This window comes from Arvicola amphibius, chromosome 4, assembly GCF_903992535.2.
Source record: "Arvicola amphibius chromosome 4, mArvAmp1.2, whole genome shotgun sequence".
Lineage (NCBI taxonomy): Eukaryota > Metazoa > Chordata > Mammalia > Rodentia > Cricetidae > Arvicola > Arvicola amphibius.
Window position 1 is genome coordinate 21,542,745 of NC_052050.1, and position 70,603 is coordinate 21,613,347.

At 45.1% G+C, this 70,603-nt stretch overlaps 4 protein-coding genes and 2 pseudogenes across 4 annotated transcripts; 5 read left to right on the plus strand and 1 right to left on the minus strand.

The window, feature by feature from the left end:
• The first annotated feature begins 332 nt into the window (after positions 1–332).
• On the plus strand, positions 333–3,841 carry LOC119812130 (keratin, type I cuticular Ha1). The gene is made up of 7 exons (XM_038326533.1): positions 333–680; positions 960–1,042; positions 1,344–1,500; positions 2,234–2,395; positions 2,487–2,612; positions 2,791–3,011; positions 3,688–3,841. Exons 1-7 carry the CDS (start codon positions 333–335, stop codon positions 3,839–3,841), a joined length of 1,251 nt encoding a protein of 416 aa, XP_038182461.1.
• Positions 3,842–8,318: 4,477 nt separating this feature from the next.
• LOC119812175 (keratin, type I cuticular Ha4) lies at positions 8,319–12,018 on the plus strand. Its single transcript, XM_038326618.1, has 7 exons — positions 8,319–8,666; positions 8,758–8,840; positions 9,659–9,815; positions 10,665–10,826; positions 10,918–11,043; positions 11,221–11,441; positions 11,934–12,018. The coding sequence occupies exons 1-7, from the start codon at positions 8,319–8,321 to the stop codon at positions 12,016–12,018; spliced, it is 1,182 nt and encodes a 393-aa protein (XP_038182546.1).
• A 2,140-nt stretch (positions 12,019–14,158) lies between these two features.
• Positions 14,159–14,449, minus strand: LOC119812176 (annotated as a pseudogene).
• Positions 14,450–27,451: 13,002 nt separating this feature from the next.
• Positions 27,452–34,360, plus strand: LOC119812313 (annotated as a pseudogene).
• Positions 34,361–44,547: 10,187 nt separating this feature from the next.
• Positions 44,548–49,218, plus strand: LOC119812216 (keratin, type I cuticular Ha3-I). Its single transcript, XM_038326696.1, has 7 exons — positions 44,548–44,895; positions 45,854–45,936; positions 46,500–46,656; positions 48,144–48,305; positions 48,388–48,513; positions 48,692–48,912; positions 49,101–49,218. The coding sequence occupies exons 1-7, from the start codon at positions 44,548–44,550 to the stop codon at positions 49,216–49,218; spliced, it is 1,215 nt and encodes a 404-aa protein (XP_038182624.1).
• Positions 49,219–69,437: 20,219 nt separating this feature from the next.
• LOC119811170 (keratin-associated protein 17-1) lies at positions 69,438–69,788 on the plus strand. Its single transcript, XM_038324799.1, has one exon. It carries the CDS (start codon positions 69,438–69,440, stop codon positions 69,786–69,788), a length of 351 nt encoding a protein of 116 aa, XP_038180727.1.
• The last annotated feature ends 815 nt before the right edge of the window (positions 69,789–70,603 follow it).

Below are 70,603 nucleotides of genomic sequence, written 5' to 3' on the forward strand. Positions count from 1 at the left end.
GACCAGGGCTGGACCATGTGGCTTCTTTGAAGCTCTACCGCAAAACTCTGATTTCATGGGTGTAATGGCTGAAGAAGAGTCCTGACTTAGCAGGAAGCTCAAGTAAAGAATTTTTATGGGATCAGGGACTCCTCTGAGGGAGGCAAATGACAGACTGATGGAGAGGGCGTCTGAAAACCAGCGAAGAAGTACAAAGAAAAAAGATTTTACATACTGTGTCCACACCCTCTGGAGAAGGGTTATAAATTCTCATCAGAGGAAGGATACCCAGAGCTCTGAGGCTTGGAGAATCCACTCTGTCTTCAGCCAGGCACCTCACTCCCTCCAGTACCATGCCGTACAACTGCTGCCTGCCCGCCCTGAGCTGCCGCACCAGCTGCTCCTCTCGGCCCTGTATACCCAACAGCTGCCACAGCTGCACCCTGCCCGGGGCCTGCAACATCCCTGCCAATATTGGCAACTGCAATTGGTTCTGTGAGGGCTCCTTCAATGGCAACGAGAAGGAGACCATGCAGTTCCTGAATGACCGCCTGGCCAGCTACCTGGAGAAGGTGAGGCAGCTGGAGAGAGAGAATGCAGAGCTGGAAAGTCGGATCCAGGAGAGGAACCAGCAGCAGGACCCCCTGGTGTGCCCCGCCTACCAGGCCTACTTCAGGACCATTGAGGAGCTGCAGCAGAAGGTGAGGGGCCATGTTGCCGTGTCTAAGTGATGGTACCTTGCTATGGTTCTCAGCCTGGGGTAGAGAAGTGTTTCTCATTTCCAACCCATAATGATCTGTCAGGGTTCATAAAGAAATGCAGTAGATGACAGCTGATGTTCATAAGGTCGATCCATCAGCTAGACAGTTGCCACAATGATCCTCGCTTTCCCATTTTTCTTGCTAGCCATTTTGAAAGAAGCTGATGGTTTTGTATTTACTTTTCATGCTCACTAATTCATGTGGTCACTCCTTCCTTAGATCCTGTGCAGCAAATCTGAGAACGCCAGGTTGGTGGTGCAGATCGATAACGCCAAGCTGGCTGCCGATGACTTCAGAACTAAGTGAGTTGTTTGGCACTCACACTAGTATCCTTTTCTTTGACTTAACTTCCAGTTAAAGAAAGGGATTTCCATAGTTTTTCCGAACAGTAGACAATCTGTTAGTTGTGAATGATTCTGCAAAAGATGTTGGGGGCAAAACCAAGCAAAAGGAATCACAAAAATGGTAAAAGGATGATGTTGGGTTTTGATGGAGCATCCAGAACTCTCTGTCCCCTGGATCTATGCATTGCAGGAAGTAGGAAGGCAATTATGCTGGATCTTGAGTTTCACCAGTTGCTGCTCTGACCCTGTCCTTTTTCAGGTATGAGACAGAGCTGTCCCTGCGGCAGCTGGTGGAGTCGGACATCAATGGCCTGCGCAGAATCCTGGACGAGCTGACCCTCTGCAAGTCTGACCTGGAGGCGCAGGTGGAGTCCCTGAAGGAGGAGCTGCTGTGTCTCAAGAGGAACCACGAGGAGGTGAGACCAGATGAAGAACCTACCTAACTCAGCCTCAGGCTTTGGGGTCGGGAGAAGCAGAACCAAGGGTACAAATACGAATCTCAGAATGTTTTTATGAATTCCTTTCAAAACCATTAATACCCAATGAGAAAAAAAACTAGATGAACTTATCCATATTCTCAGACAGGATATACCTCATGTTAAAAACCCATGTATGATTTCCCAGATATCTCCATTTGCTGGCAATTTGCCACCGAGCTATAGAGTTCCAGACTTGCTGTGTTGGGGATCTGATTATTCTCTAGCTAAGATCAATAAGACAAGGTGAACAAATGCTGCCTCCACTCTTCAAAGTCTTGTGAAGCAATGAGCAGCTTCTCCTAGGAGGTGGTATGACAGGATTTTGTTTCATTTTTGGTAGCAAGAATTATTTAACGTACAACTTGAATCTGTCTAGCCATCTTTTTGCATTCGAGGGTCTCACAGTTTCCAATCTGGGAAACTTGTTTGTTAGCCTGTTCTTCAACAGCAGCTCAGCAAACCCTTGGAATTTCTTTTTGAAGACTAGTGTCATGTCAGGGTAATGGTGAGGAGGGAGTTGAGCACACAGAGATTATTTGCATTGCGCTGATATAATAAACTGATCCACTTCAAGATTCTTTTTTAGAAGGAAATAAACTTAGGGCTTCAACAGGCAGGGTTATCTCTGAGACTCATTGAGAATAATAACTCTGAATTTATTTATCTGTAGGAAGTCAACACCCTGCGCTGCCAGCTTGGAGACCGCCTCAATGTGGAGGTGGACGCTGCTCCCACTGTGGACCTGAACCGTGTGCTCAATGAGACCAGGTGTCAGTACGAGGCCCTGGTGGAAACCAACCGCAGAGAAGTGGAGGAATGGTTCACTACACAGGTGGGCATCTGAGCTCATGGTCACCCAGGAACTGAGATTCCCAGGACTCTAAGGCAGGATCTGATCCTGTCTCTGCCTTTGCCTCTTGCAGACCGAGGAGCTGAACAAACAGGTGGTGTCCAGCTCAGAGCAGCTGCAGTCCTGCCAGGCAGAGATCATCGAGCTGAGACGCACAGTCAACGCCCTGGAGATCGAGCTGCAGGCCCAGCACAACCTGGTGTGTAGTGTCCAGACCTGCTGCTGAGCAGTGTGGAGTCGGGAGGCAGAGTCACTAGGATGCCTTTGGGGCCATGCCCTCTTCCTAGCTCATGAAGGCTGTGACTCCTTTGCAAGGCCATGCAGGGACCTTTTAGAGGGGACAGCTGTGTGACAGTCTCTGTCTTCTCCCCCCACAGAGAAACTCTCTGGAAAACACACTGACAGAGAGCGAGGCTCGCTACAGCTCCCAGCTGTCCCAGGTGCAGTGCCTGATCACCAACGTGGAGTCCCAGCTTGGTGAGATCCGGGCTGACCTTGAGCGTCAGAACCAGGAGTACCAGGTGCTGCTGGACATCCGGGCCCGGCTGGAGTGTGAGATCAACACGTACAGGGGCCTGCTGGAGAGCGAGGACTGCAAGTGAGTGCACAGATGGACGGGTTTGATGAGTGCTCAGAGGGGAGGATCGGACTCCGTGTTGGAACCGTCACAGATTGTCTACCTTGGGAAAGAAAATCATGCCTTTTGACTTGACATGCTCAAACAGAACTCCCCAAACACCACAGCCATCATTAAAAACCCCAAGCGTCTTGTTAGCACAGTTGCTGGTGTACAAACTGAACCGGCACAGTTTTCTTTGTATTCTATTGTGATAACACGCGGAATCATGTGAGCTGTCATTTTACAATACTCCATTGTAAAGACAGCTTAAGATAGACACTATCTTATCTGATTGTGTAATTACCCTCGGGTAGGCAGGTGCTGTATTCTTCCAGGTCTCTACGGGAGGACGCTAGGGCTTGGAGAAGATGGTAACCCACTCAAGACCAACAGCTAGGAGTGTGTAGATTTGGGGTGTCTGTGTAGTACTTGTGATTCTCTATAGGAGGGGGAGTTTCAGTGAGTTAAAGGTTTTGTAGTAGAGGGGAGCTGGGTCTTCTCTGTTCTAGGCCAGGACAAATCCTGACAGGACTTCTTCTCTTACACACTCTTTGATATGTGGTCATATATAGGATTATATGTGGTTACTCTTTGGGACTCTCTGATATGTGGTTATGCATCTGGCTCACCTCTCTCTTGTGTTCTTTGTTTCTAGGCTACCCTGCAATCCCTGTGCCACAACCAATGCATGCGGCAAGCCCATCGGGCCCTGTGTCTCCAATCCCTGCACTCCGTGCCCACCCCCTGCCCCTTGCACACCGTGTGTCCCACGTCCCCGCTGTGGGCCATGCAACTCCTTTGTACGCTAGAACCTGGGAGAGGCCAAAGGGGCAAGGATACAGGGCTTAGCGCTCCAGAGCTCTGACCTGGTTCTGGTTCATTCCACAACACAGGCATAAAAACACAGATTAGCCAGTGCAACCCTGGAAGGACAGCCCCAGAAACTGTGCCTTCAGCCGCTGTATCCTCTCTAGACCATTGCCTCTAGACCACGCTTTTTCCTTCAGAAGAACCTGACTCTCCCTTGGCTCATCTGGAGGACTCTGAAGTGCCAGCGGCCCTCCCTTGTAATCTCACAATAAACATTTTCTTGCCAAAAGCAGATGCCTTTCTTATTGGTATTCGTTTGTCGCCATCTGCTCCCCACCTCAGGACTCTATAAAAAGCCACTTGAAAGTCAAGCTTTATAATGGGCTTGCGTCTTGATGGACAGATGGCTGACCTGACACCCTGCACCCATGGGTGAAGTAGAGCAGCCACCAGGAGGGAGTATGTGGCTCCTGCGATGCATGCTGCTGTCTCCCTTTCATTATTTCTATATTTCTCTCAGGACATAGATTCTCCCAGAGCTGTTGATATCCAAGCCTGAACTTGAAGGCATGAACGAGGGATGGCAAATCTGGAAAACTCATTTTGTTCCTCAGCAAGATCCTTGAATCTAGTGTTCTATGATTCTGGGTTATCGTAGTTCAGGAAACCTCAGGGGCACACTGTGAAGGAGCCCCCTGTCGCTCTGGTTTTCCTGCCTTACCCAGACCATCTTCCTTTCTTTTATGTGTGTTTTCATTATTGGCCAGGGTTTTCAGCCACTGACCGGGAGGATCCATGGGGTATTTGTCCTCTCTCATGTCAATCTAACCAGTTCCCGGCGAACTCCTACTCTGTAGATGCTGGGTGGTGCAGCAGGGAGAGACTCCCAACCGCAAGCTACTCACTATTTGTTAAGAGCATAAAGTTAGACCCACAAGGAGTGTTATCACCCTAAGACACAGAACCTTGATTCCTGAGCACGTATCTGACTATTGAAAGAGATAAGCTCTGGGGACTGAGGATAGTGGTATGTCTCAAGAAATGGCAGCTTCTTTTAACTGGAAGGAAAATCCACAGAAATGATAAAGTGTTGACTTCATAAAACCCCAGAGGACCCTTAGGGTGTTGTCAACCTGCTTTTATGAATCACGGTCTTGTGAACTGCCAAGATCAAGACACTGTGTCTTCACCAGCGTCCGCACCATTTAAAATGCCCTCCTTCACCAGAAGAGCACAGGGCTCCATTTTTTCACATGCTTGCCAGCGCTTCTTATTTTCTGTTTGTTTGAAGCCATTGTCATCAGAATGGGTGTGGAGTGGTATCTTATTGTGCTGTCCATTTGTGTAAGCCTGATGACTAAGGGCATCGAGCATCTTTTGAAATGACCATTTGCACATCTTCTTCGGAGACTTGTCAGTTGATGTTTTTTTTTTATCCATTTTTAAGATGGTTTCTCTTTTTTTTTTGTTATAGGAGTTCATAATAAATTCTAGACCTTATTTCCCACCAGATAGATGATCTGTAGATATTTCCTCCCAGTTTGTGAACTCCTTTGTTTATCCACCCCCTTTCTGGGCCTCGGATCCTGACCTTAGGGCCTCACATATGTTAAGCAAGTACTCAATCACCAAGTTATATTTCCAAACCATGTCTCTTTCCTTGATGAAGTTTTTTACTTTTTATTTTTAAATTTAATTTATTTTATGTGTGAGAGTGTTCTGTCTGCATGTATATAAGTGCATCATGTGTGTGCCACGCCCATGGAGGCCTGAAGAAAGCATTAGATTCCCTGGAACTGGAATTACAGAGGGCTCTGAGCTGCCATGCAGATACTGGGGGCTGGATCTGGGTGCTCTTGACTACTGAGACATCTCTCCAATCCCTTGGGTGCTCTTGACTGCTGAGGCATCTCTCCAGTCCCTTGGGTGCTCTTGACTGCTGAGGCATCTCTCCAGTCCTTAGTTGAGTATCTGATGCACAGGAGTTTTATTTTGGGGGAAGTTTGTTGAATTTTTCTCTTGGTTGTCTGAGATCTTGGTGTCAAATCCAGATGTTCCTTTATAGCTTTAGCTCTGATGTTTGAGACTTTGATCCTTAAGAAATCTTAAAAAGAAATAAATTTCTTTACATATTTTGTGCATATATGTGTGCACGAGAGAGTGGTCCTGTGCCAAGCTTGTACGCGGAACTTAGAGGATGATCTGCAGGAGTTGATTCTCCCCTTCAGCCATGTGAGTTCCTGGGACTGAGCTCACGTTGTCAGGCTTGGCAGCAACTGTCTTTCCCACTCAGTCTTCTCGTCATTCCCCGTTCGGGCTTGTCATGGTTGGTGTGGAGAAATGCTTCCTGATCTCTTGATCTTAGCACAACATAAAACTTAGATTTGAGATCAGTTTTGGACTTCTAACTTATGGGATTCTAAGGAGTGCATTTGAGTCATTTTAAGGCCTTAACTTTGTGGGAATTCACAGCAGCAGGAACAAGAAGCCAATATAGTTCTTACCTATTGAGGGCCCTCCATGTCTTAGGATGTTATCGCAAATGAATGTTTATAACAGTGCTAGAATCAAACCCAGTTTACAGATGAGGACACTGAGGTTTGGACACTGACTTAAAAAATATCACATTTGGTTATTAGAATCCGGTTCCACCTGTTGTTACAGCCAAGACTCTACCACAAAGTATGAAGAATGGAATGTCTACATCCAGGTTAATGACATTCTTCAAAGCAGTCTCCTATGCACAAACTCCGTACACGGGTACATTCCAGACTAATTTTTTTTGTCAAGCCCCTCTAAAGAGAATAATGGATCATAATTGATATAATTATACAGTTTGTTTGCTTTTAATTATCTAACTTGTCTACCTCACTCCCAACTCCTTTTGAATAGCTTCATAAGAGTCAAGCTGATCCTCAAACAGAAAGGTTTGTTGTTCACAACAAACTGAGTATTGAAGAAAGGCAGCCCCCCCCCCCCCCACACAGAAAGCTCTGCGTATGGCTTAAGTAGATATAGCATCTGCAATAGAGGGGCACTGTGGTTATGAACAAAACTTATAAGATCCACAAGTCATAATATGTTCTTCAGACACATCTTAATGTTTAAGGAAATGTGCTCTACAGTCCCCCCAAAACCTTTGAAATAGCTTTTAATGCTCCCTGGTGTTCCACTGTCACCTAAGGCAAAACAGCAGTTCTCAGTGTTGGGGGTGCTTTGAAAAACCTGGGGGGCACAATTAAAAACTTTTGAGAGTGCAGTCTCCTCTTAAACAGACTGATTTAAGCAACTCAAGAGCCAAAAGTCAGTTTGGTCCCAGGGGACTTGTAAAATCCAGACAGGTGAAACATTTCCAATGGTTCCAATGAAGCCCACTCAGCAGGACCTGGATGTTGGTTAGAGCTATCAGCTTGACATTCTTGGACAGGACTTGTGACTTTCTTGAGCTTCAGTTTCCCCAGGGGTAATGAAGGAACATTACCACCTACTTGACACACTTGTTGAGGGAGAAAAGCACAGAATGCTGTGTTAATGCAAACATTGTCAAATGGAAATTTTCTTTAAAGACTATTAATTTTGATTATTATTGACCTAACACATGCCTTGACTTCTTAAAGGTAGAAAAGTATAGTGGTGTGTGTGTGTGTGTGTGTGTGTGTGTGTGTGTATCTTCCTGTCGGTGTCAGAGAACCCACCCAATGGCTCCACCTCATAAAGGTTCCACTGTCAACCAAGAGTACAGCTCCACATTCTATACAGACTGTGGCCTATAGCTGGCCAAATCTCCTTTTAGTATAATCCCCATCATACGACTGTCTGTCCCATCCGTCTGTCTGTCCGTCCGTCCATCTGTCCATCCATCTTTCATTTTGCATTCTCATTTTCCAACACACAGCTGTTTCTGGTCTGTCTATCTAGACATTTCCCAAGGTGCAGCCAGTATCCAGGCTGAGTTTCTTCTATAAGGATTGTTTCCCTAAATTCTGAAATGTGTGTAGATTTGAGAGGAGAGGCCTATGGGAAGGCTATTTTTTCCCCCATAGCTTTTTCCTTGGCTTTATCAGCAGAACCTCCCAGGAAAGGAATCTCTGACTGCCAAGCAACCCCACCTCATGTCCTATGCTATCCTTCCCTCTGAGTAATGGGGTGAGCCTTTCAGGACGGTGATGAATCTGCCTCCTTTGAAGCCATCTGACGAAACTCTGATTTCATCAACCACTTGTACCCAGCAAGAGGCTGCCGTGACACAAGCTGAATGGAATAATTTTATAGATGAGGGGGGACTCTTTGAAAGCAATATAAGTAGCTTATTTTGAAGAAAAATTAGCTGAAGCATTAGGAAAGGAAATTAAGCTATTTTCCAAGCCCCCGCCCACTATTAAGGGTATAAAAGGACCATGAAAGAGGGAGAGACTCAAACCTCATCCACATCTACCTCCAGCAGCTCACTGCTCTCCCATCACCTCTCCCAGCACCATGTCCTGTGAATCCTGCCTGCCTGCCCTGAGCTGCCGCACCAGCTGCGCTTCTAGGCCCTGTATACCCAACAGCTGCCATGGTTGCACCCTGCCCGGGGCCTGCAACATCCCTGCCAATATCGGCAACTGCAATTGGTTCTGTGAGGGCTCCTTCAATGGCAACGAGAAGGAGACCATGCAGTTCCTGAATGACCGCCTGGCCAGCTATATGGAGAAGGTGAGGCAGCTGGAGAGAGAGAATGCTGAGCTGGAATGTCGGATCCAGGAGAGGAACCAGCAGCAGGACCCCCTGGTGTGCCCTGCCTATCAGGCCTACTTCAGGACCATCGAGGAGCTGCAGCAGAAGGTGAGAGGGTAGCCCATCATCAGTTGCCTTTCTTTGACTGGGGAGGCATGCTCAAGTTCAAGTGGATCTTACTTAAGGACCATTGTTTCAGATTCTGTGTGCTAAGTCTGAGAACGCCAGGCTGGCCGTGAAGATCGACAATGCCAAGCTGGCCTCTGATGACTTCAGGACCAAGTATGTTGAACCTTTTGAGTTGGGTGACTTCCAAACCCTGATGGCTCTTTCATGGTTTCTTCATGGCTCTGTGGGTTTAATGTTGCCTGGCAGGGCAGGCGTAAGGGATGGGAGAGATACTTCTTCCCCTTTCCTGCCTCCTTCTCAGTCTGGCTATAAAAGTCAGCTGCAGACAGATATTCAGACTTGAGCCCTGCAGTTGATACGAGTTGACTGTCCTTTAGCAGAAGTGCTTGGGACCCAAGCACTTCTTTTGGGGTTTGGCTTTCCTTTTGAGTTGTGGGATATTTGAACACTCATAAAGAGCTGTCTTAGGGATGGGACCTGAGTCCAAATTCATTTGTTAAGGTGTTTATATACCGTAAACACAGACTGTCATATTATACACTATTTTTAGTGCACCTGAATTTTGTCTGCTCTGGCAATAAAGTCAGGTGGGGGCAGTTTGCACTGTGGTGTCGTGTCCCTCAAAGACTTTCAGATTGTTCTGGTTTTGGAGTTTTCTAGTCAGTGATATTCAACCAATATCAATGTTTTTAGAAATTTCTTTTTATTAAAACTTCCAAATCCAGAGATGGGAGTGGATCCATTTGGTGTTTTATTAACCAATAACACCAAGAACAGAGTGAGGACCCCACCTTACAGGTATCTTTGGGCCCCTTGTGGTGTGAAGTGAGTTCAGACCTCTCACAGCTGATCCACACATAGCAGGATGGAAACAGAGGAGGAAAGGCAGACAACTGTATACGTTCATAGAGTTCGTGGTCCAGCCACATCCCAAGAAGATACTGGCTGATCCTCCCGCTCTGTGTGTGCAGGTACCAGACTGAGCTGTCCCTGAGGCAGCTGGTGGAGTCAGACATCAACAGCCTGCGCAGGATCCTGGATGAGCTGACCCTCTGCAAGTCTGACCTGGAGGCTCAGGTGGAGTCCCTGAGGGAGGAGCTGCTGTGTCTCAAGAAGAACCACGAGGAGGTATGGAGAAGTGTTGTCAAAGTAGGTTTCAGAGCCTTAGACTGAGGTTGTTAGCATTAAGAGAGGGTCCCTGGAATCAGGAGGTACCAGTTGTCAGGCTCCCTGGTGTGGGACCATTCCCTGAAAGAGACTTTAAACTAAGATCCCAGGAGGATGGTGCTGTATCCTTATCAAGGAGTACAGTGAGCTGCAGATGCCCATGCACATAGGTGAGTGTGGGCAGTGGGTATGGATGTCCCTCCGCTGAACTCTGACCTCTCCTGGTTACTACTGTTAGGGTTCAAGAACTGATGGTGGAAATGGAGAGTAAAAAAATTAAAATAACCCACGGCTCCTCTCTTTAAGAACTTGCACTCCAGTATGAAGGGACAACCATGGAGCCCTAGCGATAGAATGCAAGGCTGAGTGAAATCAACGCTGTGCGGTGTGCGCATAGTAGGAGGAAGCCAGTCTTATAGGGAGGAGCAGGGGAACACTTCTAGGGGCAAGGGGAAGATGCTTAAGTGCTGCCATTTGAGGGTATAGGCTGAGCAAAGAGGCGCTTAGGCAAGGCATATTTAAGTATGGCTAAGCATGTGGTACCTAAAGGGGTGTGGCGGAGACAGGAGGGTTTGCGAGTGCCGAGGACTCAGTCTTAGAAGGATGAGAAGGTGCTTCTGCTTTTGCCTGAGAAAGACAATCAATCACATGGTTCCCGCTGGAGCTTTGCAGTGATGTCTGCATCTTTGGAGCGGTCAGGATGTCGTTTCAACCCCCATTCCCTTGTAGGAGGTGTTGTACTCGTTGCGCTTTAGCAGGAAGAGAGCAGATCTGCTTTCATAGCTTCATTCTGTCTCCTTCTTCCACCAGGAAGTCAACACGCTGCGCTGCCAGCTTGGAGACCGCCTCAACGTGGAGGTGGACGCTGCTCCCACTGTGGACCTGAACCGTGTGCTCAATGAGACCAGGTGTCAGTACGAGGCCCTGGTGGAAACCAACCGCAGAGAAGTGGAGGAATGGTTCACCACACAGGTGGGCATCTGAGCTCATGGTCACCCAGGAACTGAGATTCCCAGGACTCTAAGGCAGGGTCTGAGCCTGTCTCTTCCCTTGCCTCTTGCAGAGCGAGGAGCTGAACAAGCAGGTGGTGTCCAGCTCAGAGCAGCTGCAGTCCTGCCAGGCAGAGATCATCGAGCTGAGACGCACAGTCAACGCCCTGGAGATCGAGCTGCAGGCCCAGCACAACCTGGTGTGTAGTGTCCAGACCTGCTGCTGAGCAGTGTGGAGTCGGGAGGCAGAGTCACTGGGATGCCTTTGGGGCCATGCCTTCTTCCTAGCTTTTGAAGGCTGTTACTCCTTTGTAAGGCCATGCAAGGACCTTTAGAGGGGACAGCTGTGTGACAGCCTTTGTGTTCTCCCCCCACAGAGAAACTCTCTGGAAAACACACTGACAGAGAGCGAGGCTCGCTACAGCTCCCAGCTGTCCCAGGTGCAGTGCCTGATCACCAACGTGGAGTCCCAGCTTGGTGAGATCCGGGCTGACCTGGAGCGTCAGAACCAGGAGTACCAGGTGCTGCTGGACATCCGGTCCCGGCTGGAGTGTGAGATCAACACGTACAGGAGCCTGCTGGAGAGCGAGGACTGCAAGTGAGTACAGAATGGATTTCTGGGATAGCATGTGTAGTGGACATGTTAGACAGGAGAAACACACATGGTGGCCATGTTTCAGACTGCTCACATAGTGCATCGAATGCCCACAGTGGACATGGTGATTGGCATTAGTCAAGTAGATGCAAGTGAGCAAAGGTGAAGGGCATAGCTTCTGCCTTTGAAAGCTATCAATAGAGAGGAGAGAGGTGGGTCCAGATATTGCCAGTCATAGCCTTACATGTTGGGTAAGGCCGATCTCATTAAGTTCCATGAGAGGGATGAGTGTGAGACAATATTTTTTAAAAGCACAAGTTTCCAGTTCGGCGCAAGGTATTGTGGGTAAGAGAAAAGGGCTTGATAACAGCCACAATTCTAATTCCAATCACTGACAATTCTTAGGTTGTTTCTATGAGTAAAAGATACTGTGTGTGATTTAGGGTTCTCTGACTTATCCTGTCCAATCCTATGTTTGCTTCTGTGTCTTCCCAGCCTCCCCTGCAACCCATGCGCCACCACCAACGCTACTGGTACCTCCTGTGGACCTTGTGGCGGCTGTCAAAAGCGTTGCTGTTAACTGAACAACTTAGCTCCCCTTCGAAGATGTCAATGAAGCCATTTAGTTAAAATGCAGGAACAGTCTCTAGGTGCCTACTTAGGCAGGACTTCCATCACCATTAAGAAACATCATCATGACAACAGTGTTTGCCAGAAACTGACAGGTTTTGCAGAACCAACAAGCAAAGACAGCCGTCTTCAACTTCCGGACAAGCTCCTTCAGTTGAAGGTTGAGCCTGTTTGCTGCTGAAGGTGTCAGACCTCTGCAATATGAGCTCTGGGGCTTACCATAGAGTGTGTTTCCTGTACATGCCTCCATATCCGGCCTTCCTTTCTTCTCTGGTATTCTCTGGAATGCAAGGAGGCAGCTTCATTTACTTCCCAATAAACTTTATTTCTCTGGCATAGTAAAGATGTTCCTCATTCATATGCATACTTTGTAAAATATTCATGACTGTGCCATAAAAATACCTCTTACCAGCAGGGCGAGTAAATGGATCAAATGATTGACCTAGGTATTATGCTCAAAGGGAAACCTTGAGGGGTGTTCTCTGGATGGGTGACTCTCATTAAATGCTTGCCATACAGAAAGCTTGGCTATGAACACCAAGATAATTTTGCTATAGCTAGGGGGCCCTTGGCTATTCTGAGAATCCCCCAGCCTGCAAATTTCTCAAGTTGTCTCCCTCATTAGGATTTTTTTCTTTTTCCTAACCTACTTTACCACCTCTCTGGAGCCCCTGCCTCATCTACCTAGACAGGAAATACCCCTTTATTGATTTCCATAGTCCATCACACTTTCCAACACAGCTCTGCTTGTACGTGCCCTGGCTTCTAGCCTTTCTCCATCTATATCACTGTTCCTGGATAATTAGCACCCCTATATGACTCCTGAATTGGCTGATGATTCCCAAATCTCAGTCTTGTTAGAACACAAACTCTCTAGCTGCCTCCAAATCCTTAAACCCAGTCAGATCTCCCCAAAGCTTGTTCTCTAGAATAGAAAGTAAAGAAACCATCAGAGCTGTGGTTCTATAGCCCCTCCCTCTAGCAGCTACAAGATAATCTTATTGTCCCTTTCAGCATCTGGCTCCATATATACCAAGTGCTGTACAGATTATGGTACTTAACATTGAACTATCCACGATCTCTTAAAAACTATCCAGGGGTTTTTGTTTAGGGGTTTTCTTTGGGGACCCCCATTTCCTCCCCCCATCATGGTGTCCACAGTGGAGCTCCCTCTTTCTCTTTTAATTTAAGCAATCTCTCTTGATGAAGTTCTTGAAAGCCTTTCTCCGGACCTTAGGCCGAAGTCTCTCTCTTCCACTAAAATTCACTCTGAAGGGTAATTGGTTTAACTTCCTTTCCCTGGAAGCTGCTGTTCTTCTTATTATTACACCAAGCCTCAGCTCAAGTTCCATGCTTTCGGTTACTCATGAGACAGTTTCGGTTGGTGTTGGTCCACCCCATCATGCCTAGCTGGGCAACTTTGCTTTGTCATCTACTTGGCTTTCTTTTTTTTTTTTTTCATTTTAAAAAAGAAGTTTATTTAAACAACAAGACGCTTGACTTGAAGGGAAAACTATCTAGGATCATTTTGTTCAAGAGTAATTTATCCCTACTCAAAGACAGATTGCCCTACATGTAACAGCTATGCACAAAAAGTTATAAAAATTGTCCTTGGTTTTACAATGATAAATGAAAAACATTAAAATTCTCCAATCGAACAAGTTATGCAAGGATTTTGTGGTTGGGTTCTTTTGTTAAAGCATTGAGAGCAAAATAACTTCCTGGAATATAAAGATAAGAGCTGAATGAGCATGCCTCTGATGGAGCAGGGGGTATGCTGAATGAGCATGCCTCTAATGGAGCAGGGGGTATCTTCACAGAACCATACTTTCCCCTGGCCACCTCCATCTGCTGTCAATCAAAACAGAACATTGGCCATTTAGTTTAATAAAGAAGGAAAAAAGCGCAGTATGCTTGTGCACATACACCAGTACTCTATGTACAATAAAGAAACGGGACAGGGAAATGAAAGAATAGAGAAAACTATACTGTAGTAGTCAGGATGTGGTGGAAACCAAATTGAGGCTTTCTAATTGCGAATGTATTCTTGGTCTATAACAAAATTCTGGAGTAAGTACCAGGTTCCCTTTCTAGTAGACACCTCCTGTCTGCTGCTGGACCACATCAATCCCTATCTTCATCCTCCATTTCCACATGGGCAGGTGTGTGTCTGTTTCATTGATTGGCTGCCCATCAAACCGGAATCTGATCTGCCTCATTGACAAACCCTGTCATTCACAATAGGCTTTCATTAGTTTACTAAGTGGTGTATGCCTCTTAATTTTAAACTGCACCACAGAGCCATCCTGCCCCGCCACCTTCAAATTAATATGGTAGTTGTTCTCGGTCTTGACTCCTTCCTTGGGTTTCTCGTCGGCCATGGTGAATGCCCGAGTCTCCTTAGCTGCTGCTTCACAAAAGGGGCACCAGGTCCACACTGAAGGAGCCTCTTTTTTTCTTTTTAAACTTTCTTTTTATTGATTCTTTGTGTCCTCCTTTTCTATATAAATAGACCAAGGGTTTGGACTGGCATGGGCTTGGCACAAATATAATAGCAATAAGTTGGAAAATGCACTAGTGATCATAGTCACTGTCCCAAAGTCTCCACCAGGCCGGGCATGAACTGGGCTGGAGTTCACTGGATGCCCCTTTCACTGCCGCTGAGAGCTGGGGTGCAGGTGGGCTCAAGAGACCTGCAGCTGCTGCGTGGGTCCCTCAGGTCAAACTCTTGGATGTTCAGAGCCCAGGACTGCTGCCGCTCCCTGTTGCTGCCCTTCTGGGCCTCCTCCGTGAGCACTCAGCAGTTGGCTGTCACTCTTGAGAAACTCCAAGTCACTGCCTCTGTACACTGCTCACAGATGGGCAGCCCCAGAGGTCTGGGTGGACTCTGGTCTCACCTCGACTTGCCTCAGCTCCAGTGCTGCGGTTGCTGATGCCCCTGGTACCACCACTGCCTATGGAATCCCCCTCGGCCCCACAACCTCCAGTAGGGAATTTGGGCATAGTTCTCTCTCCAGACTACTTCCTGCTGATTATTAGGTGAAGTAATTTTTGGGAGTATTCACAGAGACATTTCAGGGGATATTGGTCCATCAAACCATGTTAGCTTTGAATGATTCCACAGACTCTCATGTTCTGTGGAAACAAAAGCAGAAACTCTTTTCCAAAGCAACATATCCTTAGTCCCGTATTTTAAAGTCAAGATACCATTTTTAGTAGTTCCCAGAAATCAAGTGTCTTTCCAGTCAAAAACCAAAAGAAAACACAATATACATTAATCTAAATTCTCTGTGCCCATTCCATCCTCTTGTGGTTTATTAATCTGACTGTCTATAATCTGTCTCTTTAAGACTTACTCAAACACACATAACACATATACCCATCTTTAATCCACCCTTCCCCATTCTGAGGCGGATCTTGCTGGGGTCTCCACTTATAAACTATACCAGTTCTGTTCTGCACTCTACTCATTATGCCACTATGGGAACTATGATGAAAATTAAAAAACGTACACACAGAACAGAACAGACAGACAGAAGGGCTATGGGACATCCTTGAGACAAGAATGCCAAGAATGCCTACTTTAGTGTGCTTAGGGGCAGCTTATATAGGGCTGTCTGCCACACCCCAGCTCTCGGGATCTTTCAGCGTAGTCACCAGAAATCACTCACCTACCATCAGGGTCTTGTGCTCAGAGCAGAGGAAAACAAGTGTTAAAAGAAATTCAGGGTCTGGTGGTTCACAGTCATCAACATCTGTGCCTTTCACATCATGCATCTCCAATAAACATTCATTCTCTGTCCCTTGATATCCACCCTCTGCCCCCTGTAATTTCCCCCCTCAAAAAATAAAATTTAAGAGAGAATAAACGAAAAGAATTGACAAAATCAGTCTCTGGTGGAAGCTGTAGTGAGACACTGTGAGTTATGCGATGAACCCTTAATCATAATCTTGATGTACAAATGTTCACCAGAGTCATTGGTCTGGTTCTAGGCCTCTGGTATCTGCTACACTATTGATGACTGGACCCCTCAATGGGATGCCTCTTGGATATCTGTTGTTGCCTTGTGTTGTGGAGATCTGCAGCTTTGGGTCTGCAGGACTAGCCCTTTTCATGTGCTCCAGCGACCACAGATGCGGTGGATACTGGGGTTAGGTCAAACTCATAATCCTGGTCTGGGCCTGGGTGAGTTGCAGGGTTGGTTCTGCCCTGCCAGTTTTCCCCTGTCTTCACCACCAGCGTGAGCTCTCCAGCATTACCTAGGCTAGTTCACCCCTTGTAGCAATGAGAAGACGGTGGGGCCAGTTCTGCTTTCACACCCCTCAAGGGTCACCGTCTCATACCTACACCATCAGGGCCCACTCTACTGTGTGCTCAGGTGAGGTGCAGGGGCTACTTCTCCTGGGTTCTGTAGGTAGTGCTGGAGCAAGCGACCAGCTCTCCCAACTCTTATTGACCTCAGGGCCAGCTCTCTCACCTTGCCCACAGGCGGTGAGGGATGGACGGTATTTCTCCTTTGCCCACCCCCCCCCATGTGGGCAGAGATGAGCGGTAGGGCCGAGAAATCCCATTGCTCATGTTCTAGGGGCCCCCAAGTTTATTGGCACCCCCTGTTCAATAGGTGTCAGCTCTACTGTGCTACACAGATAAAGGGTATAGAGGCCCCAACTTTCCTGAGTTTTGCTGCCAGTGGTGGTAACTTTAAGGGGAGGGGTCAGTTCCATCCTCTGTTGTAGGCAGTTGAGGGGCAAAGGGTAAGGGGGCTCTCTGCTCTCCCACTGCTTACAACTTTGGGGCTGGCTCACTCATACCTCTGCCAACAGAATCAGGATCTATTGTGCTGCCCAGGTGAGGTGCAGAGCCTGTTCTCCCAAGTGCTTCAGCTGGTGAGGAGCAGGGGGAGCTCTCCAGCTCTTTTGACTTCAGAACTAGCTCTCCCACCTGCTTCAGGTAGTATGTGTGTGGGAAGGGGGTCTCTCTCTCACCCACACAGCCATAAGGCAGATGAGGGGCAGGGCCAGATCTCTCACACTCATGTTCTCAGGCTGGGTCAATGCCGCCCTGCTCCCAGGTCAACAGGGTCAGCTCTGCTATGCTGCCCATATGAAATTCAGGGCCTTCTTTTCTGAGTGTTGCAGCTGGTAAATGGGAGGGTCAACTCCTCACCTGATGCAGCTTGTAGAGAGGAGAGGGGAGAACATCTTTCCCTCACCCCTCTGTCACTGCTTCACTTACTTGCTATGACTAAGGAATTGCATCTTTCTTTAGATTTTAAATTGTTTATTTGCCCAAAGTTAAGTGAAAAGATTTTAATTTCCTAAGAATATGTATCTAGAAGACTTAGGTAAAATTTTACTAGAGAATCACTTTAAAAATCACTACCCCAAATTAAAACAGCAACAAAAATCATTACTCATTCATTGCTCGGATCATTTCATTTATTTCAGTGTGTAATTAAATTAATAAATAACATTACCTACTATGTTTATGTCTGACATTGTTCTAAGACATTGCCTTTTAAACACAGTCAACCTTTTATTCCCTACTTTCCCTCTGTTCAAGACAATTTTGTTCTCTTAAAACTTTCTCAAATCTACAATTTCTACGAAATTATTGTACATGTATGTAGTATTTGGTCTACATGTATGTCTGTGTACTACATATATGTCTGTTGGTGCCCACAGAGGCCAGAAGAGGGTACCAGATCCCCTGTAACTGAAGTTACAGACAGTTGTGAGCTGCTACATGGGTGCTAGGAATAGAATCCGGGTCCTCTGCAAAAGCAGCAAGTGCTCTTAACTACAGAACCATTTCTCCAGTCTCAATAATTTCTTTTTAAAAACTGCATCTTGGAAGGGATTTACCAGAGAGACACATAAAAGTGTGATGGACTTCAAAGACTAGTCACACAAAATAGCCAATGGTAGCATGCTTATTTTGGAAGCATAAACACAGAGTCATACCAACAACTGTTAGATGGATTTAGTAGTGATGAATAGGTGAACTGTATACATAAAAATAGGTTAAATAATGAGGTGTATAAACAACAGATATTACTATGATTATTAGTTTGTGTGCCCAACTTTAAAACTGAAATCATTTTATTTCAAAAACTTTCTTCCTCCTCCCTCCGTCCTTCCCTCTGTCCCTCCCTCCCCTCCCTTCCCCCCTCTTTCTTTCTTTCCTTTAGACAGAGTTTTACTATGTAGATCTGGCTTGCCTGAAACTTGATATGTGGATCATTCTGGCTTCAAATCCAAAGAAATCTGCCTTTTCCTCCCTAGTACTGGCCTATAGGCATGCATCATCATACCCAGCATCTCTCATGAACTCTTTGTATTCTCTGGCCCATAATCCTAAGAAAGGCCAGGGTTCACCAAGTCTTTCTCAATGAGTACGATTCTCATGTCTCCACCCATTTGCCTCATCTTTGAATTTTTAAAGCCGTCAATTCTATAAGGCACACTCACAATTGTTATACATTCAGTTAATGCTCTCTGACTGACATAAATACAATCAGTTATCTATTGTTGTACATCAAACACTGTCTCGGGAAAGGAGAAACACTAATAAACAAGCCCCATTCCTGGCTCATAGCAATATTTACAGCTCAGAGTGAATAAGACAAAGAGACAGTCATCACTGAAAAACAATGGGGAGCCTCAAGGTGGGTATGAATGAAGAGTTACAAATTTCAGAAGCATGAGAGAATGAATGGTAAGAGAAGACAGAGGACAAGACAGTCCCATCAACACTTTGTGAGTCTAGCTAAGCTTCTCTCCAGCTCTTGATTGACACTTTATATGAAATGTATTTATTTCATATAAAATTGGTTTCTCTGTCTTGTTGACTGCAACTCTTCAGATGCAGTAGAATAATCTCCCACCTCTAGTCACTGTGCAAACCAAGGGCTACTGTGAATGGAATGAAATAGGGAAGAGCAACATTAATTATTATTAATAACATGATAAGGTTATTAAAGCTTTATATACCTCCCATAGTCCTGACTTCAATCAACTCTTGATATATGACAGTAGCATAATTCTGAAATCAAATCTGACGGCACGTGTTTGGACAGATGAGTGTGCAGGTTCAAGTAGAGGGAAAGCTTTCCCAAGCAACCTGTTGGGTAAGGAGATGAGGAATTGGGAGGTGTGTTTGTGATCTGAGAGTCCACTTTCGGAAACGTAGACTGAAACTGCTCGAGAGTTTGGTAGACTGTGTCTGGACGCGCTTTGAGTGATTATCTATGAGATTTTCGTTCATGGAAACTTGTCAGGTGATATATCTGGCGGCTGTGGATTGCTCCTAATTAGTTCTTATAACTTAAATGAACACATTTATATCTCTCTTCCATCTTGCACCTCTTGTTTCCTCTCCCTGTCTTCTGGCTTCTCCTTTTCTTCTTCTTCCCAGAGTCCTCTCTGACTCCGGAAGTCCTGCCTAACCTCTTCCTGTCTAGCTATAGTTGGCCATCCAACTCTTTTTTTGTCATTTTCATTTCTATGAATAGCTTTATTATCAATCTAACACAGACATGAAAGTCCAACAGCCTTCCCCCCCCCCAACAAGCAAGCTGAATAACATCTAACAAAAGGCCAATGCTAGGACAAGCTGGTGCATGAAATGCCCTTGAAGAAATAAAAACAAAAATGAAACTGAATGTTACACACACAAAAAAATCCCATAGGAATAGAAGAAAACCCAAACAACTAAGTAACAACACTTATGGTGCAGCCGGGCACTTGGGAGGTAAAAACTACAAGTCCCAGGCCAGAAACAAAACATCCAGAGTGTAAAATAAGAACCCCCAAATAGGCGTGGATTAATGAGGTTGTCACCCCCAGATACCATAGTGAGCGGTAAGGCAAAGCAGGACACATTCTCAGAAATCATCTGTGTTTGGGTACCCAGAAGAGAGTCTGAGCTTCTTCAAGGCTTCCAAAGTTTTGGGGAGTCCGGGGCTGTTTTGGGAAGACTCCTTGCCTTGACAGGATGCATGGCTGATGTGAGGCTTCACTGTGCGAGGTGATATCATTCTGCACCAAGTGCTCTCTCGTGACCTGTACACACGTTGCCTTAGCTGCCTTCTGCGGGTCTGGTACGACTCCATGAGCTTCAGGTACCTCTGAAAATTCAGCCAAATTTGCTCCGAGGAATTGATGAGCCTGCACCGACAGCTTGGTGACCGGCAGCCCCCAGCTTTGTTGGAAGCACAGGAATAAGGGTTATGGCGGACAGGTTTCCATAGTAGCCACTCAGAGCAAAGGCACATCTCAGGCTTCAAGGAACGCTGGGTGAACCAAGTCTTAACTTGTTCCTCCGTCAGGTTGAGTCTGATGGCCAGGACCCTTCGAGCTCCGGGGTCTGGGCGTGGCTCCATCTTGAAGTGTTTTTCCAGTTCCTGATGGAGGAGTGTCTATGTGTTACTTTCATTATTAATAAAGAAAACTGCCTTGGCCCTTTAAGAGAACAGAAAATTAGGTAGGCGGAGTAGACAGAACAGAATGCTGGGTAGCAGGAGTGGGGCGATGCTTCAGTAGCCATAGTGAGTCTCCATGCTGCTCCTCTCCGAGATGGACGCAGGTTAAGATCTCTCCTGGTAAGCCACACCTCGTGGTGCTACCCAGATTACTAAATATGGGTTAAAGGAAGATGTGAGAATTAGCCAATAAGAGGCTGAAACTATGGGCCAGGCAGTGTTTTAAAAGAATACAGTTTCCGTGTAATTATTTCGGGTGTAAAGCTAGCCGGTGGCCGGGTGGTGGGACACAGCCCCGCCGCTTCACACTACAGATTGGCGCTCCAACGTGGTGACTAAATCCACTTAAAAACTCAAGAGGGCTTTAAATAAAGGAGGGAGAGAGTTTAACACAGCTTTTTGCTGTTTGCCTGGACGTGCCGTAGAGAGATTTCCTGTTTCGGCAATAGCGGCAGAGAAAAAGCTGAGTCATTTTAAAACGCAGCTTCCTGGTGCTGTGCTGCCAGTGCAAATTCTGGCTATAAACCATTTCAGTGGCTTTTATGGACTGGATGTTTGTGTGCCCGCTTGGGATCGGGGAAAAAAGTACTCTGAGACCATGCCGATGGCTCACTGCTCCCTGCCTGCACCTGGGCAGATGGCGGAATCAGGCTTAGGCGAGCAGGACAGAGTTTGCGGATTCCTGCCGCCATAGAGAGAGAGGTGTTTTCAGACTGCGCGGTGCTCTGCGCATCAGATTTGGCTGTAACTTTGATGAAAAGAGTTTCTGTGCCGCATACTCAGTCTCAGAGTTAAAGTGCTGAGTGCAGCTCCTACCTGGCAGCCCCAGAGCTAACAGAAAATGGTACGTCCTCCATTTTGAAATTGGAGAGAGGTGGAGCCAACATCCAGAGCAGCCCGCAGCTCTGCAGCTCAGAGCTGCAACCCATTCAGAGTCACAAGCGGCTCAGCCATGTTGGACTGGGGCGTGGCAAGCTCACAGTACCTGTTTGTTGACCTAGGAATGTCATGCTTAGAGTCTTAAGCGACTTAGCAATGTAAAGGCTCAAATAAACAAGAGTTTCTCGACAGTAAAAAAATTACAGATTCAAATAGGACAGATTCAGACATAAAGACTTTTAAATGAGTCACAGTGTTGGATGAATGTATGTAGGCTTGAGAGAGAAAAGAAGAAAAATATAAAAAAATTAAGTATGCCTAAAAAAAAAGGCTAAAGTCTTTAAAGAGACAGAATAAGTAAAGTGATAGAATGAAAATAAGCCGCATAAAATGGAAATTCACAGAGAGTCTGATTATGTATTTTGTTGTGTTTTCTTTGAAATTTTTGACTGTAAAGGAGCTAAATACAGAGAGACATTATCATTATATGGGGCTGCCAGGCTAGACCAGAATGGACATTTTAATGGTATACTTCAGGATTTGGATCTAAGAACCTGATGCTTTGGAAAAGAGTTTCTTCTTTTGTTTTCACAGAGGACGAGACTCTGTGGATTGCTTCTATCCCAATATGGTATGATAGACCACGCCCTCCTGAAAGGTTGCTATGAACATCTTCAAAAAATTACTTCGCTCAACTGCCGACTGAGATGAACCTGGCAGACAGGTTACACCATAAAAGACCTAAATAACAGCACCCCCATTCAGCAGGAAGCAGTTTGGAGAGAAAAAACTGCGTCCATTTTTCCCAAATATTGCTTATAAATGTTCTTTTACATTTAAAGGGGGAGATGATATAGATATGAATTTGCATTGGTATAGATTTTAAGGTCAATTTTGTTATATGTATATGTATTTCTGATCTTGATTAAGCTATTGTGATTGTAGTTCATTTTAAAAACTGTAATGTATAATTAGGAAATATAGGTTGTTAATGGATAATCATTGATAATAGTTAAGCTTGTAGTCATGTTATTAGATTTTCTAGATATGTAGAGATATATTTCAGTTAGATAGACCATTCTTCATATCTTTCAAAGACTGCAGAATATGGCATTTAAATGTTTTAATAACTTAGGGGTTTTTCATGACAATGAGACACGTCTGTCTCCTGGCAGCACCAATCTACTTCGAGAGGAAGATGGGCAATTGAAGAGGCTACTTATGGAGTTTGTTAGCCATTTGGGCAAGAAACTGCTCTTGCCTGGACTGTTGCAATAAACTGGACACAAGGAACCCACAGAAAGAGGACTGCTGAACTTGCCTAAAGGTGAGATGGTCTTTCGGGGTTCCCTGATTCATGAAAGAGTCTGCGAGACGTTCTGAAGTACACAGCAGAAAGTGACTGAACTGTCTTTGGAATTTCCTGCTTCATGGAAATGTCTGCTGGCATCTTATAGGGCCTGTAGGCTGAAGATGGATGCCCCCAACAGTACAGAGGAACTTTGGGTGACTGTCCAGGCAGTGAGTTGTCTCTGTCATTTCTAGAGTTTGAAAGTTGCATATGACTTGTTTACTTAGGTAATATTAGATCCTTCTGGAGTCTTTGATGGAGTTGAAGAATAAATAGATAGTTATAGCTTTCCTTAGTTATGGATAAGCAGATAAAATAGATCTAAATATTGTAACTGTAATACTTGCTTGATAACTGTTTTGTTATATGTAAATGTACTATGTAAAGTTAAAGCCTTTCTTTTTTGTTAAACAGAAAAAGGGGAAATGATGGAGGAGTGTCTATGTGTTACTTTCATTATTAATAAGAAACTGCCTTGGCCCTTTAAGAGACAGAAAATAGGTAGGCGGAGTAGAAAGAACAGAATGCTGGGTAGGCAGGAGTGGGGCGATGCTTCAGTAGCCATAGTGAGTCTCCATGCTGCTCCTCTCCGAGATGGGACGCAGGTTAAGATCTATCCTGTTAAGCCACACCTAGTGGTTGGCTACCCAGATTACTAAATATGGGTTAAAGGAAGATGTGAGAATTAGCCAATAAGAGGCTTGAAAACTATGGGCCAGGCAGTGTTTAAAAGAATACAGTTTCTGTGTAAATTATTTTGGGTGTAAAGCTAGCCGGTGGCCGGGTGGCGGACCAGCCCCGCCGTTCCTCACTACAAGTTCCGACAGCTGTTCCCAACTGTACTCCTGGTCAAGGGTACCCAGAGTACAGGCTAACTGCTTGACATTCAAACATCCTTCTGAGGGTGCAGATTCACGCGGTGCAGGCCCTTCCGCCATCAGAGTTACTTCCTTCTTGGCTGCAGTTCACTTGACTTCAGCTCCTCAGGCCCATCCAACTCTTTTTTAAACCAATCAGAAGGGAAGATGGTAGACTACTAAAGATCCCTGGAATCACTGATGGAAGTGACCAGAGTTGACATAGTGTGCTTCAAAATTCCCAACATGATGTTCAAAGCTTGGTTTTTCAGGTTTCTGAGGACATCTGGGTGCAGAAATTGGGGAGGAAAATGAACATAGACCATTTCTATTTGGTTCTATGGTGACATAGAACCAAAGGAAGCCAAGAAGAACTCCACTGAGGGGATGGACAACAGAATACAGATTGAAGGAGAGGAGAATCATATCGGACATACAAGGTGGGAGTTCACTGGCGACTGTGAAGGGGGATGGCCTGTAGGATGCTGGGGAAGAAGCTGTAGCCTCATAGCTCACATTAAATTATCACTTCACACTGATTGTCATGCAAAAGTTTTCCACGAAGTCACATTAAGCCCCGAGCTACTCTATCTGCTGGGCTTTGAGAAACTGTGCTAGCATTTGCTCTTTCTCTCGACCTGTAGAGCACTCTACACACCAGATTTTAACCCCTTCTCCTCAGGGTTCCTTCATCTAGCCATCCCAGGTAGAACAAAGCCATTGTTAGGGCTGATGAGATGGGTCAGCTAGTGAAGTGATTGCCGTGCAAGGCTGGTGAGTTGATATCCACACAGAGGTAGAAGGAGGGAAATAGCTACCGAAAGTTGTTGTCTGACCTCCACACACGTGTGTGCCTATGCTCATGGACACACACATGATAACAATAAGTAAGTAAAATCATTAAGTTATGTTGTTTTGGATTGTTGCACCTTCTTCTATTCTAGAGTTAAAACCATAGCATGGGTGAACTTGGAACTTCTTGACTTAAACTGGACTGCTTTTTGATATGAGAAATCCTCTTGCTTGCCCAGTGTTACCGTTCACACTTCTCACTGCCATTTGTATACATGCAATAATAAATTGTGAGGAACCCAATGTACCTTTTTGCATTTCCGAAAGAACACATCTTTAATATGCTGTGTCCTGATGAGAATTTCAAACAGTAAATTCTCACCATCATGGACATGACATTGGGAAAGAGAAGGGAGGTTTCCTCACGACTTTAAAGACAGGCAAGGTGGCTCCAGCAAAAGACTTGCCCTGACTTCACTCCCACGGTTAAATACTACTGCTGAGTCTCTGTGTGATCTCTGGCATGGAAATAACCTTGGCTTCTCTAATGAATAGTGTCCTCCAACCTCAGATGCTGTTGGCTCACATCTTGAAACCAGAAGCCTCAGCCACAGCGTCTGACACAATGATACAGATAACTATAAAACCTTTCTGGTCGTTAGGATTTCATCTTCCCATCATGTTTATTGAAGGGTCATTGGCCAGGGACAATATCATCATTTATGTGAAGCTGAGAACACACAGCATATAGTAAATGGAACCAATGAGAAGTGCTTACTTCTAAGAATGACTAGGAAACAAACTGAAACTTGTTTCTTTTCTTACCAGATCCACGCCCTTTCAGCCATTCATTATATAATAGCCACGCCACTATCCAGCAAATGCAGCTACCTCCACCCAGGATGTGTGTCTTTTTCTAACTCTACCATGCATTTCTGACTATAGTAATCTTTTCCATGCATTATTCCACTCTGACTGAGGCAGAAGCTATAGAAGTAGTTATACACGCGCTGCATGGACATATTTTCTAGTCTACAACACACTATCCTTTCTTTTTAGAAAACAGCATTGTCTGGGATCTTTGTCTTTTGAGGTTGGTGATCTAGAAGAAGAGAAGAATGGACGATTCTGTAAAATAATTAACAGTTTCACCTATTTTCTGGGTTGTGTGAACTCATCCAATTGGGCTTTGATCAACTGGGTACTGATTATAAATCAGCACACCTGATCCACGTGTCACGGTAGAACCATTTACAAGTAGGGTTAAGTGGGAGGGCAGAGGCTATGAACACGAGGAAGGAATAGCCTTAAAAGAACACCCATTTGCTTTAGGCTTGCTTTCTGTCGAGAACCATGCTTGGAGCTAGGTCTTCCTTGAAAATGACTTTCAGAATCGTTCAAGAAAATACACATTATTGTTTTGTAGTCACAACTTGTTTCTGACCCATTAAAGAAATGACTTGGCATGGATGTCTACTTCACTTAATAGGTTTAGTTTCAAATAATATCTATCTGGCTCCAAAATGTGATACAACCTTAAAATATGCCTTCCATGAGAGTAACGAAAAGAGCAGTGTCCCAGCGCACCTTCGAATGAAGGAGGATCTGAGCATTAACTATGTGATAGGAATTAGCTCCGTGTTTCCAAGAAGTAAAACTTTGAGAATGCCTTTTGTATTTGGCACACTGATAGATTAGACATAGAGTCCCAGCTGTTCAAAGCTCAATCTAGTAAGGTTCGAAGGCAGAAGAAGTGTTTTGCCAGAATGTGCTGGTGGTCTTGAGATGTCACCTTAGCACGCGACAGATGCAGGCACTGAGGGAGTCCACCCTTTGGAGGACTAGGCTCAGGTGTTTCTGCACTAGATTGACTAGGGGTTGGCTTCTCTCCAACTTCTAGTGGGAGCGATGTGGTCTTGTTAAGTAACTTTCATTAGAATAGAATGACTTGGGCTCTTAAAGAAAGAATAGACTTATTTCTCAGTTCATACTGATGGGTGGTAGGGCTGGGGAGAAGCCCTGCCAGGCAGCGGCCGAGTCTGACTGAATTTGGTCTACCACACATTAGTCCTTCTTCTAGTAAAGTTATTGGAAGTGGGAGAGTTTCATGCTGTAGCGAGAACACAGTCACTGGAATTAGGGAAATCTGCTTTTGATTTTGGTTCGATCACAGTGGACCTCTAGGATCTTGGGAAGAGTCTGAGGCCACCTTACAAACTCTTAGAAGGCTTTGTGGTCCCTGAAGGAGTTAATGCATAGGAGCTACCTAACTCACTCAGTGTCTGGTACCAAATGGGCACTCAGGCACAGGGAGTCAATTACAGCCACATTGTGTGCAAAATACCTTAATACTTCATGCTCAATAGCTGCCCCAAAATGTTAGTTTTCTAAGGCATTCCTTTGAGGATTACAACAGCGCAAATGGACCCCAAGAGACTCCGTAATTCCCTAGGAAGAGGACAGTGTTGTCCCCACCCACTTGATGGTATGGCGGCACTGAGCCAGCTTGTATTTTCTGATGTTTGCTTTTGGGATTCTTTACTAACCAGTTTGGTTTCCAAAAGATGCTCAGATGGTCTTCCCTGCAGACACTGCCCTGAGCTGAATAAGAAACAGCCCTTTCCTAAGATCAGGAGAAGGAGATCAGAAGTGCCCCAAATCTGAGGGCCAGAAGCTACTGTAACTTAATGCTCAGTAAGTAAGTGCTGTTGTTGGCAAAGTTGGTTGCTTTGAAGCCAAACCATGAAGCTCTTCTGAACTAACCAGCGTGATTGGTGAGGGAGTCCTGACATAGCAGGAAGCCAAAGTAAAACATTTTTATGAGCTAAAGGACTCATGCGATGGTGGCTAAATAACAAAATGGAAAATTGGTAATGAGAGCAAAAGGGGAATAAATGTTTTACATGGTCACCACACCCACCACTGACAGGATATAAAGCTCTGGAGAGGACCGGGCCTTACACCAGAGACAGAACATCAGGTGTAGAAGCCAACTCTCCTAGCTCTGCTCCCTCCAGCACCATGCCGTACAACTGCTGCCTGCCCACCATGAGCTGGCCGCACCAGCTGCTCCTCCCGGCCCTGTATACCCAACAGCTTGCCACAGCTGCACTCTGCCCGGGGCCTGCAACATCCCTGCCAATATTGGCAACTGCAATTGGTTCTGTGAGGGCTCCTTTCAATGGCAACGAGAAGGGAGACCATGCAGTTCCTGAATGACCGCCTGGCCAGCTATATGGAGAAGGTGAGGCAGCTGGAGAGAGAGAATGCTGAGCTGGAATGTCGGATCCAGGAGAGGAACCAGCAGCAGGACCCTCTGGTGTGCCCCGCCTATCAGGCCTACTTCAGGACCATCGAGGAGCTGCAGCAGAAGGTGAGGGAATGAGTGTCATAATGTCAGTTGAATGAATTATTTATTTCAATTGAACATAATGAAGTCAGAACAGAGATAAGGCTGCTTACAGTTAGAAGTGATGTAAAATTCACTGGCCTAAAGAGATATGTCTTTGAAAACTCCTTTAGGAATCACCATAATGGGAGTATGTAGATTCAGTATTAGTGCCAAATTAACCTGAGTTTTTTTAAACATTGCTTCTTACCCCAAACCAGAAAAGCTAGTTTATTTTATTTTTAACTAAGTTTTAAAAATTTCATTTTACCTCCCAACCACAGTTCTCCCTCCCACGCCCCGGTCTCCCTCCTTTTCAGTCCTCCCAACAAGTCAGGGCTCCCATGGGAAGTCAACAAAGCCTGGCACATTAAGTTGGGGCAGGACAAAGTCCCTCCCCTACATTAATGCCGACCATGGCATCCCACCATAGGGAACGGGTTCCCACCAAGCTAGCTCGTGCACCAGGGATAGATCCTGGTCCTACTGCAATGGACCCCTCAGGCAGTCCAATCTTCAGCATCGTCTCTCACATATGGAGGGCCTAATTTGGTCCCATGGAGGCTCCACAGCTGTTGTTGTTCGTGAGTTTCCATGAGCTTGGTTCAGCTGTCTCTGTTTGCAGGCAAATGGATGGAACTAGAAAAACCACCATCCTGTGTGAGGTAACCCAGACTCAGAAAGATAGACACAGTATGTACTCACCCCTAAGTGGATACTAGATGTAAAGCAAAGGATAGCCAGAGTACAGTCTGCAGCCCCGGAGAAGCTAGGTAACAAGGAAGACCCTAAGAGGGACACATGGATCACCCTGGGAAGGGGAATTAGATGAGATTTCCTGGGTAAATGGGGGACAAGGGAGGCAGTAAAGGAAAGGGAATGGGGGATGAGAACATGAGGAATGCAATGGTCAAGGTGGGAGAGACACGGAGTAGGAGGGCAGGAAGGAGGATATCTTGACAGAGAGAGCCACTATGGGATTAGGGAGAAGAAACCTAGTGCTAGGGAAATTCCCAAGAATCCACAAGGATGACCCCAGCTAAGACTCCTAGCAATAGTGGAGGGAGTGCCTTCTCCTGTAATCAGATTGGTGAATAGCCCAGCTGTCATCCTAGAGCCTTCATCCAGTAACTGATGGGCCAGATGCAGAGATCCACAACCAAGCACCAGGCTGGGCTCTGTTGGAATCCAGTCGAAGAGAAGGAGGCAGGAATATATGAGCAAGGGGAGGCCAAGATCATGATGGAGGAAATCTACAGAGCCAGCTGAATAGCTCATTTTAAATCCTTATTATGATGCCCCTTGCTTTCAGACAGATCATATCATTTTAAAACAATACGGTGTACCTGGAATTAGTTCTCTGCAACTACTTTAAAAGACAGCTTTGGTAAACCAGGAAAAGTACCAGCTCCAAAGCCTCACACCACACACACACACACACACACCAACACACACACACACACACACGCACGCGCGCGGCGCGCGCATATACACACATGCACATGCGTGTGCATGCATACAAACATGTAAGCATGCATGCATGCACACACACACCATTCACTAGAACAGGTATGTAGGCAAATGGTATACAGGGCCATGAAGACAGGAGTAGAGGCCACAAAAGTGGGAATTGGAAGGATCCTCAAAAGAACCAGTATCAAAGTGGTATTTGAATGACAAGCAGGATTTTTGGTGTGTGTTGTGTCTATGTGTAGTGATATATGTGTGCAGGTGCCTATTGATGTGTGTAAGAGTCCTCATGTTGTGTGCGTGCATATGTGCATGCAGTGCGTCGTGTAGGTGTGTGTGTGTGGTGTGTGTGTGTGTAGGGCAGAGGACAACCTTCGGTGCCATTCCTAATATGGCCATCACCTTTGTTTTTTTCCTGAACAAGGTTAATCTACTGGCCTGGAACGTCGAATAGGCGGGTCAGCAGCACAGGACTCTGTCTCTGTCCCTCAGTGCTGGCATGTCGTAGAGGGCTACTACGCCATGATTTTTTTTTTTAAAAAACTTGAGTTCTGGTGATTGACTCAGGTCCTTGCTTTGCAAAGCAAGCACTTTACCATTTAAGCTCTCTTTCAGTCCCAAACAAATAGGAGTTTATGTCTGACTGTGTAGGCCTTTGGTTTGTGGAGGGAATGTCTGTTTGCTGTCCCGGCACAGTGAATGCCAGAAAGGATTAGTACAATTTGAATAATCATTTATTTATTCACTCATAGGTTGGTGAACATTAGGCAAAGTGCTAGGGTAGGGGTGAGGAGTCAGGGGTAAAATGCTGAAAAAGAAAATTTCATTCCAGTAGGAGATGACAAGCTTCATAGGGTAGAGAGGTATGGGGAAGAGTGACCCCAGCCAAGGTTGTAAGAAGAGCTATGGAAAACGTATATAGTAACATGGAAGAAGTGGCCATTGGAGGAACTAGAAAAAAGAGGGGATGTGGGCTCTACAAGATTTGCTCTCTAGTTGAGGGAAGGAACATTTCAACTAAAGCAAGGGCACGGCGCCAGCAGAGTGGACAGGGTCAACAGGGGTTTTCCAATGGAGGTGGTGCGACTGGATAAACTCCTTGTCATGGTTACTGCACGCGTCTCATTTAGCATCCAAGAATGCCTTCATCCTAAGCATACAGGGATCCCTGGTCACCTGACCTAGGTTTGATTAACCCAGTAACTCAGTTCCTACAGGAACACTAGAGGAAGCCCCAGAAGTCCTGACTGTGCCCCACCGGCTGTGGGTGAATGAGCAACGACATTCAAATTGCACCCTTGCTCTCTGGTATCCAGGCTACGTTCTGCCTCAGCACCTTAGGTTTTCACGTGATGGTTCACCGAAGGAATCACATGCTTGTGTACCTGACTGTGACGAGCTGAAAGGACACGGAGCAACCGGGTGAGAAAAATAACGAAACTTCATGTCACAATCGATCCTCCGCAGATTCTGTGTGGCAAGTCTGAGAACGCCAGGCTGGTGGTGAAGATTGACAATGCCAAGCTGGCAAGCCGATGACTTCAGGACCAAGTAAGACATTTGTAATGACCAGAGCAGCCTAGGGAGAGACTGAGGCTCAAAGCGATGGCTCCTTGTTCCAGGGTTGTGCCAGACACAGGTTCTAAGTGCAATTGTGACTCGGGTTAGAGTTAGGTCAAAAGCCAAGGTCTCTTCACTGAGAGCTGAGGGTCTATGTTTTAAGTCTATCTGGAAGAAGTGTACTATCATTACATCTCAAAGGAGTTAGTATATCATAAAAAAAGAGCAAAAGCCATTTCTTTGAGTGAATTAACCAGTATTTTCAGGTAAAATTGTAATCATAATAATCTTTTGAATCTTCTATGTAACCTTATATAAGGTCCCATAAAAGACCTATAGGAGGTTGTAACAGAGGGCTCACAAGTATCATCTTTTTCATATTCAGCCCCAAACAATAAAGTGTTAGTTTTGTTTTTATTTTACAATCAAGGCTCAGGGAGATTAAAGAATCCACCTCTAGACATTAATCGCAAAACTGGATCTAAGTGACTTTGATTTCAGGATCCTCGGGGTAGTTGGAAAAGGAAGGAAGACAGGTTATAGCAGAACTGGGAAGTGTAGCAACCCAGGAGGATAGAGAGGGTAGACTTCCTTGATGGCAACCTGTGAATGGATTCTTAGAACCAATGCGGGGAACGAGGGAGGAAACCACACACAGCGCCTTCTCTGTGGGTCCTGGAAGGGGACAGGTCACCTCACCACAGTGATGCTTTTCTTTCAGAACATTTAAAATGGAACAAACTCAAAGTTGGGTGGGTTTGACTGGGTTATCCAAACGGAAGCTGTTCCTCACGGATGTCCTCTGACTTTTGACTATGTGTGCAGGTACCAGACTGAGCTGTCCCTGAGGCAACTGGTGGAGTCGGACATCAATGGCCTGCGCAGGATCCTGGATGAGCTGACCCTCTGCACGTCTGACCTGGAGGCTCAGGTGGAGTCCCTGAAGCAGGAGCTGCTCTGTCTCAAGCAGAACCATGAGGAGGTAAGGAAATCCTGGTCACTAACATTCTCAGTACTGAGGATCCCTCTCAGCAGGGGAAGGTAGGTCTTGGGTTACGAGGATTAATGCAATGATTTTGCTAGTTGAATAAAGGATAGTTTTCAGAGATGGTTGGGCAATGGTGCCCAGGTTTGGACAGGAGGAAGTTGACCTGTGTTTACACGGGATCAGACTCACATGAATTCTGTTATTTTTCTGGGTAGCTATCAAATCAATGATGAAGTTTAGAAAGAGACAAATAAGGCGTTTGTCCTTTGTGAGTCCAGGCAAAAGGATACCAAACTAGTAGATGGGTGCGTGTGCAGATGGGTGGATGAGAAGATGGGAGAAAAGAAGAAACTTATATAACAGTTGCTTCAGACCTCATGGTTGAATAGATTGAGGAAGTCAGCTGAATCAGATCCTTTCCCAAGGGGGAAACAAGTTCTAACAGACAGGATATGTCCTTAGAGGATGCAGAATGGACAACATTTAACAGTTTCTCCATATTTAAGTAGCAACAATTGCAAATCACTTATCACACAATAAATATATAACCAGAAGGGAATGGCAGAATCTTGGAGATCCAAGAAATTTTAACAATAACTTATCTAAGAATCTTCATACGGAGATGAGGGAAGGGACTCAGATCGAGTCACCAGGGGTGATTTCCATCCACTGGACTCAGGTTTTCTAACTTTGATGCAATGCTTCTTCCACTACAGTTCTTGATACTCTCATAATATTATGCTAAACTTTCCTTTCCTCTAAAGAGCGTTCATGATAAACTTGTTTCTGACAGGCATCCATATTTTTAAAGTCTTTTGCATTAAAGGTGCACTCCCAGCACACTTCTTAAAGTACAGAAGCCTACTTAGATCTGTGGTCCGACCTTTGCCTTTCCCCCACCAGGAAGTCAACACGCTGCGCTGCCAGCTTGGAGACCGCCTCAACGTGGAGGTGGACGCTGCTCCCACTGTGGACCTGAACCGTGTGCTCAATGAGACCAGGTGTCAGTACGAGGCCCTGGTGGAAACCAACCGCAGAGAAGTGGAGGAATGGTTCACCACACAGGTGGGCATCTGAGCTCATGGTCACCCAGGAACTGAGATTCTCAGGACTCTAAGGCAGGATCTGATCCCGTCTCTGTCCTTGCCTCTTGCAGACCGAGGAGCTGAACAAGCAGGTGGTGTCCAGCTCAGAGCAGCTGCAGTCCTGCCAGGCAGAGATCATCGAGCTGAGACGCACAGTCAACGCCCTGGAGATCGAGCTGCAGGCCCAGCACAACCTGGTGTGTAGTGTCCAGACCTGCTGCTGAGCAGTATGGAGTCGGGAGGCAGAGTCACTGGGATGCCCTGGGGCCATGCCCTCTTCCTAGCTCTTGAAGGCTGTGACTCCTTTGCAAGGCCATGCAGGGATCTTTTAGAGGGGACAGCTGTGTGACAGCCTTTGTGTTCTCCCCTCACAGAGAAACTCTCTGGAAAACACACTGACAGAGAGCGAGGCTCGCTACAGCTCCCAGCTGTCCCAGGTGCAGTGCCTGATCACCAACGTGGAGTCCCAGCTGGTGAGATCCGGGCTGACCTTGAGCGTCAGAACCAGGAGTACCAGGTGCTGCTGGACATTCGGGCCCGGCTGGAGTGTGAGATCAACACGTACAGGGGCCTGCTGGAGAGCGAGGACTGCAAGTGAGTTGCTGGAGGGCGTATCCACCACTGTGAGGCACACACAGAGTCCCTTAGGAGTCATACTACCACTTGGAGGATGCAGATCAGAAACTAGGGCATCTCTAAAGACTGGTGTAAGGTGCTTGTTGCCAGTACGACCCGGACTAAAGATACTTTATGTCCTGAAAAACAGTCACGAGGCTGGTGATTCTTTGCCTGATGGGTAAAATTCTTTTTATTTTTCATAATTGGTTTCTGACATGGAAAGGAAGGAAATAGGAAACTCCAGCAATTATTGCTTTGATTTAAACCAAAATTGTAGGTCTACCGGTTTCTTTGGATCCTTGTTAGAAGCATTCAGGGGAAGGACTTCTGTTCACTATAACCATCTTCTTGCATTTGAGCATCTCCAAGGAAGATGATTTAATTATAAGTAGAGCAGGCCAAGTGGCAGCTCGGGCAGGTTTCTATCTGTGAGGTGGATATCACCAATGCCATGCTCTAAGTTTGAGGCAGAGGCTTAGAGGTTGAAGTGGCTTCCCTGTGTCCCCAGTGTTAAACAGAAGGCCTGATTCCACCACCAGTGCTTTCTACTCCCTGCTGCCACTGTCTCTGAACTCTGTAGAAGAGTTATCTGAACAAGGCTTGCTCTCTATAAATCAGAGAATAGGCTCCCTTTATTTTTTAGCTGACCCCGGTTTTTGAAAACTTCCTTTCTCATGCTGACTCTAATGATCTTGTGTCTCAGGCTGCCCTGCAACCCCTGCGCCACCACCAATGCCTGTGACAAGCCCATTGGACCCTGTGTCACAAACCCTTGTGTTACACGCTCCCGATGTGGCCCCTGCAATACATTTGGCTGCTAAACACCCCAAGGCAGAGGAGGATTGCACGAAGACACGAAGACAGAAAGACCATTGATGGATTAGCTCAGCCTTTCTGACCTCACAGCCAGCACTGCACAAATCATAGTCTGGAAGGAGAACGAAGACCTGGTGCTGTGGTTTGGTCCTGAGTCCAGGCCTACTGGGCCTTCTTCATCCAGGGCCTCTTTATGACCAGCCACTTATGTTCTGGTGGTCTGAGAGACCTGAGCTGTGAAGAGACCACACAAGGTATTTTGTGGTTCTCTCTGCCTCTTTCGTCTTTTCCTGCAGTTCCTCCAAACCTAATAAATTTTCCTCTTGCAAACAGATGTGAGTTTCACTTGTATCCATCCTTTTCAGAATATTTGTTCTCTGCATGGTTTTTATGAAGCCACTTGAAAGCATAAGGGGACTTTATGGTTTAACCCTGCCCAGTCCTATCATTCCATAAACACAATGAGTGCCAGCATCCATGCAGGCTGGCATTAAATGGGCAGAACAGTTGGGCAAAAGGTCTCATGTGAATGTGATAAACACATCCATTACTGGCTGATACTTCCAGAGTTCTTGTTATTTTCGTTTCTAAGTCACTACAAGACAAGGACAGGAGTTTGAATCTACAAAACTACTAAAAGGAATTATGTTACACAATGGGCTCAAGAAACTGAATTCCCCATGAATCTCATGCCTGGAAAGAGAGAGCCTGAAACCAGAGGGGAAACTTTTCTCTCTGGGTTGAGATTTGCTCTGTGTCAGAGAGCCTTGCAGGAGAGTGGAGCCAAAACCACGGTGGACCAATGATAGGCAGGACTACACTTCGACCTAGGCCGCCTCAATATGCTTAACCCAGCTTTCTACTTAAACTTGGACTTCAGAACCCTGAAGAAGTTCTTGGGGGTGCATTACTGGATCTCCTTGTTCTTCTTCCCAATATGGTCACATTGAATGAATCTCCTTTTTTTTTTCTAGAAATACAGTTGATTTAATTGGATTTACTGAAGATGGGTAGTTGAAACTGGATTTTTGGGGCTCTGGGTGTGATTCTAAGTCTGCTAATAATACGAGCAGGATCATAGGATATGTGATATTCTGCGACTGGCTGCTCTGGTATAATCTAGTGTCTTTAGATCAACCTATTCTCCAAAATATAACATGACCTGTGAACACTGCGTTTTGGGATTGTTTTCAATTTGGGTTATTAGAGTAGCATTGTCTTAAATCTTTGGGTTCAAGGTTGAGTATGGACATGAGCTTTTTCCCCCCTCTATCCTCCCTTCCTCCCTCGCTTCCTTCTTTCTATGTGTATTACTTGTGGCACATGTGCGCATACAGGTATGCATGCCCGTATATGCACTTGTGGAAACCAGAGGCCAATGCTGGCTGTTTTTCTCTTTTGCTTTCCATTTTAGTTTTGAAGATGAGGTCTCTTGTTGAGCCTAGAGCTCACTGACTTAGGTAAGCTGGCCAGTGGAACTCTGGAACACTTCTGTTTAGACTTACCAATGCTAGAATTATGGGCACGAGTCACCCTCCAGCTGTTTTATATGGGTACTGGGGATCTAAACATGGATTCTCACTTAGCAAGCTCTCTACCACGTGAGTCATCTCTCACCCCCCTTTTGTTATTGTGGTACAGTCTTATTCCTAAGCTGGCTTTGCATTCATCCGGGGCCTTCACTTGTGAGTCTTCACACCTTACTTGGGCATATAGTTTCCATCATTTGAGGTATAGATACACAAGAATGAAATTGCTGGGTTATGTTAACTGTATACTTCCACAAACCTAGTAACTGCTGGACTTGTCTTTGGGCCAGCTGATGTTCCCACCAATGGAATACAAGAGTTCTGGCTGCACATCCTCAGGAACACCTGTGTTTTCCCCTTTCGTAAACAACAACAGCCAAAGCCCAGGTCACCCCCAGTGCACGTGAAGTAGCATTCATTGTGGTTTTGATTTGCATTTCCTTGATGACTCATGGAGTCGTACTTCTTTCATGTGTGTGTAGGCTGTTTATAGATCTTTGGAGGAAATGTTTACTCAGATCCATTGCCTGGGTTTTAAAGCCTGGCTCACTTGTCTTTTAAGTTGTAAATGAGTTTTAATGTTCTGGACACAGGGTTCCTATCTAGCAGATGATTTATACATATTGCTTTTTCTCTTCAGAAGTTCGTTCTTCACTTTCCTGATGAAAATAAAGTATGTTTTGCTATAGAAGAGCTTTTAAAATTTGAAGTCCAATCTAATTTTGTTTTAAATATTTAAATTATTTTAAATCTTGTGCATGTGCATGTGTGCATGTGTGTGTGTGTGTGTGTGTGTGTGTGTGTGTGTGTGTGTGAATGAAAGCAGGTGTTCATGGAAACTAGTAAGGGTGTCAGATCATCTAGAGCTGGTATTGGTTGTGAGGCTCCCAAAGTAGGAGTCGGGATCTGAACTTGGGTACTTTGGAAGAGCAGGAAGTGCTCTTAACCACTGAGCCATCCTTCCAGTCTCCTAACTTTACCTTTATCACTGTGATTTTGATGTTTTATATAAAACTATTTCTTTCCGTTTGTTAGGTTATCTATTTATTTATTTTTGAGACAGAGTCTCACTGTGTAGCTCTGGCTATTCTGGAACTCACTCTGAAGACCAGGCTGGCCTCTAACTCATAGTGATCTGCCTTCCTCTGCCTCCTGAGTGCTGGGATTAAAGGCGTGTGACGCCACCATCCGGCAAGAAACTATTTCTTAACCCAAGATATATAAGACTTATGCCTATCTTTCCCTCAAACTTTCTAGCTTGAGTTCTTACAGTTAGCCTCTGAGACAGGATCTTTCTGTATATCCTTGTCAGGATCTGAACTCACCATCCTCTCCCTTCTACATCCTGAGCCCCGGGATTGTAGGAATGTATAGCCGTGTCAGGCTCTCTGTTCCTTTATGGTGTAAGCGAAGGCCAAACTTGGTTATTTTGCATGTGGCTGCCCAGTTACTTAGAGATCACTCATCAAACCCACCGTTCTTTCCTCTCTCAGTTGTGTTGGTACCCGTGTTGAAGACAGCTTTGTAGTGAGTTTGAAAGTCAGGAAACGTGACACCTCCAGTACCTTGTTCTTCTTCTTTTTTTTTTTTTTTTTTTTTTGGTTTTTCGAGACAGGGTTTCCCTGTAGTTTCTAGAGCCTGTCCTGGAGCTAGCTCTTGTAGACCAGGCTGGCCTCGAACTCAGAGATCCGCCTGCCTCTGCCTCCCGAGTGCTGGGATTAAAGGCGTGCGCCACCACCGCCCGGCCTTGTTCTTCTTTTTAAAGACTGTTTTGACCATTCGACTCCATTCCCACACGAATATTAGTCAGTTGTCAATTTCTATGAAAAGCTAGCAGGGACTCCATTCAGCCTTGTGTTAAAACTTCAGGTCAGTTACAGGAGCATGGTCTTCGGTCTTGTTCCTTGTGTGACTTGCTGTTGACAAAATACTTCAGAAAGGTAAAGAAGGGATGGCTTTGGCTCAAAGGTCCAGGGAAGCAGAGAGTGGTGCACAGCTGTGTTCCACTCCCCGTCTCCTTTTTATTCAGCCTAGGGACCCCATGCACACAATTGCGTCACTCATATTCAAGGTAGGTCTTCTCACCACATTTAACTTCATCTAGAGAATTCCTCACAGACACGCCTAGAGATTTGTTGCTATGCTGATATTAAATCTTACCTTGATGACAAGATTAACCTTCACGTTATCTTAGTTTTCGAATCCACTTGGGTATCTTAGCCACCACCTTGAGGTGTTGGAGACAGAGGGGCTGGACCATTCACCGGCCACCCCATCTGGGTTCTTCCAATGTATAGGAAACTGGTGGTGGGTTATGAAAAGGTCAGGTTGTGAAAAATAGGGTTGCTGATGTATTCTGGTGGCTGAGATGGATTGGGACCGCCACTCAGCTGCTAGGCCCATGATGCTAATGGAGACAGAGCTGTGAAGAATGGGTACAGGTCTTCTTTAGACACTAGAACCTCCAGATGCTCTTATGACATGTCTGTGAGCATTTTGAATCCGTGCATCTCAGTATCATTGTAAGCCTTTTGAAATAAATCTCTAGAGACTTTGGTTTTCTTTATCCATTTTGGACAGTTTAACAAATGTTTTCCAGAAGGAGGAAGGCTATTCTTGAGTTCTTCATCCATCACTTTTGAATTCCCTTTAAGTAGATCTGGATCTTCATAGCTTGTCTCTCATTTCTTCTTGAATGTTTTCTGTTCTTAAGCCTGTGCTATAATGCTGACAATTTCCTCATCTATGATTTCTAGTTCACCTATTCTCTTTTCATTATTATCCAATCTAACCTGATGCTTAATAAATCAGTTGGGCTTTAAAATTAGTATTAGCCTTTTAGAAAATAAGAACATTTTATTATTAATTTAAAATTAGATTTGGCCTTAATACATTTTTATTATACACACACACACACACACACACACACACACACACACACACACGTTGTGTGTTTTGTAATTTAGGGCCACCCAACAACGTGTGTGTGTGTGTGTGTGTGTGTGTGTAGGCCATTGTGCACATGTGGAAGTCAGAGGAGAACTTAAGGGAGTTAATTCTCTCTTTCCACTATGTGGGTGTCAGGAAGGTGGATTTGGTAGGTAGGTTGGCAACAAACTTCAACCTTTACCTGCTGTGCTATCTCACTGACTTCAATAAATGCAACTTTAACAGAGATAGCCATGATATATTTGGATTTATTACAAATAATGATTAGTCATTAAAGCTAATAATACTTTAGTACATGAAATAATGACCAAACATATAAATAAGAAAGAAGAATGGTGATGTGAAAATGTATATTGTTTTTTCATTTTTAAAATAATTTTATTGAAAAAAAGAAGAAAGAGGAAAAAAAGCAATTAAATTAATTTTATTGAGCTATACATTTTTTCTCTGCTTCCCTCCCTTCCACTCCCCTCCCCTTCAACCCTCTCCCATGGTCCCCATGCTCCCAATTTTCCCAGGCTGTCTTTTTCTACTTCCCATGTAGATTAGATTCATGTATGTCTCTCTTATGGTCCTCATTGTTGTTTAGGCTCTCTGGAATTATGAATTGTAGGCTAGTTTTCTTTGCTTTATGTCTAAAAGCCACTTAAGAATGAGTACATAGGATGTATATCTTTCTAGGTCTGGGTTACCTCACTCGATATGATGTTTTCTAGATCATTTGCCTGAGAATTTCAAGATGTCATTATTTTTTTCTGCTGTGTTGTACTCCATTGTGTAAATGTACCACATTTTTTCTTATCCATTCTTCAGTCAAGGGGCATATAGGTTGTTTCCAGGTTCTGGCTATGACAAACAATACTGTTATGAACATAGTTGAGCACATGTCCTTGTGGTATGATTGAGCATCCTTTGGATATACAGCCAAAAGTTGTATTGTGGGGTCTTGAGGAAGGTTGTTTCCTAATTTTCTGAGAAATTTGCCATATTGATATCTAAAGGGGCTATACTAATTTGCACTCCAACCAGCAATGCAGAAGTGTTCCCTCTACCCGACATCCTCTCCAACATAAGTTGTCATCAGTGTTTTTGATCTTGGCCATTCTTACAGGTGTAAGATGGAATCTCAGAGTTGTTTTGATTTACATTTATCTGATGGCTAAGCATGTTGAGCATTTCCTTAAGTGTCTTTTAGCCACTTTAGATTCCTCTGTTGAGAGTTTTTTTTGTTTAGGTTTGTACTCCATTTTTTATTGGATTATTTGTTCTTTCAATGACCAATTTCTTGAGTTCTTTGTATATTTTGGAGATCAGCCCTCTGTCTGATATGGGGTTGGTAAAGATCTTTTCCCATTCTGTAACTTCTGGAGGCATTACAATCCCTGACTTCAAACTCTACTATAAAGCTACAGTACTGAAAACAGCCTGGTATTGGCATAAGAACAGACAGGAGGACCATTGGAGTCAAATTGAAGACCCAGATATTAATCTACACACCTATGAACCCCTGATTTTTGACAAAGAAGCAAAAGATATTAAATGGAAAAGGAAAGCATATAAATTAAACAAATGGTGCTGGCATGACTGGATATCAATATGTAGAAAAATTGAAATAGATCATGTCTATCACCATGCACAAAACTCAAGTCCAAATGGATTAAAGACCTCAACATAAAGCCAACAACACTGAACCTCATCGAATAGAAAGTGGGAAGTACACTTGAACACACTAGCACAGGAAACTACTTCCTAAATATAACTCCAGTAGCACAGGCACTGAGAGAAACAATTAATAAATGAAACTGAAAAGCTTCTGTAAAGCAAAGGACACGGTCAACAAGAAAATGTATATTCTTTAACTTAAAAGAAGGATACATGTGATACAAGTATGCACTCACTCATAAGTGGTTTTTAGACATAAAGGAAAGAAAATCAGCCCACAAATTACAATCCCAGAGAACTTAGACAACAATGAGGACACTAAGAGAGATATACATAGATCTAATCTACATAGGAAGTAGAAAAAGACAAGATATTCTGAGTAAATTGGGAGCATGGGGACATTGGGGGAGGGTTGGAGGGGAGGGGAGAGGCAGGGAGGGAAGCAGAGAAAAAATGTAGAACTCAATAAAAATCAATAAAAAGGGATACATGGAGCTCTCCACCAAACATCCTACAAAATCAACATCAATTTTTAGATATCACCAAAACTATTTGGAGATCCATTTAATTTTAGAAAAGTGGACTTGTCATTTGGTAAAAAGAAAAAATCCAAACTAAAATCCACTGTATAGACTCCTAAAATTCTATGAAGGTCTGCAGAGCAAATCTTAATAAAATTACATTTATAAAACACGGTTGACATATAATCGTTGTGCCTTTACTCACTGAGCCATCTTTTTGGCCAGCCAGCTATAATTTTTAAGGTAATATACAATCAAATTCTGTTATGGCTATCTCTGTTTACCTTTCTGGTGGAGGGGGTGGTGTGTACTGTTGTGGGGTAGGGTCTCTTTGCTTAACCAATTACCATTTTAAGTTACTCCAAACCAACTAGATAAAGTTTTATAGCCAATAGGATATTGTTGCATCCAAATTTCTGGGATATAATTATATTGTCAATTTAGAAAGAACATTTTAGATTAAAGAGATACCAAGGGAATCTGATATTGCTCAATTCTATTATTGCATCTTTAATTCATCAATAGTACATTACCACAAAAAATGTATAAGCCATGGCTTTTGTTGCCCCCTCCCCCTACTGCATTTGACTTCTGGTTCCAGGTTATGTCAGATCAGATTGTGAAATTATCCATCACTTTTGTAGTGTGTCGATGGGCCTGGGAATGCAATGAGGGTCAGTGGATTAGGGTGCCAGTGATAAGATCACGAATAATCATTTCTTTACGCTGAGGCTCAGTTTCCCCACTAGCAAATGAGGGAAGTATGGAAAAGAAGATCATAAGACCCTGACATCTTCTTGTTCAAGATCTCCATTCTCTCTTTGGATCATCTTGGCACTTGGGGTCTATATGAGGAGGTGGAAGAGAATTCAGATGATTTTGAGGTGCAGCTGTAGCTGAACAGCTTGGATCTGTCAGGGAGTATCTCTCTCTGAGGTCTACTTTGTCACCTGCTGTGAGGACAGTGAGAAGCCCTTCCTCTGCATGGATAAGGCATCCCCCTTGACTGAGTATCAAATAATGCTCTTCTTAACAGAGTAGAAGTGGTGTCCTATGCGCAGGCAGTGTATGCTGACGTGCTTCTTGGATGATTGTTCCTAAATCACAAACTGTTATGAGTCATTGAGTTCAAACAAGCTCAGCATCTCTGAACTGTTTCAAGTGCAATTATCTTTCAAGGTCCAAATACTGTATAAAACTCTGATGGTTGAGACCAAAGCCCACACACTTTGTAATGAAGTGTACAAAGGCAATATGGGGGAAAGACTCTACAGAATGGACGTCTTCACTCTGCGTGTTTGAGAACTCAGTTTACTAAAGTTCAGTGTGGATGTCCCTCTATGAACACAGGTGTTGTACACAGTAGGCATACCCATGTGACACCAGGAGGGTCCTGACAACTTTTTGATTCACTCAGCACCCTCTCCATGGTCCTTATTGTGCACTCATGATCTTGTGGATGTATTTGGCAGTTCTCACGCGATGCATTCTCTCTCTGTCTCTCTGTCTCTCTGTCTCTGACCTTGTCTCTTTCTGTATGGACCAGAAGTTGACACTGGGTTTCTTCATCAACTGTTCTCCACTTCAGTATTTGATACCAAGTCACTGAACCTTGAACTCACTAACTGGCTAGGCTAGCTGGCCTGAGAGCCTTGGAGATCATCTGTGTTCATCTTCCCAGTGTTGGAATTGCAGCTGTGTGCCTCTGTGTCCAGCTGCAGATGCGGGTGCTGGGGATCTAAATTCATACCTTTATGCTTGTGTGGTAAGCACGTTACTGACACCCATCTGTCCAGTCTGCACGGCCTCATCTTTGATAAGCTTTCTTCCTTGTTCATCCGGGATGCTGTAAACTCATTCCCTTCGTTGTTTCTCACCCTTTCTCTGCTTCTCTGAAATTTCCAAAGTTCGGTCCTCAGCGATTGCTCTTCTTTCTATACTTTTCCCTTTGTCCATTTTATAACTCTCACACCTGCGCCCCAATCATTACCATATCTGTGATTATCATCCCCACCGTTCACTCTATCCTTCTGCTGCTTTGACTCCTTTATTGCTGCTTTCCTGGACTGGTATAATAATCTCCCTGCTGGTCTGTCTGCATCTAACCTTTTCCTTCTCTTTCTAAAACTGGCAAACATCTGTGGAAACGGTGTCTCAAAACTTTAATCACACTACAGAGCGTTGATACCAAGGTGGTCCAAACCCTTAGCTCTTCCATGGAAGACTGGTGGCGTATGGCTGCCGCATCTATAGACAGCTTTATTTTTCTACCATTTCCCTTCACTGACACCTAGACTTGCTCGAGGTCGTCTGCCATGCTGCATTTCCCTGCTAAGTTATTGTGTATGCAGCGAATCCCACCCAAAATGTCCCCCTTTTACCTTCTCTGTTTCTTAGACGCCACACCATGCTCCATCCCAGCACAGATCCATGTTTGTGAACCTCTGATCCTGATGACGCTTCCTCTCCCCAATTTGCAAAGCTTGCATATGTTATTCGTTTCCTGCCTTGGCTTCCTATTTGTGTCTTCGTCTATTTGACCCCTACTCACTCAATATGTCCATCATGTAGCAAACAGAGAGATAGAGAGATATAAACACACAGGTCGGAACAATGTCATGCTCAGGGTGAAGCAAGAGGAGAGCTCAGAGAAGAGGTTCCAAAGGGAAGTGGGCTGTCGGTATAACAGCAGTGAGAAATGATGAAAAGAATAGAAACTGATGTTAGGTACACAGCTGCATAACCCGATCTCCTACCTTCTATACTTTAATTTACCATTGTAGAATGAGGATGCTATCATTTGCCTTGGAGACCCGTGCGGAGGGTGCCAAGGTCTAAGATTTGTGAGAAATGCCAGTGTTGTCTGGGAACTGTGCAGGCTTCCAACAAGTGTGAGTACCCTCTGCCAGTATTACAAGTCCGCCTTCCACTCTAGTGCCCTGGCTGAGCCAAGCTGTGATCCGAGGCCTATCAATAATTTGGTTGGTGGAAGTGTCCAGAATCCATGTCACAAGAAGCTCGCTGTTTTAGCACCTGGTCCTCTCTTTGAGAACTGTGAACCTGACGTTTGGAAATTGGACCTAGGAAGAATCCTGTTTCTCTGTTTCAGCAAGCAGAGCCAGAGGCTCACTGAAGTGTCAGGGCGCTCATGGAGTGGCAACACTGTCCCTCGACCGGCCACACCTTATTAATGAGAGCTGGGCCTTTCATGAGTCTTGTCCTTTGAAGTCATACCACGAAGCTCTTACCTCATGATGTACAGCATGGCAGAGGAGTCCTGACTGAGGGAGAAGCCCGAGTAAAGTCTTTTATGAGGTGAGGGAATCTTCTGAGAAGCATAACAAATGCATGGGGAAGCCTTTGACCACCACTAAATGAGCAAAGCCAAAGAAAAAAAAAGGGACTGCCCTATGTGTCCACACCCTCTTTGGAGTGGGTATAAATGCTCACCAGAGGAAGGGGACCCACAGCTCTGAGGCTTGGAGAATCCACTCTGTGTATTCAGCCAGGCACCTCACTCCCTACAGCACCATGCCGTACAACTGCTGCCTGCCCGCCCTGAGCTGCCGCACCAGCTGCTCCTCCCGGCCTTGTATACCCAACAGCTGCCATGGTTGCACCCTGCCTGGGGCCTGCAACATCCCTGCCAATATCGGCAACTGCAATTGGTTCTGTGAGGGCTCCTTCAATGGCAACGAGAAGGAGACCATGCAGTTCCTGAATGACCGCCTGGCCAGCTACCTGGAGAAGGTGAGGCAGCTGGAGAGAGAGAATGCAGAGCTGGAATGTCGGATCCAGGAGAGGAACCAGCAGCAGGACCCCCTGGTGTGCCCTGCCTACCAGGCCTACTTCAGGACCATCGAGGAGCTGCAGCAGAAGGTGAAGGGATGGGCATCACAGTATCCCTAACAGGAAGTTGTCAGAATATTTGAGACACAGAAATGACTTGAGCTCTTGTTATGATGGAAAAATTTGATACCCATATTTCCAGTTTCTTAAAAATTTTTCTTGAGGACTCCTCTATTTTCATATTGGAAATTGTTAGTTTTGAATCTTGGCATAAATTAGATGAGGTGGAGTTATAGAACCTTAGATAACTCCCCACTATTACTAAGAGTGGCCTCTGAGTGCTTCTGAGCTTTGAAAATATTTCACTGAGGTAAGAGAAAAGAACTGAGCTCAAGAAGGAAGCCACCAAGTAGAAAGGACCATGTTTTCCTCTCTTAACTGGGTGTGTGGGATGCTTTGACCTTTGGTTGCCTTCCTCATCTTGACACCTTATAACCTTGACCCCATTGTTTTGACCTAAACACCCCTGGGTTACCTTGGTGCACAACATCCAGTGGAGAACTGGTGTATTTGGCTAAACCTAGAAAGATAGGACACTAGATAGAAATGGTACCAAGCTTTCCAGGATGACCATGAGACTGGAACACCATCCCTTGCCTAAGCCCCTACACCTGCTGTTTATCTTGTCCATTTGATGGAAAGTTTCTTACACAGTGCGATTCTCTCTTTTTTTAGCTATTAGAGCTATGCTAACCAAATAGCAGCTCTTTGTCACAAATGTGAATAGATTTTTAAAATCAGCTTCTCATTATTGTTTATTCAGAAAGGGAATGAAGACCATATGTTAATGTTTCTTGGTGTATTTGCATGTCTGTCTTCAGATTTAGTCCCTCAGATAATTTTTGAGCATCTGTTGTACATGGATAACTTTTAATAGATACAGGATATGCTATGATTTTTTAATTCTGATGTTTTCATATAAATAAATCAATAGGATTTCTGGTGATGAAAATACCAAGCTCATTTTATTACACTTTGTAACTTCTAGATCTTGTGTGGCAAATCTGAGAACGCTAGGCTGGTAGTGCAAATCGACAATGCCAAGCTGGCCTCTGATGACTTCAGGACCAAGTGAGTGGGCGGATGCTGGAAGGGGGCAGGCATTGTTGCTTGTGTCTTCCATCTCCTTTCTCTCCTTCCCCTTAGTTTGTTGTCCACACAGGCAAATACTGACCAAGATTTCCCCTAGGCCTTTCCCTTAGATCCAAACTCCCTCCTCTTCCCCATTGTAGATTGGTGTTTCCAGCCCAAACCTCAACTCTGCCAAACTGTGTGTCTGGGGATAGATGGTCTTCTCCTGTGCACAGAACTCAATGAGAATGTGGGAGGTGCATTCCTCCTGGAAGCTTTGAAATTTATAAGCTCTTATCTCCTTAGATTCATTGGCTTTGTGAAAGCAGGTACTCTTCCCTTCAGGAACTGCTGCTGGGTCTTGATTACTTAAGTGGAAGGAGATGGTTGTAAAAACTAGTATCCTTAATTCCTAGTTAGCCAACAAACCAAACCAAACCAAACCAAACCAAACCAAAGCAAAGCAAAGCAAAGCAAAGCAAAGCAAAGCAAAGCAAAGCAAAGCAGAGTCAAGGCTAGGCCTATTCCTACCCAGCCTGTCCCTAATTCTCCCATGATTGCAGGTATGAGACAGAGCTGTCCCTGCGGCAGCTGGTGGAGTCGGACATCAACGGCCTGCGCAGAATCCTGGACGAGCTGACCCTCTGCAAGTCTGACCTGGAGGCGCAGGTGGAGTCCCTGAAGGAGGAGCTGCTGTGTCTCAAGCAGAACCATGAGCAGGTGAAGTTTCCCAAAGTGAAGTACACGGTCGAACTGGCTGGGACATGTTTCTGACTGCCACAGGCTGTGGGAGGGGCTGTGGGTTGAACCTCAATTAGCCCAGAAAGCTGTTCTCTAAACAAAAAAGGATTTGTAGGGAATGAGTAATCTAAAAAAAAAAAAAAAAAAAAAAAATCGTGATAGGAGATTAGGATTTTCTGCTAGAGGCAAGAACAAGAATAAAGGAAGTTGGCTAGCTCAGTCAGGACCGAGGAAAGGTCAGAGTCAAGGCAGCAGCTATAGCCTCTGTCACTCCCAGGTGAGAGCATCTGTGGACGCCACTAAGATTCTCTGTTTTGTAATTTAGGGCCACCCAACAAGAGGGCTAAGCTAGCCTCAAACCACAGCTCTTCATCCCCACCCAAAACCCTTTCTGCTCTTTGTGTTGCTTGGCAGAAACATGGAGTAAAGTGCTCCACAGTCCACACCAGTCGCTGGCACACAGGAAGCAGATATGTGCAAAATATAAATCCCAGAACCTGCATGTGGTGACACCTAACACTCGTCAAGAACTGGTCATGCACCAAATTTGTACTATGCACTGAGAGCCTCTGAAGTCATTCTTCTTTCCAAAAAAGAGGAAGAGTTTATAAAGATTCTAGAACAGTGGTTCCCAACCTGTGGGTCGTGACCCCTTAGGGGAGGGTCGAAGGATGTTTCACAGGGGTCACCTAAGATCATTTGTATATCAGATATTTATATTCCAATTCATAACAGTAACAAAATTACAGTTATGAAGTAGTAACAAAAATAATTTTATGGTTGGGGGTCACCACAACATGAGGAACTGTATTAAAGGGTCACAGCATTAAGAAGGTTGAGAACAACTGCTCTAGAAGCTTCTAGAAGTTATACGGGAGTGGTAAAGATGAGATACAAGTTATATCTGTTTCATGGCTCTGCAAGGTCGGGACCAAGTTCTGTAGGCTCCATGAGGAGAGCAGCAGAAAAATGTATAGATATTCATTTCCTTTGGGAAAATTCACACTGGCAGGACCAACACATTGCGAGTTAAGGCTCTTTGATCCAAGGTTGACAGGTTCTGAAGCAAATATTCTTTATTTTCTTTGTAGTTGGACTTTGTCTATGGTTAGAAGATTAAAATCTTAAGGATACAGTGTGATATTCTAGCAAGACTTGGGACCTGGCCTTTTACCGAGTAGAATTTAAATGGTTTTCAGCTATGTCTCAGCTCTGATGTGAAATGACCACATTCCTTTAGATATGAAGGGCAGAAAAAGTATCAGCTAATAACTGGCAATACGGAAAAGGATGCTGGGAAGAAAGGGAATGGAGATTGTGTAACTGACCATAGGGAAAAGGATGCGGGGAAGGAAGGGAATGGATTTTATAGAATGATCACATGCACCAGCAGTCCAACTGCGTTCTCTCAAGGAGAGCATCAAGACCCTTTCTGATATTATAAATTTTTTCCTTCTCCCCACCAGGAAGTCAACACCCTGCGCTGTCAGCTTGGAGACCGCCTCAACGTGGAGGTGGACGCTGCACCCACTGTGGACCTGAACCGTGTGCTCAATGAGACCAGGTGTCAGTATGAGGCCCTGGTGGAAACCAACCGCAGAGAAGTGGAGGAATGGTTCACCACACAGGTGGGCATCTGAGCTCATGGTCACCCAGGAACTGAGACCCTAAGGCAGGATCTGATCCTGTCTCTGCCCTTGCTTCTTGCAGACCGAGGAGCTGAACAAACAGGTGGTGTCCAGCTCAGAGCAGCTGCAGTCCTGCCAGGCAGAGATCATCGAGCTGAGACGCACAGTCAACGCCCTGGAGATCGAGCTGCAGGCCCAGCACAACCTGGTGTGTAGTGTCCAGACCTGCTGCTGAGCAGTGTGGAGTCGGGAGGCAGAGTCACTGGGATGCCTTTGGGGCCATGCCCTCTTTCTAGCTCTTGAAGGCTGTGACTCCTTTGCAAGGCCATGCAGGGACCTTTTAGAGGGGACAGCTGTGTGACAGTCTCTGTCTTCTCCCCCCACAGAGAAACTCTCTGGAAAACACACTGACAGAGAGCGAGGCTCGCTACAGCTCCCAGCTGTCCCAGGTGCAGTGCCTGATCACCAACGTGGAGTCCCAGCTTGGTGAGATCCGGGCTGACCTGGAGCGTCAGAACCAGGAGTACCAGGTGCTGCTGGACATCCGGGCCCGGCTGGAGTGTGAGATCAACACGTACAGGGGCCTGCTGGAGAGCGAGGACTGCAAGTGAGTATGGGCTGAAAGGCTCTTCTAGGGGTGAGTTGTTTGCTTGGTTAAAATGAATGTATCCCTTCAAACATCTGCTTGCAGACATTCGAAGGCATGTCTGGATACCATTCTGACTCTTTTCGGGGTCTTCATGTGTGTTGAATGCACCCTGCTCTAACTTGCTTCAATGATTTTTCTTTCTCCAGGCTCCCTTGCAATCCCTGTGCCACAACCAACGCATGTGACAAGCCCATTGGACCCTGTGTCTCTAACCCCTGTGTCACAAGACCTCGGTGTGGGCCTTGCAACAGTTTCGTGCGTTAGAGTTACCATTGCCAGAATGGGGACAAAGATACCAGTTACAACTTAACTCCGGCTCATCCTAAGACCTCAAAAAACTCAAAAAGCAACCACACTGGACAAAGACAGACTGGTTCCTGGGGTCAGCTGCAGACTGAAGGGCACTTCCTGGCTTGACCCTTGAGCACAGGAGATGTGAAGTCTGTCTTTTAAGGAACCTACCATAGGATCTAAGATTGTCTACCATCACAAGGCTGTGTCTACATACCCAATGTTATACTTTAATGAAACTTATCGGAATGTGACTTGAAAACATTTCATTGAGTGTGGGTGAGTTGGTTGCCATGCTTGTGAAACAGAGCATAAGTGGACTTAATGGTTTTTTTGTCCCACTTTTTGTCTTTGTAGTTGTAATACAAATCCTTCATTTGTCCTCCCAATAAACTCTATTCTGGCATGGAAATCCTAATTGTCTGCTTTGCTCAACATTAACCAGTGTTTTCCCATTAGATGAAAAGTCCATTCACCCCTATGCCCTGTGTGTAGCCTGTGGTTTCTGTCAAGGAAAAAGACTTTTTTAGATGTCACCCATTGGCCAGAATCAGCACCAAGAGAATAGAAAGAGGAGGTAGGTCCGGGCCTGAGTGGTGTTAGCGACTGTGGTCCAGGTTGGTTTCGCCAGTAGATAACATTTGTGTTGAGACTTAAAAATAGAGAAGAAACATCCAGAGGGGAAGAACATTCCAGGAAGAGGCACCAGCAAGTCAAGAGAGAGAACAAAGCTGCACCTGTGGAGCATGAAGGGGCCAGCATGACAGCAGTGATGGGCAGCAGTGGGGCAGAGTGGCTGGGGTGGGCAGGGCTCACTGGTTCTGGGGAGGAACTGATTCTATCTATCTATCTATCTATCTATCTATCTATCTATCTATCTATCTATCATCTATCTATCTATCTATCTATCTATCTATCTATCTATCTATCTATCTATCTATCTATCTGTAGAAGGAACGGCGGGGCTGTGTCCCGCCACCCGGCTAGCTTTACCCAAAATAATTACACGGAAACTGTATTCTTTTAAATCACTGCCTGGCCCATAGTTTCAGCCTCTTATTGGTTAATTTTTACATCTTTCTTTAACCCATATTTAGTAATCTGTGTAGCACCACGAGGTGTGGCTTACCGGGAGAGATCTTAACCTGCGTCCATCTCGGAGAGGAGCAGCATGGAGACTCACTATGGAGACTGCCTCAAGCGTCTCCCCAACTCTGCTTCCTTGTTCCCACAATTCTGTTCTGTCTACTCCGCCTACCTAATTTTCTGTTCTCTTAAAGGGCCAAGGCAGTTTTCTTTATTAGTAATGAAAGTAACACATAGACACTCCTCCATCATCTATCTATCTATCTATCTATCTATCTATCTATCTATCTATCTATCTATCATCTATCTATGTATCTATCTATCTATTATCTATCTATCTATCTATCTATCTATCATCTATCTATTATCTATCTGTTGTCTATCTATCATCTGTTTATCTATCTATCTATCTATCTATCTATCTATCTATCTATCTAATCTATTTTTGTGTGTTGTGTGTGTGTATGCAGGCATATGCATATTTATATGAAAGCCAGAAGTTGATACTGGACATCTTCCTCTGTCAGTGTCCACCTTGTTCGAGATAAGATCTATCGCTGAACCAGAGCTCACCAATGAACTAGTTTACTGGGCCAGCAAGTCCCACAGATCCTCCCGTCTCTACCCCTCCCCCAGTGTTGGGCTTACAGGCACACACCAGGGCATCTGGCTTTCCGTGTGGGTGCTAGGGACTCTAACTCAGGCCCAGCAAGCTCTTTGCAGACTGAGCTGTCTTCTCAACCCCTCATTTTATTCCACGGAAGAGAAAAGCCTCAGGGGTGCTAAAAGGATGGGTTAGCTCGTGCCACCATGAAAGGATTGTTTTGGTGGCTGAGTGGGAAATAGGTTCCCAGAACAACCACATGGAAAATTCTGTGGTGGCAATGACAGCTGCAGGTCAAGGTTGTTTTGATTCTAAAAGGGAATCACTGATACTGAGCATCTACTCACATTCCCATCAGCCAGCGGAATGTAAGATAAGAGATGTTAGAAATCACACGAATTGCTCAAACCCTGAGAAGATAGCATCATGATGCAGCATGTCCCAGGTTATTACGAAACTCATATTAACACCTTGACAATGCCGTGTGCCAGGCAGATGGGCGGGGCTCACCTGGTTCCTATCTGAGCCCATGGCAGGTGTATGGGTGGAGGTACCTATTTCTCTCATTTTTAAAAAACATGCAGGGATACACATCCATCTGAAATGTAAGGGCTAAAGAAACTTATAGGGTTCCCACAGACCTGTGTATATGAAACTCAATCTTGTGTCTCACAATGGTTGGAACATTCAGCGTGGGACACAAGTAACTTCACGTTTGCTGGTGGCCTCTATGTGCTGCTACTAAAAGTTTGGGGTGTGATAAATTTTAATATAAATGTTTGAAAATTGAAAAGTGGATAAAGGTTAAAAGGATGTAAGCCAAACTCCTGCAAATTTGGGCTTTCAAAATGATGCTTTAGTTTTTGTCTTTTAACTCTGTCACTGGTTTAGTATCTCTGTTCCTGATGTGTTATGTGGCCTTTCTGAGCCTTAATTCTCTAGGTTGTAAAAAGGAAAATAACCACTTTTCTGTTTAATTTTTCTCCTCCCTTCCCACTCCCTGCCACCCCACATACAAGTACTTTGTGTGTGAGCTAGCGTGAGTGTGTGTGTGTGTGGGGGGGGGCTCGTGTGAGCATGTGCATGAGAAGGCAAGTTGATGTCATATTTCTTCTGCAGTCATTTTCTATCTTGCATTTTGAGGCAGGGTCTCTCAGTGGACCTGCAACTCATTGACTATGCTAGGTTGGATGGCCAGGGATCCTTGTATCCCTGTCTTCTCAGTGTTGGGATCACTGGTGAGCACCTAGCATTTTATATGGGTTCTGGGGACCCAAATTCAAGTTCTCATGCTTACTCGTCAACCACTACCATTGGATTTCTTCCTCTAGTTCCACACAGTTAAATTACACACACACACACACACACACACACACACACACACACACACACACAGAGAGAGAGAGAGAGAGAGAGAGAGAGATTATTGTATGTTTGTGAGCTCAGGGTTTGATCAAGAAGCCCTACCTCAGGAGCCAGAGGGGTAAAGGACATCACGGGAAGGCTCACACAGTCAACTAACCTGGGCTAATAGGGACATGCAGAGATGGACAACCAGGAAGCCTGCATGGGACTGACCTAGGCACTTTGCATATATGTTAGAGTTGTGTTGATTGCTCATCTTATGGGACTTCTAACAGCAGGGACAGGGGCTGTCTCTGACTTTTTTTTTTTTTTTTACAGTTTTTTGGGACCCCATTTCTCATGCTGGGTTTCCTTGATCAGCCTTAACACATGTGGGGGTGCTTAGTCTTACTACAACTTGATATGCTATGTTTTATTGACATCCATGGTAGACTTGTTCTTAAATGGTTGGAGAAGAAAAAGGAGGGCATTGAGGGAAGAGGGAAATGGGAAGGAGGGACCTGGAGGGGAGGTTGTGGGGGAAGGCCGGGGTGCAAAACAAATAGATGGGAAAAGAAGCCCTACCCTCAAAGAGCAAAGTAGAAAGTGGTCAAAAGAATAAAATGGAAAAGAGGAAAAGAAGTTTCCTGAGACAGCAACCTTGGGCCTTCTCACGCATGCATATAACACAGATGCACATATACCTCTCATGCGCCCATGTGTGAACATACATACACATGTACATGCATAAACACATGAAAAAAAAGGAACAGGAAAAGTGTGTGATAAATGAGTAATGGGGACAGGGGAGAAGAGAGGTGTGTGGCCCATGGCTACAAAACCAGGTGGAGAGGAGGCCAGAGGTCCCATTGGGAGTGGCTCCCGAAGGTTGCGTGGCAAGCTGTAGACCATCCCTACCCAGAGTGAAATCCTTCCGAGAAAGGCGTACTGTGGGGGTGAGGGAGGTGATAAAGACGAAAGCTCCAAGACTGCTCTTGGACGTAGTCCAGGTCCAATTAGCTCTAACCCCAAGGCAGCGTATCTTGGGTTGAAATGCAGAGGCACAGATGTGGACTGGAGGGAGAAAGGGAGGCCTTGGTTTCGAGACAGGTTGAGAAGCTGTGGTGAGTGTCATCACACATTTGGACCCAAAGGAAAGGATTTTAGAAAAGTGGCTGGGGCTTGGATGTAGTTCAGAGCACAGAATGTTTGCTTCACATGCGTGAAGCCAGAGGCTCAGTCCAAGAATTGCAAATGATAGGCTTGGTGTGTACACTGTAATCTCAGCACTCAGAAAAGTGGAGGCAGGAGGATCAGAAGTTCAATGACCATTCTGGCTATGGAGTTTGAGGCCACCCTGGGCTGTTTGGGACCCTATCTCAAAGAACGAAACAAAATAAAAGCTAAAAAGAAACAAGTAAACAGAAAGAAAACCAAAAGGGAAGGAAAATTCATATCTGTTTGGTTCCTGTGCACTTAAATCAGTTCAGCTCTCTGAGGTTGATGCTGGAAGAAAGGAAAACGAAAAGAAAAAAACAAAGGAAGGAGGAGGAAGCACAGAAGGAGACAGGAGAAGAGAGCAAAAGGTGCTGGTGGAGGAGGAGGAAGAGGCTGAGGAGGGATTGGGGAGAGAGGGCAGGATTTGGAGAAGCAGGAAGGATAATGAAAAGAAAGAAAGAAAGAAAGAAAGAGAGAGAGAGAGAGAGAGAGAGAGAGAGAGAAAGAAAGAAAGAAAGAGAGAGAGAAAGAAAGAAAGAAAGAGTAGACTTTTGACTTGGACAATCTGTACGTTGCCATTTTGCTTTGCGGATGTTTGCAGCCCCGCCCACCATTTCCGTCTTTATCGTCGTCTTCATCTTCCCTTTCAAGTCCTACACTGAGCTCTACCCACAGCCCGGGAACTTTTTTTTTTTGCCCTGATGAGAAAGGGCCAAGCCCTCCTCCTTGTCACCTTGGCACTGTGCTCTTTGAAGGTGGAATGGTTCCCCATGTTAACAACCACGACACCAACAGGATTAGGCACGGAGCTCGATTTTGAAAGAACGTCGTTGACAAGAACGGAGTTGCAGGGATCTTTTGAGTGAAGCTCACCGCAAGGGAAATTAAGAACTTAAGTGATTTGGCCACAGAATGACTGGATTTGTGCCCAACTTTTTTTCTCAGTTCATCAAACGTGAAAGGGAAGAGGCAGGAAGTTGTGTGTATCAGGGTTCCACCCAGGACCTAGCTTCATGCCTGTCCTTACTGATCCTCTCTCTAGAGGTCGGGGCTTCTCTGGTTAGACATAGGCTTAACTTAACTGACTGCAACAATAAAACGTGTGCGTTAAAGAAAAATTTAGGTTCTAACAGAGAGACCAGGTGTGACCAAAGAAATGTTCCCTTTTTCCTTTAGTGAGCATTAGGCTAAATTAGCTAATAATAAACAATCTTTTGTTACTTGTGCACCCAACTAAACAAATAGATTGAAAAAATCTGCTCATGAATCTACCTAGTTGTAAAAAAATACCTTGAACTTATATATTTATTTATAAAACCATAAAACTACAATGCTTATGAATGTATGTACATGTATGTATGTATGTATCTATCTATCCATCCATCAATTCATTCATTCATCTATCTTCTATCTACTATATCTCTCTATCTATCATCTATCTATCTATCTATCTATCATCTAGTCTCTGAGAAGAGGAGATTGGAGCAAAAATGTGGTAAAAGTCAGGGATGTCTTTGACATTACCAAAAATATGTATTTTTATTTTATGTGTGTGTTTTGCCTGTGTGCATGCAAGTATACCTGGTGCATGCAGTGCCCTTAGAGGTCATTAGTGGATGGTGGTGGGTTTCTTAGGACCAGAGTTAACAAATGGATTTGAGCAACCATGTGGATGCTGGGAAATGAACCCAGGTCCCCTGGAAAAGCAGCCAGAACTCTTAGCTACTGAGCCATCTCTCCATTTTCCCAACGTTAGTTTTTGATTTTTAAATCTCGCTGGAAAACTCAGGCTGGCAGTAGTTTTAGTTCTCCCTCCTTCCACACACTGGTTCCACAGGGTGAAGAGAAAGGCGTACCTGCTCCTGAAGCTTTCGTCTGGAAATTAAACCTTGTCACTGCTATTCCCATTATTAGCTGAAGAAGGCCACTTCGTCATACCTGATTTCAAAGCGTGCTTAACTTGAACCCGTTCCTGTCTCACATCAGAAAGCCAGAGAGACAGAAGCATTTGGTGATTAGCAGTAATGATCACCATGTGTGCTTTCTGTGGGGCTTTATTTGTGGGGCTTCTTGAGTCAAATGGTGGTGTGTCTCTCCCAAAGGATCAGCATTTATATGTGCTGGTATATTTGGATACCACCATCTGGGGGCTTCTATGGTCAGGGAGTTTGCAGACCACCGAGGTAAAGAATCAGACAGCTCTCCCCACAGTTCTTTGGTATAGGAGTTGGCGGGCTGAGTCTAGGCCGTCATTCTACAAGGCTGTGGCCCTTTGTGGACCTAGCTTCTTAATCGCAGAGGTGTCTCTGCTTAAGGTGACTCCAAGACTTCGTGGTTTCTACCTCACTGGAAGGTCATTAACGTTGAAATTCAAGCTTTCCAAGTTCAAAAAATACCCTGCGGGAGAGACAGTCTCCAAGCCCTCTGAGTACTTAACTTTTTTTTCCCCTGATGATTGTTGGATGCACATGCTAGCTTGCTTGCTCTTTGATGCTTTAAAAAATATGTAGACTTGTTTGTGTCAGGTGGGTTATTTCAAGTATCCCAGCTCATCACATAATCTGAAATAATTTCGGCATTTGCCCCCAGCTCCATGTGGTTATTTCAACATAAATGTAGTACTCTAAACAAAGATAAAAATTCAGTTTCTCCATCAGTAGCTGCATTTCAAGTGTCGTGTGTGTGTGTGTGTGTGTGTGTGTGTGTGTGTGGGAGAGAGAGAGAGAGAGAGAGAGAGAGAGAGAGAGAGAGAGAGAGAGAGAGAGAGAGAGAGAGAGAGAGAGCATGTTAGCACATGTGCGGAAGTTAGAGGACGGCTTGCGGGAATTGGTTTTCTCCTTCTACCATGTGGGTCCCAGGGACTGAGTACATGTCAGGCTTGGTAGCGAAGCTCCTTTGCCCACTGAGCCACCTCCATAGCCCATTAACAGAACATTTCTACTGGCACAGAATATTCTATAGCAAAGCACTGCTCCCAGATCCAAGATTAAGTGAGCACACTAACATTAGGTGAGTGAGTGAGGGTTGCCAGTGCCTATAATTTTCTAATTGATACCTTTGACTCCACTGTAATACAAAAACAAGTCATATTTAATTGTGAGTTCATTTAATAGAAACCTATTGAATGCTTTGCACACACTGCCAATGTAAATTGGTAAATAAAATAGCCGTGTGTGTGTGCGTGCACACACGTGTGCGCGTGTGTGTCTTTGCAACAACCTAAACATTCCTTAAGGATATTTTGATGCCAAGATCTTCCATAAGGGAAAGAGACAATTTCTGTAGTGTAGGTAAGTTTGAAAAGAAAGGATGTGGCTGCGGGAGCAGGCAGATATGGTCTCAAGCTTAGCATCTTCTAGTTAAAGTACTTGACCTCCAAGAGCCTTAGTTTACTTATATACAAAGCGAGATGGTCTGATGAAGCACTGCGATTAGATGCTTGCCTAGTATGAAGAATTTAGAAAAAGAAATAAAGAACAAAACCTAAGAAAGAACACCACTAAGACCACCATAACCAACCACCACGGCCATGACCAGTACCATGACGACCACCACCACCATCATGACCACCATCACCACTATGGCCACCACCACCACCACTACCATGACCACAACACAACAACACTAGTTGTAGATCTTAAACAACACATACACAGGCAAATCCTACCCACGAATTGCCCAGTGCAGATCCTGGGCTATGGGAAGAGGATGCTTCCTTTTTTGAACTAGTCCCTTAGACACATGATTTAATACACTTCCCAGATTAAACCAGATGTGTGTGTGTGTTTTCTTTCTTTTTTTCCCCTTTATTACCTGGCCTCAGGACCTATCTTGTGTCTCTAAACAAAATGAAAGAGCAAACCCCATTGAAGCCAGGTATGTAATGCCAGTAGATGAACACTAGAGGCCGCCAGAACAGAGGACATGCTTATTCCCCTTTTAACCAAAATTTTAGTAGTTGATGAATTTCATCCTTTGACAATTTCATATATGTATATGTATTATGATAGCACTCATACCCTTTTTTCTCACCCTCCTTTCAAGGTTAACCCTTCCTGTTCCTTTCCAGACTCATGGCTTTTGGTCTTGTTTCGTGACCTGTTTAATTTAACCAGAATCATCTGTGTTAGCATCGGGCTTGGAACAATCCATTGGAGCTTGGGCGGGGTGGTCACCAGCAGTTACACAGCTGAAGGCAATAACTCTCCTCCCTTAATCAGTCAGTAGCAAATGCTCGGCCGTGAGAGAAGGAGCCCTTGAGCCCCGACTTCCTTCCACGCTTGACTGTTGACAATCTCCTTCTTCTTTTTTTTTATTTTTATTTTTATTTTTATTTTTTTGGTTTTTCGAGACAGGGTTTCTCTGCAGCTTTTTTAGAGCCTGTCCTGGAACTAGCTCTTGTAGACCAGGTTGGCCTCGAACTCACAGAGATCCGTCTTCTTCTTTTTTAATGTAAAGATTTATTTATTTTATTTTATGTGTATGGCTATTTTGCCTGCATGTAGGTGTGTGTACCACTTGCAGGTGTGGTGCCCACAGAGGTCAGACAAGGGTGTCAGGTCTGGAACTGGAGTTCCTGATGGCTGTGACCCTCCCTGTGGGTGATGATAACTGAAGCTGGGTCCTCTGCCAGAGCAACCAGTGCTCCAAACCACGGAGCCCTCTCTCCAGCCCCCAATCTCATTCTTTGCAGACCCAGGGTGGACATGGCCAGCTGCAACTTTGTGATAGCAATTGCTGTAGGCTGTATGCTGCCCAGAGGGTGACATTTTGCGTGTCTTCTCCTTGTGTTCTGGCTATCACATTTTTCCCACCCTCAACAATGTTTCGTGAGCGTGAGAAAGGAAGGTTGCAGACATCGTTCTGAAGGCTGAACACTCTTCTGTCACTAATCCTCAGATTAGTATAGAGCCACGAGGCTCTGTACTCATCACTATCCACCGGAAAGGGAGGATTCTCTGGTTAAAGCCGACAGTGGGCATGCTTACTTTAGAAGTACTTTAGAAGTAGCTTTTTAAAATTAGATAACTCATTTTATTCAAGTGTGACTTTCTTCAACTACGAAAACCAAGGTGGTTCTCAATAAAGCAGTGTCTGCCGCACAGCAGAACAAACTCATGTTATGCAACATGATTAAGTATAAAAGTGCAACCATGCAAACTAGAAACAAATGAAATGGTGACTTGGGAGACCAACTTAGAAAACATAGCAGGACAAGAAAGGAAAGATGGGGTTGCCCACATGATTGGAAACTCTGTACTTAGCCGAGCCTGGAGGATTGAGTTCCACCCCATGGCCCATGTGGTGAAAGGTGAGAATCAGCTCTTGAAGGTTGTCTTATGACTACACACACACACCACACACACATACACACACACACACCCCATGTGTACACACACATGTGTGTACATATTTTAAAAATAATAAAGTGATGTGGCAACCTGGGAAAATAATTATTTAAATACATTGTCAAAAATCTTTTCCTATCTGTAGCCTGCCACTTTGAGTGATGATGAAAAGATGTGCAGTCCAAACTGGACTTAAACTTGTGATCCTCCTGATTTGGGTGGGTGGGGAAGTGGGAGGAGGATCGGAGGGAGGGAAAACCATAATCATAATATATTGTATGGAAAAATATAAATAAAAATATAAATTTTTATGTTATTAAAAATAACATAAAAAGAATACATTCGATGGTGAAAATGCAAAATTCAGTGTGAAGCTCCCCAGCTTCAGAATGCCTATTTTAACTATTTGTTGAGATGTGAAGACATTGGGTTTGGCTAGCTTTGATATGTGACATTTATTTTACTTGTAAGTTTTTGTATATAACAAAACTTACGAAAGTTAAAAGAAAACCCACGAATGCAGCTAAATACAAATGAAATGTGCATTTTCTGCTGTGCGAACTATTCCCATCAACGACAAGACTGACAGCCCAACAGGAAGACGGTCAATGACATGAAAGGAAGAGACAGTTCACCGGAGAGGAAGCTCAGTATTTAAACACACGCTAGACGTGCAAATTAAACTCGCTATCTTTCCTGTATCAGGTTGAAGGTCACATTCCTTGACAAGCACTGTGTAGGTGAGGCATGAAGAGAATGGGGCCCAGTGTAATTTGGTACCTGTACCAAGGGTGATGTGGCAACCTCCGTGCAAATTATAAGTGCAAGAACTCATTGACCCAGCAATTTCTCCTCTAAGAGTTTATGGCAGGGAGATATCAAGATACGTGTAGACTGATTTAAACTACAGTTATTTTCCACAAAATGGTTGTAATAGGAAAATGTCGGAAATAGTAGGAGTAACCTAAATGTCTTTCAGTAAGAAATTTGTTAATGTAGATTGCTGCCATAATATAATTCTAAGAAGGATTTCTTTATACAGTGAATGGAATGATCGGAGGAGTTAAGCACTCAGTTCTGCCAAGTCTTGTCTCCTGATACGGAGAGCAAAGCAATGAAGGGACTGGAAGGGGTGAGCAGACTGTGCAGTCACCAGCACCTGGGTCTATCCAAGAAGAGCCATGATAGGGATGACAGGGGAGACTTGGAAAACCACAGCTCCAGAGAGGACATCCAGCGACATACCAAAAGCAGGAAAAGGAGGAAGGGAGCCTCTGGCAGTCATCCGAAGAGAGGGTGGCATGGCCACACCTAGCCCCGACCTGTCTTCTCCCTAGAGATGCAGGTTCATTGTGAGGCTCGAGAGCTTGCTCAGCTCCCCTGACCCAGGCTCTTCTCCAGCTACCCAGCTACGTCCTCAGCCCCTGCACCGTACAGTAGCTTGTGGCACAGGCAGAACCTTGCCCTGGAAGGGAAATAGGCCTCTCAGCATCTCCCACCCTTATAGCGTAGCTCACATACATACACTTGCCTCCTGGAAGAGGCTCCAGCCACACTAAGTTGCACCCTGTGTTTGTGGAGTTTCCATTCCCTTAGCAGGCTTTTGGGCTCTTGGTTTGGGGCCACACTTCCTCTCTAGAGCTTGAAGAAGATCTTAAGACCATCTATCTTGTTTGGGATGTTCCCCTCTCAGTAGCAGATGTGACCAGTCTGGGGGTGGGGGCGCATTTTCCTGTGTCTCTGTTGCCACTTGGCCCTTTGTAGTCCCTGCACTAGGTCATACAGCAGTTTTTGGGGTGCAGGAAGATAGATAACTGAATTTCCCTAGCCCTCTTCATAGGGGTCCAACTCATCTTGTCCTCATCTGGGGTGATGGAGGCACAGAGCTACAGAGTTACTTCTTATCTAGGTGAGGTTTGGGGGCCCTGGTTTCCAGTCACCTAAGGTTTATGGGGAATCCTCATCTGACCCTATCCATGTCCACTGTAGAACCCCCTTTCTCTATTGTTCAGGGTTCATCCTTGGACATCTGCCATTACCACTGCTACCTAGGCCAAATCTCATTCCTCTCACTTCTTCCTCTGCTGCCCACACTCCCTTTCCCAAGATATTATTTTTGTGGGGGGTGGGTAATCGAGTGCAGGGGTTTGGCTGCCCACTACCCTAGTCCCAGAAAATGTGGACCCCCACCTCTATATTGCTATAGAGAACTGAGGGAAGCATACTTCGTGCTGACTATGGAGAGAGTGTAGAGGTTACCTTTACCTTCTTACCCATTCTGTTACAGGGGATGGTCATTTAAATCCCAGGCTTGCATTCTTCATCAGATTTTCTATTTGAAATTACTTGAATTAAAGAATTGTTGTTCTGAGGAAGATATCCCTATGAACACACTCACACACTCACACATGCACAAACATACACACACACATCTACGCATGCACTTTATTGTATATTTGCGATAGCCAGTGCTTATCTAACTGTATGTGACTGGTCATTGTTCTCTGTGTCCTATCTGCATGTATGCTGTGAGGTATTCACCAGGGAAGACCTCTTGGACACAGTTCAAGTCAATAGAAAGTCTTCAGGGACTTTCCGAAAACTATGGACTTTGCTTTTGTTTGGGCAGGAGCCTATGTGTCTGGTTCCAAGGCCCGAATGGTGCTTCTATCATGGTGCCAGTTGTGCTAATGTCTGGGGGCCTGTTACATGTACCCACTTATTTCATTACTGCAGCTCTGAGATCCGTGCTATTGTTATCATAGTTTCTAGTTTACAGGTAAGCAAATGGAAGCATAGAGGGATCAAGTCATTGTGGGAGCAGAGAGGGGTGCTGAGCGGCAAGAACGCTGAACGGCTGAACGACAGGACAAGGCAGACAAAGAAGACTCTTCAGTGAATTCTTTTTTGTAGTTTTTCATTCTGAATATTAGTTTATTGCTACTGTAGCTGGTCACAAGTCTATAAGAAAAGTTTATTTAACTCACAGTTCAGGGTGTTTGATGGCATAGTGTCAGCAGCAGCACCCAGAAGAGCATGAACAAATGAGAGAGCAAGAACACATTCCCAGACAGTAAACCTTGAGAGAGATCTCAGTTCCAAGTGGGAAATCAGAGGGCAATTCACAGTCAAGCTCAGGCTTTCATAGCCGTGAAGTAAAGGGGGACCATACTACAACCCACAGACCCAGAGAAGTTAAGTAACAAGGCGAGCTCAAGGGGAGGGCGTGCATGAATCTCGCTGTGAAGGGGAAATAGAACGGGCGCTCCCAGTGGATGGGGGTAGGGATTTGGGAGGGTGGATGGGGATGGGAACAGGAGGGATCTGTTGGGGCAGCTGGCCCAATCACTGCGTTCAGGGGCGTGGCTGCTCCAGCGGGGTAGCATGCCCCTTAAATAGGATTGGGGAACCGGAAGGTGCCCCGTTCGTTTGCCCCGCGCTCACCTTCGGCTCCGCTGGACCCTTGGTTCTGTAAGTTCCCTTATCTCCCTTTGTATTAAAATTGAATAATTATAAAAGGACTATTTTTGGTTATTTCCAATCTTCGCCGCATCAGGGATCAGGTGGAGGGAGGATGGAGGGAGAGAGTACTGGGAGAGACAACTGGAATCTTGGGGTATCTCTGGAATGAGCTAGAAATCTAGAGCAATGGGAACTCTCAGAAATCTATTAGGGTGACCCTAGCTAAGACTCTTTGCAATAGGATATACAGAGCCTGAACCAGCCATCTCCTGTAACTGGGTAAGACTTATAGTGGAAGGATTGGGACAGCAACCCAGCCACAAACCCTCCAATCTATATAAAATGTCCCAGCCTACAAGGTGTGCTGGGAAAAAGATGGTACAAAATTGTGGAGTGATCAATTAATGACTGGCCCAGTCAGAGCTCCATACCCTGAAAGGGACCTCTGTTCCCCCCACCACACCCGGGACCAGGACCCAGAGGCCAGCTACCCAGAGACCTAGGATAGAACCAAACATGAATAACAAAAAGTCTGAAATGATTCCTAATGATGTTCTGCTATACTCATTGATTGGTGCTTAGCCCAACTGTCATTAAAGAGACTTTACCCAGCAACTGATGGAACAGATGCAGAAACCCACAGCCAAACATTAGGCAGAGCTCTGGGAATCCTGCAGAAGAGTAAGGATCGTATGGCCCAGTGGTGTCAAGAGTACCACAGGAAAATCCACAGAACCAGCTAACCTGGGTTCATAGGGGCTTACAGATGTTGAAGGAGGGCCACTTGTTGGTTCCTGGCTGCTCAGTCCCAAAATGATCACACAGAAACTGTATTAATTAAATCACTGCTTGGCCTGTTAGCTCTAGCTTCTTATTGGCTAACCCTTACATATTAATTTAACCCATCTCCATTAATCTGTGTATCACCACCAGCTTGTGGCCTACCAGCAAAGTTTCAGCATGTCTGTCTCCAGCAGGACTACATAGCTTTTCTCTAACTCCTCCTTCTTTCTCCCAGCATTCAGTTTAGTTTTCCCACCTACCTAAGTTCTGCCCTACCAACAGGCCAAGGCAGTTTCTTATTCATGAATGGTATTCACAGCATACAGAGGGGAATCCCACATCACTTCCCCATTTTCAGTTTAAAAAAAAAAGGAAGGTTTTAACTTTAACATATTAAAATTACATATATCATAACTAAGGAAAACTATAACTATCAGTTCTTCAGAGACTGAACTAACAACCAGGAAGCCTACCTGGGACTGACCTAGGCCCTCTGCACATATGTTACAGTTATGTAGATTGGTCTTTGTGTGAGACTCCTAACAGTGAGAGCAGGAGCTTTCTTTGACTGTGTTGCCTGCTTTTGGAACCCATTCCTCCAACTGTATTGCTTCATCCAGTCTTAGAAGAGGAGGTGCCTAGTCCTACTGCAATTTGATATACCATGGCTGGCTGATATCCATGGGATGCCTGCTTGTAGCTGAAGAGAAACAGTGGAGGAGGAGTGGTTGGGGGGGGGGAGAGGGAAGATGGGAGAGGAATGTGGAAGATCAGAGGGAGGGGAAACTTTGGTTGGGATTTGGTTGGGATGTAAAAATAAAAAAATAGACAAACACAGAACTAGCTTTGAGGAGACTCAATACCCGAGACCAGCATTGCCTTCTGAAGGGCAAATTTCAATGACCTAAGGACTCTCTATGGGGTCACCCCTCTTAAAGGTCCTACATTGTCTCACATTACTGTGGTGAGGACTACGCTTCCAACACACAGACTAGGGGAACACACTTATACCTTGCCCAATTGTCATCAGTACTCTGAGATTGTCATCGAAGCAACAAGGAATAGGAGGATGTGTGTGCTGTAATCACTGTTGTGTTATGCCTCACTCTCAATTGCCAGGCTTGGGGGCAGTGTTATGGCAGGGACCAGAAAACAGAACATCTGGTGATGAGTATGATTTAGCATTAACATGTCCTTCTGGACACTGGTATCATCTTCCAAAAAATGTATTTTCAGATTGAGTGCATAAGGAGTCCCACAAATGTTAGATTATGCCAATTTGATAGTCTAACCCACCTTAGAAATGATAAGCATATGATTTCATAACTGCTCACATTCTAACTTAATATAAGAGAGGCATGAATTTGGAGATCTGTCTTATATAACACCTAACTTAATCAAACGCTTAGTTTCAAGGAAAAAAAGTGGCAATGATGTAGAGCAGTGGTTCTCAACCTGTGGGTGGCAACCCCTTAGGGGGTGTCCAACAACCCTTTTGTAGGGGTCGTGTATCAGATATTCTACATATTAAAGATTTACATTATGATCTACAACAGCAGCAAAATTACGGTTATGAGGTAGCAACAAGAATGATTTTATGGCTGGGGATCGCCACAACCTGAGGAGCTATACTGAAATAAAGGGCTGCAGCATTAGGAAGGTGGTCAGCTGCTGATGTAGAGCATCTGCCAGGGTGTGGCATTAGTATGGAACATCTCACTGTCATCCCAGGGAATCAAATGCTTTTGGGAAGTCACCACGCAAGGTAATTCTGTGTGAAACCAGCCTAGAAACTGTGGACCCAGTGATGGCTCAGGGGTTCCTCATGGCCCAGGTTCCTTATCAGGTCAAACACTGGGATCCACATCAGGTCCAAGTTGGGTGTTTCCCATTCTTGTTCTTCTTTTGCCCTGTTCTGAGTCTGCCTAGCCTTTCTTAGAGATGGTCTCACTTCCAGCTCCTCTCCAAAGGAAAGGTAAAGGAAAGGGAAGGGGCTGTGTTATTTGGCCCAGCTATGTTCCTGTCTCTACCCGTATTCCCTTATGCTCCTGAGAGTGGAGACCCCTGGCTCCGGGGTTTCCATTATCATCCCTAGACCATGGTAAGATCCTGAAGTTCAAAGTGGAGACAGGAATGGTCACACATTTCAGAACCTGAGTCTAATCTGTGAATTCTCATCTCTTCTCAAAACATTTGATTCCCTGAGATAACACTAGGATGCCCCAAACTAATCCACATCCTGGCAGACATTCTTCATAATATCCTCTTTTTCCCCCTTTGAAACTAAGCATTCAGTCCAGTTAGGAGTTTAGTTCAGTAAGGAAAACTATGAGAAGTAGTAAGACACCAGGGAAGATTTTATCTGAAATTGGTTGTCTAGAAGCTGTATAACCACATAAAATCTATATCTGTGTTGGATCTTTCCACTTATTTCACATTGCTATTTTATTTTTATAGCTTTATTTATTTTATGTATACGGGTGTTTGGTCTGCATGTATGTCTGTGCACTGCTCATGAATTGGGTGCCCACGGAGGTCAGAAGAGAGTATTGAATCCTCTGGTACTAGAGTTGCAGCTGGTTGCGAGCTGCCATATGGGTGCTGGGAACTAAAGCTGGGTTCTCTGTCAGAACAACCAGTGTTACTTATTTACTTACTAATTTATTTATCTATTTTACATCCCAGCTGCAGTTTTCCCTCCTTCTTCTCCTTCCATCCCTCCCCTTTCCCACTCCACAACCTACTCCTCCATTTCTGTTCAGGAAAGGGCAAGTCTCCCATGGATATGCACAAAACGTGGCGTATCAAGTTGCAGTAAGACTAAGCACCTCCCCATGTCTTAAGGCTGGGCAAGGCTAGCCGGTATGAGGAATAGAGTCCCTAAAGCCAGTAAGAGTCAGCGACAGGTCCTGCTCCCACTGTTAGGAGCCCCACAAGAAGACCAAGCTACACAACTGTCACATAAATGCAGAGGGCATAGGTCAGTTCCATGCAGGCTCCCTGGTTGTCAGTTCAGTCTCTGTGAAGCCCTATGAGCCCAGGTTAGTTGGTTCTGTGGGTTTTCTTGTGGTGCCCTTGACGCCACTGGATCCTAAGATTTGTTCTCCCCCTCTTCTGCAGGATTCCCCAAGCTCTGCCTAATGTTTGGCTGTGGGTCTCTGCATCTGTTCCCATCAGTACCTGGATGAAGCCTCGCTGATGACAGTTGGGCTTGGCACCAATCAATGAGTATAGCAGAATATCATTAGGAATCATTTCACTGATTTTTTTTTTCCCTCCAGTCGTGTTTGGTTCTATTCAAGGTCTCTGGGTCATCCAGTCTGTGGGTCCAAATCCCCCAGGCAGTGTTAGGAGTGATCTTACTCTCTTGGCATGCATGGGTTTTAGGCTAGACTAGTTGATCACTCCCTCAATCTCAAGTCCACCCTTATCCCAGCACACCCCTTAGGCAGGACAGACTGTAGGTTGAAGGTTATGTGGCTGGGTTGGTTTCCCACTCCCTTCACTGAAAGTCTTGCCTGGTCACAGGGGATGGCCAGTTCAGACTGTGTATCTGCTGTTGCTAGGCGTCTTAGCTGGGGTCATTCTTGTAGATTCCTGGGAGACTCCCTTGTGCCAGGTTTTCCTGACCCTGAAATGCTTCCCCTTCCAGTAGTCCCTTTCAACACTATCCCCTTCTGCTCCCCCAACCTGATTGCTCATGTTCCCATCCTATCTGTCCACAATCTGCACATGAAATCGCTTCTATTTCCCCTTCCCAGGGAGATGTGGGGCATCTGCCCTTGAACCCTCCTTGTCACCTAGTCTCTCTGGGTCTGTAGATTGTCGCATAATTGTCTTTTATTTTACAGCTGATATCCAGTCATGAGTGAGGACATGCCATGTTTTCTTTCAGGGTCTGAGTTACCTCACTCAAGAGCGGATCGAGACAGAGAATTCTCAACAGAGCAATCTCAAATGACTGAGAAACATTTAAAGAAATGTTCAACATCCTTAGCCATCAGGGAAATGCAAATCAAAATGACTCTGAGATTCCATCTTACACCTGTTAGAATAGCTAAGATCAAAACCACAAGTGACAGCTTTTGCTGGAGCAAGGGCAACATTCCTCCATTGCTGGTGGGTCTTTTGGAATGTTATTTTAATATGGATTACATTTGTTTGTGTTGTGGAATATTTATTTTAATGATGCAAAGATGTGGTGCATTCTTGTATATTGCATTTGTTTAACTCTGTGAAGCTGCGTTATTTTGCCTGTCGAAAACACCTTTGGTCTAATAAAGAGCTGAGCAGCCAATAGCCAGGCATGAGAAAGGATAGGTAGGGCTGACAAGCTGAGGGAATAAACAGGAGGAGAAATCTGAGGAAAGAGGAAAAGGAGCAAGAAAGGAAGGAGAGGAGGACACCAGAGCCCAGCCACTCAGCTACATAATCAGCAATGGAGTAAGAAGTAAAGAAAGGTATGTGGAATAGAAAAAGATACAAGCTCAGAGGCAAAAGGTAGACGGGATAATTTAAGAAAAGTTGACTAGAAACAAGCCAAGCTAAGACTGGTCATTCATAAGAAAGAATAAGCCTGTGTGTGATTTATTTGGGAGTTGGGTAGCGGGCCCCCAAAATAGCAAAGAACAAAAAGCAGGTGGGAGCATAAACTTGTACAGCTGCTTTGGATATCCATATCTCAGAAAACTAGGAATCAATCTACCACAAGACCCAGACTCTTGGGCATGTACCCAAAGTATGCTCAATTATACTACAAGGACATATGTTCATGGCAGCTTTATTTGTAATAATCAGAACCTGGAAACAGCCTATATGTTCCTCAACTGAGGAGTGGATAATGAAAATGTGGTGCATTTGCACAATGGAGTGTTATCCAACAGTTAAAAATAATGACACCGTGAAATTTTCAGACCAGTATTCATAAGTACTGAGCCGTCTCTCCAGACCTTCAATGTTCCCATTTTAATGAAATGTTTTGATTTTCAGTGACTCTTCTTCCCTCCCTCCCTCCCTTGCTCCCTCCCTTTCTTCTTTCTCTTTTCCCATTTCCTTCTTTACTTCCTTTCTTTGTTCCCCTCCTCTTTCCTCCCTCCCTTCCTCCTTTTCTTCCTTCCTCTTTCCCCTTCCCTCCCTCTTTTCTTCCTCCCTCACTTCCCATCTGTTACTTTCTCTTTTTTCTCTTCCTCATTCTCTCTCCTTCTTTCATTTCCACCTCTCCCTTCCCATTTTTCCTTTGTTTCCTTCCTCTCTTTTTCCTTCCTTCCTTCTTTCTTCCTTCCCTCCTTTCTCTTTCTCTCTTCTTTTAGTCATTCCCACAACTCTTCTTTCTCTCTTGCTCCTTCCTTCCCTCCCTTCTTCTCCCTCATCTCTTCCTCTCCTTCCCTCCCTCTTTCTTTCCTTCCCTTCTTTCCTCCTTCCCTCCCTCTCTCCTTCCTTCCATTTCCTTTTCCCTTCCTCATTTCCCCCTTCCCCTTCCTACTTCCCTCCCTCCTCATTATCTTTCTTCATGCCATTCCTTTGTTTCCTCTCCTTGCCTCCTTTCCTTTTTCATTTTCATCTTCTATTCCAGAAAAGCCTGGGGCTGGGGGTAACAGGTGCTGCCCCGAGCTCTTCCTGCCTGTGTAGAGAAGTGTAAATGTTCAGTCCATCGCAGCCCTAAGAGAATGTGGCTCCCCAGCCTTTTGCAGTTTTATGGCGAGTCTATCTGCATTTCACAAGTCAGTTATTACTCGTGATTGATGCTCACCTGCCAAGCCTAAACAAACGTGCAGCACACAGCCACATACCTCACACAGACACAAATATTTGCTTTTCTCACATGGCTGGGGAGAGAACGTCATTCTACGGGGGAGGAGCCTCAGCATCAGGCCCTCAGCTGCAGCCTCCGTGTGGGCAAAAGACTCATCCATTCTTATTTTTCTAGTTCTTTAGGGCCAGCATCCATGAAAACAGGCTGCATGGTCAGTCAGAGGAGTCTCCTTTTTGCCACCAGAGAAGATTCGGGAGAGGAGCCAGAGCAGATTCTTTGGCCAGCTTCTCCTTCCTCTTCCCAACCTGGTTAATGACAGGTCTTTTCCCAGATGTATTTTTACCCTCTGGACAAATAGCAGTTGGGTCGAGTGGGGCTTTTTTTATGAGTTGAGGTACTCACGTCTGGAAAATAAACAGGCAGCTAATGAGACGTTCTTATGGAAACCAGCATAAATAATAACAAAGCAAACATCCTGTCCCTTGTGCCAACACCCCTGGGTGAGGAGATATAAAAGCTGCTGTCCAGCTGGCCACTGTCAGACCTAGGGGAAACTCGGCCGCGTTCCTGACCTGCGACCTGACCGGCTGGGACCATGGGGTGCTGCCCGGGAGACTGCTTCAACTGCTGCTCCCAGGAACAAGAATGCTGTGAGGAGTGTTGCTGCCAGCAGGGTTGCTGTGGCTGCTGTGGCCCTTGCTGTGGCTCCTGCTGTGGCTGTGGAGGCTCTGGCTGTGGAGGCTCTGGCTGCGGATCTGGCTGCTGCGGGTCTAGCTGCTGTGGATCTGGCTGTGGGGGCTGTGGAGGCTGCGGAGGCTGCGGAGGCTGTGGAGGCTGCGGAGGCTGTGGGGGCTGCGGAGGCAGTTGCTGTGGCTCAGGCTGCTGTGGCGGCGGATGCTGTGGTCCAGTGTGCTGTCAGCCCACACCTGTTTGTGAAACAAAATGAAGACCCTCCTCTATACATGAGGCAGTGTTGGGGACAGCTTCGGCCTATTCAGATGGAGACCTCCTCATCTCCTGACTCCTTCATACCTCCAAGACCTGCCTGTCATGCTCTTTCTGAGAGGAGAGCTTGTCCTGGTGTGTAAGGCACTCAGGACTAAAGAGCCATTTCCTGGCAGAAAATTAAAGCTGAGTTCCAATGAGGTGGTGGTCACCAGGTTCAATGTTTGCATGAAGTCAAATGCCTTGCAGCTATGAGACATTCTCTTACTCTTTGGGCCTGTTGGTCCCCACCCCAGAGTTCTTCTCCTCTGAAACTTTGTCAACCTTTTAATAAATTCAAGCATGCTGGCTACCCTATCAGTCTTCCTGGCTCTTCCTTCAACCTTCCAAGGGCCCACTAGGAAGATTTACTCCGGCAACCACCTAGAGACTGCACAGTACAGTTTGTACACAGTACAGTACCATTTGCTGATCTCTTGCATCAGTCCTGGGAGGCTGGTTAGAACTGTAGATTCTGGAGCCCTCTCTGAAATAAGTGGTGCTATAGCACACCTATAGGGGTGTGGCCTGGGGACCTGTGCTTTTAACATGGAAGGTGGAGGTTTGGGTAGACTGTAGACAGAAGCCCCTGCATGTAGTATGAAAATCACTTAAGGAGTTGTTAACCAATACCTTGAAGTCACCATTAGCTGTGGTACCCATCAGCTCTAGAATCTGGAATGCCTAAGGGCCATGTTTCTAAAAGCAGCAAGGTAAACGCTGATTTCACTGTATTTAATCCCGCTCAGGATGCATGCTTACTTTCTGTATTGTGGT

Excerpts from the sequence above, each read along its gene's own strand:
- LOC119812175 (XM_038326618.1), top strand. The coding sequence starts at position 8,319 with ATGTCCTGTGAATCCTGCCTGCCTGCCCTGAGCTGCCGCACCAGCTGC. Across the intron at positions 8,667-8,757 it reads TCGAGGAGCTGCAGCAGAAG|ATTCTGTGTGCTAAGTCTGA; the intron begins GTGAGAGGGTAG and ends CCATTGTTTCAG. Across the intron at positions 11,442-11,933 it reads CTGGAGAGCGAGGACTGCAA|CCTCCCCTGCAACCCATGCG; the intron begins GTGAGTACAGAA and ends GTGTCTTCCCAG.
- LOC119811170 (XM_038324799.1), top strand. The coding sequence starts at position 69,438 with ATGGGGTGCTGCCCGGGAGACTGCTTCAACTGCTGCTCCCAGGAACAA.
- LOC119812130 (XM_038326533.1), top strand. The coding sequence starts at position 333 with ATGCCGTACAACTGCTGCCTGCCCGCCCTGAGCTGCCGCACCAGCTGC. Across the intron at positions 2,396-2,486 it reads AGGAATGGTTCACTACACAG|ACCGAGGAGCTGAACAAACA; the intron begins GTGGGCATCTGA and ends TGCCTCTTGCAG. Across the intron at positions 3,012-3,687 it reads CTGGAGAGCGAGGACTGCAA|GCTACCCTGCAATCCCTGTG; the intron begins GTGAGTGCACAG and ends CTTTGTTTCTAG.
- LOC119812216 (XM_038326696.1), top strand. The coding sequence starts at position 44,548 with ATGCCGTACAACTGCTGCCTGCCCGCCCTGAGCTGCCGCACCAGCTGC. Across the intron at positions 46,657-48,143 it reads TCAAGCAGAACCATGAGCAG|GAAGTCAACACCCTGCGCTG; the intron begins GTGAAGTTTCCC and ends TCTCCCCACCAG. Across the intron at positions 48,306-48,387 it reads AGGAATGGTTCACCACACAG|ACCGAGGAGCTGAACAAACA; the intron begins GTGGGCATCTGA and ends TGCTTCTTGCAG.